Source organism: Ranitomeya imitator, chromosome 5 (genome assembly GCF_032444005.1).
Source record: "Ranitomeya imitator isolate aRanImi1 chromosome 5, aRanImi1.pri, whole genome shotgun sequence".
NCBI classification, from domain to species: domain Eukaryota; kingdom Metazoa; phylum Chordata; class Amphibia; order Anura; family Dendrobatidae; genus Ranitomeya; species Ranitomeya imitator.
In genome coordinates, this window is record NC_091286.1 from 576,706,686 (window position 1) to 576,778,774 (window position 72,089).

Genomic DNA, 72,089 nt, shown 5'->3' on the forward strand with positions numbered 1-72,089 from the left:
TGAATCTACAATAAAAACGCTATCTCTCAAAACAGCTCTATTAGTCGCCCTCACTTCTGCCCATAGGGTCAGTGACTTACAGGCTCTTTCAGCCAATCCTCCTCACACACAATTTCTAGAGGATAGGGTTGTTCTAAAAACAGACCCAGCATATCTCCCGAAAGTGGCTTCAAAATTTCACAGGTCTCAAGAGATATCTCTCCCCTCCTTCTGCCCCAACCTTAAGAACAAGGAGGAACAAACATTACATACACTAGATGTAAGAAGATGTCTCTTACACCAGGGGTCCCCAACTCCAGTCCTCAAGGCCCACCAACATGTCATGTTTTCAGGATTTCCTTAGTCTTGCCCAGGTAATAATTGCATCACCTGTGCAATGCAAAGGAAATCCTGAAAACATGACATGTTGGTGGGCCTTGAGGACTGGAGTTGGGGACCCCTGTCTTACACTACCTAGAAGTCACTAGAGAGAGTAGGGAGGATTCCTCTCTGTTTGTGTGTTTCCAGGGTCCCCGGAAGGGGAAAAAAGCATCTAAAGCCACCATAGCAAGATGGATCACAGACGCCATCAGTCTATCATACTCAGCAAGTGGGATGTCCATTCCCGGGGAGGTTAAGGCTCACTCAACAAGGGCAGTAGCAACTTCCTGGGCAGAGAAGGCCGGAGCTTCCATAGACCAGATATGTAGAGCTGCTACCTGGTCCTCACCATCCACATTCTATAGGCACTATAGATTGGACCTAATCTCCTCTTCAGACCTTACTTTTGGTAAAAGGGTTCTGGAGGCGGTGGTCCCCCCCTGAATGTACTATCTATGCAATTCTCTCCGTGGTGCCGTCATGGGCGATCAGAGAAAAATATAGTTCTTACCGATAACGGTATTTCTCTGAGCCCATGACGGCACCCGTACATTCCCTCCCTTCACTTATGGGTGCACACATTGAAATAGTGCCATAGTCTATTATAGTTTAAAGTCACGCGGTATCTTGTTATGCTAAACAGTTAAAATTTTACAAATGTCTTAGTAGTCTCCCATCGTTATCTATGTAAACAACTGATGCAGGAGAGTGGTACCGCCTTTTTATCCGTAGGTTTCCTGTCCTTGGTGGGCGGATCCCCTCTCCGTGGTGCCATCATGGGCTCAGAGAAATACCGTTATCGGTAAGAACTATATTTTTTTTATTTATTTTTATTTGGTTTCTAAATTGTCATTGAAAAAAATCATTTTATTTTATTTGGTTTCTAAATTATTCCTGAAAAAATCATTTTATTTTATTTTATTTTGTTTATAAAGTCTCCCTGAAAAAAAAAAAAATAGGTGGGAGATTAATATTGCCCTTTCTGCTTGTGTGCCAGTCTTGACTCCTGGGTGTGCCATCTCTCTCTCTCTCTCTCTCTCTCAAATTGTGGGCCATAGAAAGCCTATTAATTTTTTTGCTTGATTTGGGTTCTAAAATCTACCTGAAAAAATCACTACATCAATCAGTGGGAGAAAAATATTGGCCTCTGGGCTTGTGGGCCACTCCTGACTCCTGTGTGTGCCATCTCTCACTCAGTGGGGCATAGAAAGCCTTTTTTTTTTTTTTAATTTGGTTTCTAAATTGTCATTGAAAAAATCATTTTATTTTATTTGGTTTCTAAATTATTCCTGAAAAAATCATTTTATTTTATTTTGTTTATAAAGTCTCCCTGAAAAAAAAAAAAATAGGTGGGAGATTAATATTGCCCTTTCTGCTTGTGTGCCAGTCTTGACTCCTGGGTGTGCCATCTCTCTCTCTCTCTCTCTCTCTCTCTCTCAAATTGTGGGCCATAGAAAGCCTATTAATTTTTTGGCTTGATTTGGGTTCCAAAATCTACCTGAAAAAATCACAACATCAATCAGTGGGAGAAAAATATTGGCCTCTGGGCTTGTGGGCCACTCCTGACTCCTGTGTGTGCCATCTCTCACTCAGTGGGGCATAGAAAGCCTTTTTTTTATTTTTTTTTATTTGGTTTCTAAATTGTCATTGAAAAAATCATTTTATTTTATTTGGTTTCTAAATTATTCCTGAAAAAATCATTTTATTTTATTTTGTTTATAAAGTCTCCCTGAAAAAAAAAAAAAAAATAGGTGGGAGATTAATATTGCCCTTTCTGCTTGTGTGCCAGTCTTGACTCCTGGGTGTGCCATCTCTCTCTCTCTCTCTCAAATTGCTGGCCATAGAAAGCCTATTAATTTTTTTGCTTGATTTGGGTTCTAAAATCTACCTGAAAAAATCACTACATCAATCAGTGGGAGAAAAATATTGGCCTCTGGGCTTGTGGGCCACTCCTGACTCCTGTGTGTGCCATCTCTCACTCAGTGGGGCATAGAAAGCCTTTTTTTTTTTTTTTTGGTTTCTAAATTGTCATTGAAAAAATCATTTTATTTTATTTGGTTTCTAAATTATTCCTGAAAAAATCATTTTATTTTATTTTGTTTATAAAGTCTCCCTGAAAAAAAAAATAGGTGGGTGATTAATATTGCCCTTTCTGCTTGTGTGCCAGTCTTGACTCCTGGGTGTGCCATCTCTCCCTCTCTCTCTCTCTCTCTCTCTCTCTCAAATTGTGGGCCATAGAAAGCCTATTAATTTTTTGGCTTTATTTGGGTTCCAAAATCTACCTGAAAAAATCACTACATCAATCAGTGGGAGAAAAATATTGGCCTCAGGGCTTGTGTGCCACTCCTGACTCCTGTGTGTGCCATCTCTCACTCAGTGGGCCATAGAAAGCCTTTTTATTTTTTTGCTTGATTTGGGTTCTAAAATCTACCTGAAAAAATCACTACATCAATCAGTGGGAGAAAAATATTGGCCTCTGGGCTTGTGTGCCACTCCTGACTCCTGTGTGTGCCATCTCTCACTCAGTGGGCCATAGAAAGCCTATTTTTTTTTTTTTATTTGGTTTCTAAATTGTCCCTGAAAAAATCATTTTATTTTATTTTGTTTATAAAGTCTCCCTGAAAAAAAAAAAAAAAAAAACAGTGGGAGATTTATATTGACATTTGTGCTTGAGTGACAGTCCTGCGTGTGTGGCATCTCTGTGTTTTGGTGCCACAGAAAACAGAGTGTGTAACATTGTGCCTGATTTTCCTTGTGGTCTCACCAACCTGTAAAGGGATATTGAAATCAAACTGAAGTTATAGCTCACCGTGTAAGTTGTTTGACAGCAACAAATAAAGTTACTTTGGTTAAGTTTTTAAAACAATGAGGAAGTCTGGTGCAAGAGGTCGTGGCCGTGGGCGTTCATTGTCAGCTGGTAATGATGGTAGTGGTAGTGGAGCATCAGGTGGTCGTGGGAAAAAAAATATTCCACCTAAGTCTGGAGCTGTGGAGCCAGGTTCGTCGTCTGGCTACACAAGGCCTCGAACGCTCTCTTTTCTGGGAGTAGGAAAACCGCTTTTAAAGCCGGAGCAGCAACAGCAAGTTTTGGCTTACCTTGCAGACTCAGCCTCTAGCTCTTTTGCCTCCTCTTCTGAAACTGGTAAATGTAAAAGCAGCGCGTCGTTTGTGGATGTTCACGGTCAGGGACAAGTCGCTTCCTTGTCCTCTTCAGCAAAAACAACAACAAGAGAGAAGGATGCAGCAGGCGACACAACGGGTTACTCCATGGAGCTCTTTACACATACCGTCCCTGGCGTAGAAAGTGAAACACTTAACAGGCCATGCCCATTACAAGTAGATTCTGACATGGAGTGCACTGATGCACAGCCACAGCCAGACTACTATGCTGGTCCTTTGACTCAGACCACAACATTGCCCTCTCAGGGTACTGATCCACAATCAGACCCTGATTAAACTATGTTGCCCCATCACGAACGCTATACCACCGACCGACACGGTGACACAGACGAAGTTGCACACGAGGTAGAAGAGGAGGTAATAGATGACCCTGTTGTTGACCCCGATTGGCAGCCGTTGGGGGAACAGGGTGCAGGCGGCAGTAGTTCTGAAGCGGAGGAGGAGGGGCCGCAGCAGGCATCAACATCGCAACAGGTTCCATCTGCCGGGCCCGTATCTGGCCCAAAACGCGTGGCAAAGCAAAAAACTGTTGGAGGACAGCGTGTCCATCCGGTTAAAGCTCAGTCTGCAATTCCTGAAAAGGGATCCGATGCTAGGAAGAGTGCAATACCGTCTCCAACAGTCTCTCAGTCTGCCATGGCCACCGGCACACCCGCTAGTTCCACGATCTCCAGCTCTCCAGTCCAGCTCACCCTACATGAGACTCTGGTTAGAAAAAGGAAGTACTTATCCTCGCATCCGCGTACACAGGGTTTGAACGCCCACATAGCTAGACTTATCTCATTAGAGATGATGCCCTACCGGTTAGTTGAAAGCGAAGCTTTCAAAGCCCTGATGGAGTACGCTGAACCACGCTACGAGCTACCCAGTCGACACTTTTTTTCCAGAAAAGCCATCCCAGCCCTGCACCAGCATGTTAAACAGCGCATCGTCCATGCACTCAGGCAATCTGTGAGTACAAAGGTGCACCTGACTACAGATGCATGGACCAGTAGGCATGGCCAGGGACGTTACGTGTCCATCACGGCACACTGGGTGAATGTGGTGGATGCAGGGTCCACAGGGGACATCAATTTCGGGATAGTTGTGCCTAGCCCACGGTCTAGGAAACAGTTGGCTGTAGGCGTTCGCACCCCCTCCTCCTCCTCCTCGTCCTCCTGCAGAAGCGAGAGCTCTTCCACAGACCGCAGTCTCCAAACCACTACATCGTCAGCTGTCACTGTTGCACACCAGTTGTCCCATTATGGGGCAGCTACTGGCAAGTGTCAGCAGGCTGTATTGGCTATGAAGTGTTTGGGCGACAACACACACCGCGGAAGTTCTGTCCGAGTTCTTGCAGGAAGAAACGCAGTCGTGGCTGGGCACAGTAGATCTTGAGGCAGGCAAGGTAGTGAGTGATAATGGAAGGAATTTCATGGCTGCCATTTCCCTTTCCCAACTGAAACACATTCCTTGCCTGGCTCACACCTTAAACCTGGTGGTGCAGTGCTTATTGAAAACTTATTCTGGTTTCTCCGACCTGCTCCTCAAAGTGCGTGGACTTTGCTCACATATCCGCCGTTCGCCTGTACACTCCAGCCGTATGCAGACCTATCAGCGGTCTTTGAACCTTCCCCAGCATCGCCTAATTATAGACGTTGCAACAAGGTGGAACTCAACACTGCACATGCTTCAGAGACTGTGCGAACAGAGGCGGGCTGTTATGTTTTTGTGGGAGGATACACATACACGGGCAGGCAGTAGGATGGCAGACATGGAGTTGTCGGGTGTGCAGTGGTCGAAGATACAAGACATGTGTCAAGTCCTTCAGTGTTTTGAGGAATGCACACGGCTGGTTAGTGCAGACAACGCCATAATAAGCATGAGCATCCCCCTAATGCGTCTGCTGATGCAAAGTTTGACGCACATAAAGGATCAGGCGTCTGCACCAGAGGAAGAGGAAAGCCTTGATGACAGTCAGCCATTGCCTGGTCAGGGCAGTGTACAGGACGAGGTAGTGGGCGAAGAGGAGGTGGAGGACGAGGAGGATGATGGGGATGAGTATATTTTTAATGATGAAGCTTTCCCGGGGGCACTGGAAATTGGTGGCGTGGTAAGGCCGGGTTCTGGTTTTTTGAGGGACACAAGTGACGTAGATTTGCCTGCAACTGCACCTCAACCAAGCACAACCGCAGATTTGACAACTGGAACTTTGGCCCACATGGCGGATTATGCCTTGCGTGTCCTCAAAAGGGACACACGCATTACTAAAATGATGAACGATGATGATTACTGGTTGGCCTGCCTCCTTGATCCTCGCTATAAAGGCAAATTGCAAAATATTATGCCACATGAGAACTTGGAACTAATATTAGCAACAAAACAATCAACTCTTGTTGACCGTTTGCTTCAGGCATTCCCAGCACACAGCGCTCGTGATCGTTCTCACACGAGCTCCAGGGGGCAGCAGACCAGGAGTGTTAGGGGTGCACACATCAGAAGTGGCGTTGGACAGGGGGGTTTTCTGACCAGGTTGTGGAGTGATTTTGCTATGACCGCAGACAGGACAGGTACTGCTGCATCAATTAAAAGTGACAGGAGACAACATTTGTCCAGTATGGTTACAAACTATTTTTCATCCCTTATCGATGTTCTCCCTCAACCGTCATTCCCATTTGATTACTGGGCATCAAAATTAGACACCTGGCCAGAATTGGCTGAATATGCATTGCAGGAGCTTGCTTGCCCGGCAGCTTGTGTCCTATCAGAAAGAGTATTCAGTGCTGCAGGTTCAATATTAACCGAAAAAAGGACTCGTCTGGCTACACCAAATGTTGATGATCTAACATTCATTAAAATGAACGACAACTGGATTTCGAATTCTTTTGCCCCACCTTGCCCGGGCGACACCTAGCTTTCCTATGAAAAGTTCTTGCCTGTGGACTACTGTGAATGACTTTTCAAATGTCTTAATTTGCAGCAGCTGATTGTCCAGCATACGACATGTTTACACCTCCCTAAATGGCCAAACTCCCCACACGGGGCCGTGGTATCGCCACTTGGCGCAAGCACCCGTGAGAGTGCTGTTTGTCTGAAGAGGTGGGTGTGCCCGCTTTTGGTCGACAGCACTGCCACTGGGTCCCTCATAGTACAATAAACTGTCTCTGGCGGTGGTGGTGCACACCCAACGTCAGACACACTGTTGTAACATGAGGGGCCCTGGGCCTGTACCGCCGTCCACAAGAGAGTTCACCCACCCCCAGGTCAAACATTGCTCTGCCACTTCCACAATTATCTCTCACACTTCCACCAATGTTTAGACTATGCGCTGACATCCTTCCATTCCTGCCACTGACAATACCATTGTGTTGACATGTATAATGGTACTTAACATAGTCAGGGGCAGTGTCCTCTATTTACCAAAGTAAAAACTTTGCGCCAAATTAGTAGGTCAGAAACAACGCAGAGGATCCCACCCTTGTACCTAAAGATTCCACCCTTTAGTGTTTTCGCTGGATTTTAATGTGAGACATTCACATTTATGTATTGTTTTGGACTACTAACTGGCAGACACTCATTACAATCATCCTCCGCTGACCAGGCCACTGCTGGCCGTGTTCCCCTGGAACCAATTTAAAATTGCCTACAGCCAGCCCAATTTTTTTATGTTAGGCCTTCGAAGCCTGTCTGCGGTCCGTTCTTTCTACTACTACTACACTGACCAGGACACTGCTGCCCGTGTTCCCCTGGAACCAATTTAAAATTGCCTACAGCCATCTGTTATTATGTTAGGCCTTCGATGCCTGTCTGCGATCACTCCTTCCACTAGGCCTCCACTGACCACACCACTGCTGCCCGTGTACCCCTGGAACCAATTTAAAATTGCCTACAGCCAGCTCAATTTTTTTATGTTAGGCCTTCGAAGCCTGTCTGCGGTCCGTTCTTTCAACTACTACTACACTGACCAGGCCACTGCTGCCCGTGTTCCCCTGGAACCAATTTAAAATTGCCTACAGCCAACCCAATTTTTTTATGTTAGGCCTTCGAAGCCTGTCTGCGGTCCGTTCTTTCTACTACTACTACACTGACCAGGCCACTGCTGCCCGTGTTCCCCTGGAACCAAGTTAAAATTGCCTACAGCCATCTGTTATTATGTTAGGCCTTCGATGCCTATCTGCGGTCACTCCTTCCACTAGGCCTCCACTGACCACACCACTGCTGCCCGTGTACCCCTGGAACCAATTTAAAATTGCCTACAGCCAACCCAATTTTTTTATGTTAGGCCTTCGAAGCCTGTCTGCGGTCCGTTCTTTCTAATACTACTACACTGACCTGGCCACTGCTGCCCGTGTTCCCCTGGAACCAATTTAAAATTGCCTACAGCCATCTGTTATTATGTTAGGCCTTCGATGCCTGTCTGCGGTCACTCCTTCCACTAGGCCTCCACTGACCAGACCACTGCTGCCCGTGTACCCCTGGAACCAATTTAAAATTGCCTACAGCCAGCCCAATTTTTTTATGTTAGGCCTTCGAAGCCTGTCTGCGGTCCGTTCTTTCAGCTACTACTACACTGACCAGGCCACTGCTGCCCGTGTTCCCCTGGAACCAATTATAAAGTGCCTACAGCCCAATTTTTTTATGTTAGGCCTTCGAAGCCTGTCTGCGGTCCTTCCTTCCAATAGTTCTCCACTGACCAGACCAATGCTGGCCGTGTACCCCTGGAACCCAGCTGAAAGTGCATGGAGCCTCCTTTTTTTCTTTGTTTTATATTTAGAAAGCCCAGATGAACTACGCTGTACCACGGTTCAAGCTACCCAGTCGACATTTCTTTTGCGAGATAAGCCATCCCAGCCCTCCAGCGGCATGAAAAAGTCTGCATTATCATAGCACTCAGGCAATCAAACAGTAAAAAGGTGCACCTGACAAGAGACGCATGGAATAGTAGGCATGTCCACAAAAAGTTACGTGTCCATTACGGCGCACTGGGTTAATGTGTTGGATGCATGGTCCACAGGGGACAGCCTACAAAGTCTGTCTGCAGTCCCTAATTCAAATTTTCCTCCGCTGACCACACCACTGCTGCCTGTGTACCCCTGGAACCAATTTTAAAGTGTCTACAGCCTAATTTTGTTATGTTAGGCCTACTACGCCTGTCTGCGGTCCCTCCTTCCAATACTCGTCCACTGACCAGACCACTGCTGCCCGTGGACCCCTGGAACCTATTTTTAATTGCATAGAGCATCCTTATTTTAATAGTAGGCGTACAAAGTCTGTCTGCGGTCCACTATTGAAATTGTCCTCCACTGCCCAGAGCAATGCTGCCTGTGTACCCCTGTAACTTTTTTAAGCTGCAGTGAGCCACATTTTTGGTTTAAGGCCTACTACCTGTGTCTGTCTGCGCCACTCAATTCAGCTGTGTTCCTTTGAAAAAAGCTGAGCGTCAATAGTCTTGTTTTCAGCCTCTAGGAATTTTAAAACTGCATTGGGGGTACAACTTTGGTAGGGCCTACTAACGGTGTCTGCCGCCCCAAGGTGTGCCCCAGCTTTCGTCCACATTGCTTCGGTCTTCCGACTCTCGTTTAGTAGTTGAAGAAAACTACACTGCATTAGGCCTACAAATTGGGTATGGGGTGTAGAGAGATGGTGTGTTCCACTCCAAGGTGTTCCCCAGGTTTCCTCTCCATTGCTTCGATCTTCATGCTCTCGTTTAGTAGTTGTTGGAAACTACGCTGCATTAGGCCTACAAATTGGGTATGGGGTGTAGAGAGATGGTGTGTTACACTCCAAGGTGTTCCCCAGGTTTCGTCCACATTGCTTCGGTCTTCTGACTCTCGTTTAGTAGTTGTAGAAAACTACACTGCATTAGGCCTACAAATTGGGTATGGGGTGTAGAGAGATGGTGTGTTACACTCCAAGGTGTTCTCCAGGTTGCCTTTCCTGAGCTTCTATTTTCAGGCTCTCGTTTAGTAGTTGTTGGGAACTACACTGCATTAGGCCTACAAAATGGGTATGGGGTGTAGAGAGATGGTGTGTTGCACTCCAAGGTGTTCCCCAGGTTTCCTCTCCATTGCTTCGATCTTCATGCTCTCGTTTAGTAGTTGTTGGAAACTACACTGCATTAGGCCTACAAAATGGGTATGGGGTGTAGAGAGATGGTGTGTTCCACTCCAAGGTGTTCCCCAGGTTTCCTCTCCATTGCTTCGATCTTCATGCTCTCGTTTAGTAGTTGTTGGAAACTACACTGCATTAGGCCTACAAATTGGGTATGGGGTGTAGAGAGATGGTGTGTTACACTCCAAGGTGTTCCCCAGGTTTCGTCCACATTGCTTCGGTCTTCCGACTCTCGTTTAGTAGTTGTAGAAAACTACACTGCATTAGGCCTACAAATTGGGTATGGGGTGTAGAGAGATGGTGTGTTACACTCCAAGGTGTTCTCCAGGTTGCCTTTCCTGAGCTTCTATTTTCAGGCTCTCGTTTAGTAGTTGTTGGGAACTACACTGCATTAGGCCTACAAAATGGGTATGGGGTGTAGAGAGATGGTGTGTTGCACTCCAAGGTGTTCCCCAGGTTTCCTCTCCATTGCTTCGATCTTCATGCTCTCGTTTAGTAGTTGTTGGAAACTACGCTGCATTAGGCCTACAAAATGGGTATGGGGTGTAGAGAGATGGTGTGTTGCACTCCAAGGTGTTCCCCAGGTTTCCTCTCCATTGCTTCGATCTTCATGCTCTCGTTTAGTAGTTGTTGGAAACTACACTGCATTAGGCCTACAAAATGGGTATGGGGTGTAGAGAGATGGTGTGTTCCACTCCAAGGTGTTCCCAAGGTTTCCTCTCCATTGCTTCGATCTTCATGCTCTCGTTTAGTAGTTGTTGGAAACTACACTGCATTAGGCCTACAAAATGGGTATGGGGTGTAGAGAGATGGTGTGTTCCACTCCAAGGTGTTCCCCAGGTTTCCTCTCCATTGCTTCGATCTTCATGCTCTCGTTTAGTAGTTGTTGGAAACTACGCTGCATTAGGCCTACAAATTGGGTATGGGGTGTAGAGAGATGGTGTGTTGCACTCCAAGGTGTTCCCCAGGTTTCCTCTCCATTGCTTCGATCTTCATGCTCTCGTTTAGTAGTTGTTGGAAACTACACTGCATTAGGCCTACAAATTGGGTATGGGGTGTGGAGAGATGGTGTGTTACACTCCAAGGTGTTCCCCATGTTTCGTCCACATTGCTTCGGTCTTCCGACTCTCATTTAGTAGTTGTAGAAAACTACACTGCATTAGGCCTACAAATTGGGTATGGGGTGTAGAGAGATGGTGTGTTCCACTCCAAGGTGTTCCCCAGGTTTCCTCGCCATTGCTTCGATCTTAATGCTCTCGTTTAGTAGTTGTTGGAAACTACACTGCATTAGGCCTACAAATTGGGTATGGGGTGTAGAGATGGTGTGTTCCACTCCAAGGTGTTCTCCAGGTTGCCTTTCCTGAGCTTCTATCTTCAGGCTCTCGTTTAGTAGTTGTTGGAAACTACACTGCATTAGGCCTACAAAATGGGTATCGGGTGTAGAGAGATGGTGTGTTCCACTCCAAGGTGTTCCCCAGGTTTCCTCGCCATTGCTTCGATCTTAATGCTGTCGTTTAGTAGTTGTTGGAAACTACACTGCATTAGGCCTACAAATTGGGTATGGGGTGTAGAGATGGTGTGTTCCACTCCAAGGTGTTCTCCAGGTTGCCTTTCCTGAGCTTCTATCTTCAGGCTCTTGTTAAATAGTGGTTAAATGGAACAACTGCATTTGGCGTACTAGTTGGTTTGGGGCCTACTAACAGTGTCTGCCGCTCCTTGCTGTTCTCCTGGTTTCCTGTCCTGAAATTCCATTTTCAGGCTCTCGTTAAGTAGTTGTTAATGTTAGACTGCATTTGGCCTACTAGTTGGGTTGGGGCCTACTATCGGTGTCTGCCACTCCTTGCTGTTCTCCTCCACTGAACAAAGCTGTGCCGCCTGTTTACTACGGTTGCCAATTTTGAACTGCATTTCGACTACTTACTGATTTGGGCCTACTCTCTGTGTCAGCCTCTCATTCCAGTTGTCCTCCACTGCAATGCCCCCTGGTTAGTCCTGTGTTACCAATTTTGAACTGCATTTAGCCCACTTTATTCTTTGGGCCTATATCTGTGTTTCCTCCTCATCCTGCCCATTGCCCGGCCAGTGATAGATGAGTCTGCTGGTACATTGACCCATAACGCAACATTCCCCGTGCACGCTACACAGCAAGATTGTGACCCTGCTGAAAGTCAGGTTCCTCTTCCCGCATACCATACCACCTTACACGGGGACAAAGAGGAAGGTGCAGATGAAAGTGCAGGTTCCTTCATCAGGTGGGGGGAGGAATACTAGTTGGCGACGTCACTGGCACAGGGCCTCTCATAGTACGCAAAAGTGTTGCTGCCGGTGGGAGGCGCCCCCGCCGTGCAAACACACCGCTGTACTTTGAGGGGCCCTGTGCCAGTGCCAATGCCAACTAGTGGGCCCCCCCTGCTTGCTCAGGATCACAGCACTTGCAAAGTTTAAATACTTACCTTTCCCTGCTCCACTGCCGTGACGTGTCCCAGATTTCCTGGGCCCACTAATTACTTGAACCAGCCCTACCCCCCACAACTTTAGCCAAATGACCCCCAATTTCAAATGCCTTTCAATTATTATAAGGTAAATTATGATTGACAAGCTTCAGTAACAAGAATGGATGTTTTTGCCATTAAAATGGGCAGTGTAGATGTTTTCCTGGCCTCCACTCACTGCCGACTATGCTCCCCCATTGACTTGCATTGGGTTTCGTGTTTCGGGCGATACTTGACTTTTCGCGATAATCGGCCGATTCCACTCGACTCGACTTCTAAGATAGTCGGGTTTCGCGAAACACGGCTCGACTCCAAAAAGGTCAAGGTCGCTCAACCCTAATGACCACTATTCAGTAGATGGAGCTGTGCAACTCTGTAGCTGAGCAGTTCTGCCCGTCGTCGACACTGGGAACAGCTGATGGATTGCACCCCCACAGATCAGACATTGATGTCCTATCCTCTTTTATCAAAAACAATGAAGCACTTAGCCAAGCTGAGTGCCCCAGTGTATAGGGGAGTCCGGAGAGATAACTGCTTGCCTAAAAAAAGCCACATGGTTGAGTCCACACACAGCCGGGTAGGAAAATGCGCCCAACCATTGAATACAAGGGCGGCTGGCAGAGTCAGTATCAATGCGCATGTGCAAACATGCATGGCAGCATTCACTCTAGGAGCGAGCACTGTTCATCAAAAGCTAGTGCAATTCCAAATTCACAAATTAAGGGGGCGTAGCAATGCACCCAGGTCATGGCCATGCCATCGGTGCAACAGAGCCCCCTTATTTCCATATGCATCAAACGTTAATTTCTCAAGCAATATATCAGTAGCAGGTACAGTGCTCGCCTTATTTTCATAGGAGTGAACTACCATATATCACTGTATAGTTAGTTTAATATGAATTTACAAAATTGTGAAACTGCATATTACAGAACTGACGGTCATTGGGGCAGGGATCTGTGATGCACTATATTGTCCAGTAGATGCTGATGTAAAGGGGAGAGCTTATGAACCTGATATCTGGGTGGAAGGGAATTTGTACTGCTGATGGACACAACAGTAAAAATACATGAATCAATAGAAACCCTGGAACTCTAGCTTTAGAGAAGTTTCCCATAGCATGGCAGCCATATGAAGCGGAAAACCTTCCATATGCAGAGACAAACAAGAGCATACTTTTTCTGTTAATAACCCTGTGTCACTGCAAATATGTGCGCTCATTAGCCCCTGCTTGTGCACCTGATTTTTTTGCCAAATATGAAAGTGCTTCCACCTTACAAACCCGTAGAAATGCACGTGCATGCAGCTCACGTGCAGTGCAGGCTGTAGTTTAGATGGCACTGTTTGGAACTACATTGGTGAGGTGCAAACACTGGACTATACATCACATTTTATAGCTGGAGCTATCTTTGCAAGGTACTGAATATACTGTATCTACTTATGTAAGGGTATGTGGTTATCTGTATATGAATTTGGGTCCAGGTAGGAACCAGGACACATTTTTGTCTTACGGAAGAAAACTTTATAGGTTTCTGGTAAACGGCAGCAAGAAAAGATTAAAAACAAATACAGAATATATTTAGGAAACTGTTTTTCAGGTTTTTTTTCCTGTGATACTTCATGTGTCATCTAATGTGCTGCAATCTTATTGATTGGTGCAGGAAGCTATTTACTCAAAACATCCTTCTCCTTGTATCTACCTGCCATCTGCACTGTGAATTTTGCAATCTAATGGGTTAATCGGAATACTTTGCTATCTAAGGGTAATCAGTGATATGTACAATCATCCACAAAGGCAATTTTCTTCTTTTTAGATTTTCCATAAACACATTTTCTCATTTGCCATTCAAAATAACTTTTCTGCAATTGAAGTCATTTGCGGTACACTTAGAAGGCATTACATAGACAAGCCTACAATTTGTGTGGATCAAATTATGGCAGGAATTCACAAGCCTTTTACACTTGTGTAAAAGGACATAAACCCACTCCCCAGTTTCCGTTTTCCAAGACTGAAAGTTCTAGAATTCGCCTACATTTTAAATCCCTTTTATATAGAGCTGGATCTATATCTGGTGCAGCTTTAAACATTATGGAGGCGAAGCCACTAAATTCTCAATTCGGAACACCACATACTGTGCCCTTCTTTGTATCTTTAAAAGAAATTCTATTACTGTTAGTGAAAAATAAGTGGTGCGTTATATGAACCAGGGAGAAAAAAAAAATACAAAAAGATACAAGAAAAAAATGAGTTTTTTTAATATATAACTAAAAGATGTTTTCCAGGGTCTCAGCTGCTCCTGATAGCTGAGACCTTGGAGATTTTCCGACTCTGGGGGGCGCTGCAGACTTATTCCCGATCGCCATTTTAAAACGGCAATGAGGGAATAAGGCTCCTTAGCGGCTGGAGTTTTAATGCGTATCGGCAGTCGCTAAGGGGTTAAAGGGGTTGTCCAGGACTTTTTATTTTTTACTATGGCATAAAAACTAGCAGGTGGGAAGTTGCTAACAAAGGCAACTACCTGCCTGTTCCATCAGGTGCCTGCTCAGAGCAGTCACTTACTGCTTCTGCCGTCAAATCAGTTTCTCCACATCAACAGGGCAGCTCTTCCTCTTCCTGGTTTCTCTGTTGACGGCGTAATTGCTGACGTGATCCTGATTGACAACAGTTATGACAAGCAGCAGGGGACTGGCTGACAATCAACATGACATTGATAGTCACGTCCTGAGCAGAGTGAAAGATTAGCTTCTTATGAATCATAACTTAATCATCTGTAAGGAGGTGGCCAGTCCCCTCAGTAGTGCCCTCTCCTCCTTTCTTGTGACCCCCCAAGCACTTTATGTACATGTGTTATACACCCATATGTTTTATGTGTAATGTAATGTAATGTATGTATGTGTTGTAATTGTTATACCTTGCATTGTGTAAGTTCCCCTTTAATGACTATGTATAGAGTCAGGAACAGAAATAGCTAAAATAGGGGCTGGTTCAGCAGCAGTATAGAGGCTGGACTTGCAGCCACGAGGAGAGAGGAAGCTGTTTCTTCCTCACAACTGCCCGGAAACATTGGCCAGGGCAGATGTGCTTTACAGACGGGGCACTGCCAGACACCCCGGACTCCAAGGACTAAGAGGAGCTGGAAAGGACTCCCAGGACTCAAGAGGGGTCCACAAGACTAAACAGGACTAAGGATTACAACACAGGCCCCCAGGACTTGGGACAGGGACTACTGTAAACTTTGGCTGCTGCGGTCGTTGTGGGTATGGCCACTGCCACAGTCAGGGAGAGAGCAGGAAGCCAGTGTTAAAGTTGTCGTTTTGTCCACCTTTCATCCATGTTCAATAAAACTTATTTCCCCTGTTGGAGTACAGCTGCCTTCCGGACCCTTATTTGCCTGGACTATGGTGACCAGAGAAGAGAAGGTAATTCCTGAAGAGAAGGCTGTGACAGCCCTGTATTGCATGTGCAAAGGGCCGGGGTGTCTGTGGACTGTGTTTTGTGGGTGAATTTGGCCAGAACTACCACCCCGGGCCCCCTTGTTACACATTGATGAATCATCGGCAGGAGCGGTCTGTGACTTCTCTTTGCCGGCACAGATTGGCACTGGGCACAACAGGTAGGTAGTTGTTAGTTCTTAGGCCAATAGAAAAAAATAACCCTCCTGACCCCAATGTCATCCTCTGGAATTTGCTGGATTGAGTTATCCTTTTATAGTTGTTATGGCATATCATTGCTCTTCTTGCAGTGAAGAAATAACTATATGTGTTTTTTAAGTTGTCTTATAGTAATGTAGAACTTATATTAATGCTTATTATTTGCTATGTAATATAGTAACATAGTAACATAGTTACATAGTAACATAGTAACATAGTAACATAGTAACATAGTTAGTAAGGCCGAAAAAAGACATTTGTCCATCCAGTTCAGCCTATATTCCATCATAATAAATACCCAGATCTACGTCCTTCTACAGAACCTAATAATTGTATGATACAATATTGTTCTGCTCCAGGAAGACATCCAGGCCTCTCTTGAACCCCTCGACTGAGTTCGCCATCACCACCTCCTCAGGCAAGCAATTCCAGATTCTCACTGCCCTAACAGTAAAGAATCCTCTTCTATGTTGGTGGAAAAACCTTCTCTCCTCCAGACGCAAAGAATGCCCCCTTGTGCCCGTCACCTTCCTTGGTATAAACAGATCCTCAGCGAGATATTTGTATTGTCCCCTTATATACTTATACATGGTTATTAGATCACCCCTCAGTCGTCTTTTTTCTAGACTAAATAATCCTAATTTCGCTAATCTATCTGGGTATTGTAGTTCTCCCATCCCCTTTATTAATTTTGTTGCCCTCCTTTGTACTCTCTCTAGTTCCATTATATCCTTCCTGAGCACCGGTGCCCAAAACTGGACACAGTACTCCATGTGCGGTCTAACTAGGGATTTGTACAGAGGCAGTATAATGCTCTCATCATGTGTATCCAGACCTCTTTTAATGCACCCCATGATCCTGTTTGCCTTGGCAGCTGCTGCCTGGCACTGGCTGCTCCAGGTAAGTTTATCATTAACTAGGATCCCCAAGTCCTTCTCCCTGTCAGATTTACCCAGTGGTTTCCCGTTCAGTGTGTAATGGTGATATTGATTCCCTCTTCCCATGTGTATAACCTTACATTTATCATTGTTAAACCTCATCTGCCACCTTTCAGCCCAAGTTTCCAACTTATCCAGATCCATCTGTAGCAGAATACTATCTTCTCTTGTATTAACTGCTTTACATAGTTTTGTATCATCTGCAAATATCGATATTTTACTGTGTAAACCTTCTACCAGATCATTAATGAATATGTTGAAGAGAACAGGTCCCAATACTGACCCCTGCGGTACCCCACTGGTCACAGCGACCCAGTTAGAGACTATACCATTTATAACCACCCTCTGCTTTCTATCACTAAGCCAGTTACTAACCCATTTACACACATTTTCCCCCAGACCAAGCATTCTCATTTTGTGTACCAACCTCTTGTGCAGCACGGTATCAAACGCTTTGGAAAAATCGAGATATACCACGTCCAATGACTCACCGTGGTCCAGTCTATAGCTTACCTCTTCATAAAAACTGATTAGATTGGTTTGACAGGAGCGATTTCTCATAAACCCATGCTGATATGGAGTTAAACAGTTATTCTCATTGAGATAATCCAGAATAACATCCCTCAGAAACCCTTCAAATATTTTACCAACAATAGAGGTTAGACTTACTGGCCTATAATTTCCAGGTTCACTTTTAGAGCCCTTTTTGAATATTGGCACCACATTTGCTATGCGCCAGTCCTGCGGAACAGACCCTGTCGCTATAGAGTCACTAAAAATAAGAAATAATGGTTTATCTATTACATTACTTAGTTCTCTTAGTACTCGTGGGTGTATGCCATCCGGACCCGGAGATTTATCTATTTTAATCTTATTTAGCCGGTTTCGCACCTCTTCTTGGGTTAGATTGGTGACCCTTAATATAGGGTTTTCATTGTTTCTTGGGATTTCACCTAGCATTTCATTTTCCACCGTGAATACCGTGGAGAAGAAGGTGTTTAATATGTTAGCTTTTTCCTCGTCATCTACAACCATTCTTTCCTCACTATTTTTTAAGGGGCCTACATTTTCAGTTTTTATTCTTTTACTATTGATATAGTTGAAGAACAGTTTGGGATTAGTTTTACTCTCCTTAGCAATGTGCTTCTCTGTTTCCTTTTTGGCAGCTTTAATTAGTTTTTTAGATAAAGTATTTTTCTCCCTATAGTTTTTTAGAGCTTCAATGGTGCCATCCTGCTTCAGTAGTGCAAATGCTTTCTTTTTACTGTTAATTGCCTGTCTTACTTCTTTGTTTAGCCACATTGGGTTTTTCCTATTTCTAGTCCTTTTATTCCCACAAGGTATAAACCGCTTACACTGCCTATTTAGGATGTTCTTAAACATTTCCCATTTATTATCTGTATTCTCATTTCTGAGGATATTGTCCCAGTCTACCAGATTAAGGGCATCTCTAAGCTGTTCAAACTTTGCCTTCCTAAAGTTCAATGTTTTTGTGACTCCCTGACAAGTCCCCCTAGTGAAAGACAGGTGAAACTGCACAATATTGTGGTCGCTATTTCCTAAATGCCCAACCACCTGCAGATTTGTTATTCTGTCAGGTCTATTAGATAGTATTAGGTCTAAAAGTGCTGCTCCTCTGGTTGGATTCTGCACCAATTGTGAAAGATAATTTTTCTTGGTTATTAGCAGAAACCTGTTGCCTTTATGGGTTTCACAGGTTTCTGTTTCCCAGTTAATATCCGGGTAGTTAAAGTCCCCCATAACCAGGACCTCATTATGGGTTGCAGCTTCATCTATCTGCTTTAGAAGTAGACTTTCCATGCTTTCTGTTATATTTGGGGGTTTGTAACAGACCCCAATGAGAATTTTGTTACCATTTTTCCCTCCATGAATTTCAACCCATATGGACTCGACATCCTCATTCCCTTCGCTAATATCCTCCCTTAAAGTGGACTTTAGACAAGACTTTACATAGAGACAAACCCCTCCTCCTCTCCGATTTTTACGATCCTTTCTAAACAGACTGTAACCCTGTAAGTTAACTGCCCAGTCATAGCTTTCATCTAACCATGTCTCGGTTATTCCCACTATGTCAAAGTTACCTGTAGATATTTCTGCTTCTAGTTCTTCCATCTTGTTTGTCAGGCTTCTGGCGTTTGCGAGCATGCAGTTTAGAGGATTTTGTTTTGTTCCAATCTCCTCACTGTGGATTGTTTTAGAATTGTTCTTACCTCCCTTCTGAGTATGTTTTCCTGGGTCGTCTTTGTTCGAGTCTAATGTTTTTCTTCCCGTCCCCTCTTCTTCTAGTTTAACGCCCTCCTGATGAGTGTAGCGAGTCTTCTGGCGAATGTGTGTTTCCCAGGTTTGTTGAGGTGTAGTCCGTCTCTGGCGAGGAGTCCATCATACCAGTAATTCACACCGTGGTCCAGGAATCCAAATCCTTGTTGTCTGCACCATCGTCTTAGCCAGTTGTTTGCATCAAGGATCCTGTTCCATCTCCTGGTGCCATGCCCGTCTACTGGAAGGATAGAAGAAAAAACTACCTGTGCATCCAGTTCCTTTACTTTCTTCCCCAACTCTTCAAAGTCCTTGCAGATTGTCGGTAGGTCCTTCCTTGCCGTGTCATTGGTGCCAACATGTATCAGAAGAAATGGGTGGACGTCCTTGGAGCTGAAGAGCTTTGGTATCCTATCGGTCACATCCTTGATCATCGCACCTGGAAGGCAGCATACTTCTCTTGCAGTTATGTCCGGTCTGCAGATGGCTGCTTCGGTGCCTCTCAGTAGTGAGTCTCCCACCACCACCACTCTTCGTTGCTTCTTGGCTGTACTTTTTGCTGTCACTTGTTGCTGTGTGCCCTTTTCTTTTTTGCTTGCTGGTATTGCTTCATTCTTAGGTGTGCCATCTTCATCCTCTACAAAGATTTGATATCGGTTCTTCAGTTGTGTGGTTGGTGATTTCTCCATGGTCTTCTTGCTTCTTTTGGTCACATGCTTCCACTCATCTGCTTTTGGAGGTTCTCTGACACTTTTTGCACCTTCTGTGACCAGTAGAGATGCTTCTGTTCTGTCTAGAAAGTCTTCATTCTCTTTGATGAGTTTCAAAGTTGCTATTCTTTCTTCCAGACCCCGCACCTTTTCTTCTAAAAGGGCCACAAGTCTACACTTATCTAATGTGATAGATAACATGCAAATTGTGCTATAATTTGTGCATTGTCTATGATGTACTGTTTTTGCTAATCATGTGTAACGTGGCGTGGGACAGTAGCCGTGGGACGAGCACTCGTCTGCAGCACTCTGGCACAGTACATGAGAGTGGAGGTCCTGGCTAGGTGTGTAGACTTGTGTTGTGAGGGTGCTACACCCGTGCAGGCCTCATTTAACCGATGTTGCTCATTTGCCAGGACCAAATGTTTCACAGTTCAATGAGAGAGAGACCACCGTTCAAAAATAAATTCTTTACTGAATGGCAACTTGATGTGAGTCATGTACATGGCATAGCGGGTACAAATTCATATGGATATTTCCTTTATAGTATGAAGCATTTTCCACACAGTATCCTTCCTTAATAGTCTATTCTAGGGCTCTCTATGTCCACTGTTTCTCCCTACTTCACCACAACCCTGCTTTATCGCTACAGTCCTCTTTCCCACTACTAAAGATCTAACCCCGGAACACTCCAAAAACGTAAAGACAGAACTGTTGCTTTCAAAGATTTTTTTAATGTATTGTGTGCAAAAGAGAATAGTTTCCAACGTTTCGGCTCAGGCACAAGCCTTCATCAGGAAGAAAATCTTATGGTAGTTATATCATATGTAGGTTCCGGGCTCGCAGATTGCCCTATGGAAGTCTGTAAAAGTGGTCTTGGTTGGCCAGCAGAATGGAATTAAATGAAATTGTTCACACTCATAGTGGACTATCATTTGTTATCATTTGCTAGGAATACAGATGTATTGAGGTAGACTTAGCCTTTGTATCTTTCAAAAGTAATGGAATATGCATAAGGTGTTGTAAGAGGTAGTTAGACCACAATGAGCCTTATTCACTGTTCATAGGGAAGGCTGCAGCTGGCATGTGGCTCCCACCCTGTGTCCTTGTTAGTGACCGCTTCAGTGTGGAGGCAATAGTTGGAAACTATTCTCTTTTTCACAAGATACATAAATAAAACTTTGAAAGCAACAGTTTTGTCTTTACGTTTTTGGAGTGTGTCGGGGTTAGATCATTTGAATTGTCTTACCGTTTTACTCCTGAGCACCTAACAGTGGTCGAGACTGATCCTATCCGCTTTTAGCTCTCTCCCACTACTGGCGCCTGTAACTACTGCTCGGGACCATTCACTAGTCCCAGTTATTCAGTCCTGTTTAGGCCCGTTACCTTCCAGCGTTACAAGCCCAAAGTTTCCTGGCCAGACATCATCTCCTAGGACCCATCTCTGGAAGGCCACTCTGTCTGTCTGTCACTTATGAGACACCGAATCTCATCGCAGCTTAGCCCGGCTGGGAACACCACCTCAGTGACTGAAGATAACCTCTATGACGTCACCGCCGGTAACTGATGCTGTGCTTGCAGCAGTTCAGTCACTAGTCTCAACATGGAAGGTCGCATCTTGCCCCATCCAGGTTGAAAACTGTTTTTCCCCCAAACATGGATTACGGCATGGGACAGAATGACTGACAGGTGAGGGATATTGTTGCTTTTTAGTTTTGTTTTATTACAGGAGAACGAGGGCTTCGGCGGAATAAGCGTTAGGTGATTATAACTGTGTTTGTTATTTTTAAATAAAAATGGAAAAGTGTGTTTTGTTTTATTTATAATAAAATACTTCATTCTGTCTGTGTCTTTATTTACCATAAAACTATAGGCTTAGTAATGGATAGGCGTCTTATAGACGCTTCTCCATTACTAAGCCGTGGGTGAAGTATCTAGGGGTAGCGTAGGATTACTACTATGTCCACGTTCATCTTCTTCTTGATTGGTCTCATATCCTGCAGAAGGTCATGCTGGTGGTTGGTTTGTTTATGATGCTGCAGAGGAAGGTCCAGCCATGGGCTTGATGTCACCTGACAATACAAAAGTGACATTCACAAATATGAACACCACTTCCCACCGCTACAGGGCAAGTAGGAAGAGCCAGGCAAAGCGCCAGAATTGGCATCTAATAGTTGTGCCTTTTCTGGGCAGCTGCGGGCTGCTATTTTTAGGCTGGGGGTCAATATCCATGGCCCATTACCAGCCTGAGAATACCAGCCCCCAGCTGTGAGCTTTAGCAAGGCTGGCTGTCAAAAATGGGGGACCCCATGCCATTTTTTAAAATTATTTATTAAAACAGCGTGGGGACCCCTCTATTCTTGATAACCAACCTTGCTGAAGCTGACAGTTGAGGGTTCCAGCCCCCAGCTGTGAGTTTTGCCTGTCTGGTTATAGAAAATACAGGGGAACTCACACAATTTTTTACATTTATTTATTTACAGTGCAGGTGGCTGATGAATACCCCAATCAGGGGCTCCTGCTGTCACTCTTATTAGCGGCAGCAGGGGTTGGCTGATGGGAGTAATAGTCCCATCAGCCGCCACCTGCTGTGTCTTTGGTATAAAATTCTGTGACACACCTATGGTGTTAATGTGATCACGGCACCCCTAGATGAATTTATTGAGAGGTGTAGTTCATAAAGTTGGGTCACTTATGTTTTTTTTTTTATTTTCTGGCACCTAATGGTTTCTCCCAGTGGGTTGTGGCAACTGCAAACCATAAGGCTATGTGCACACGTTGCGGTTTTTACCACGGAACCGCGGTGATTTTGATGCAGTAACCTGTAAACCCTATGGAAACCGCTGTTCACATGCTGCGGGAAAAACCGCACAGAAACGCAGCGGTTTATAACCCGCAGCATGTCACTTCTTTGTGCAGAATCGCAGCGATTCTGCACCCATAGAAATGCATTGATCTGCTTACTTCCCGCATGGGGCTGTGCCCACCATTCGGGAAGTAAGCGGATAATGTGCGGTTGCTACCCGGGGTGGAGGAGAGGAAACTCTCCTCCAGGCCCCAGGAACCATATTTGTGGTTAAAAAAAGAATTAAAATAAAAAATAATGTTATACTCACCTCTCAGCGCTGCACGCGGCCGTCCGGTCTGGGTTGCTGTGCGAGCAGGGCCTGCGGTGACGTCGTGGTCACATGACCGTGATGTCACGAAGGTTCTTCTCGCACAGCATCTTTGGAACCGGACCGCCGCCTGCAGCGCCGAGGAGATCGGGACGTCAGAGGGTAAGTATATCATTATTTTTTTATTTTTAACATTACTATTGATGCTGCATATTGCTGCATATGCAGCATCAATAGTAGGAGTAAAATCCCGCAGCGGAACCCGCATGACAAAACGTGATAAATCTGCAGGGATAACCGCAGCGGGTTTGCCCTGCAGATTTATCAAATCCGCTGCGGGAAAACCCGCAGGGACCCGACGCAACGTGTGAACATGGCCTAACAGTAAAATCAGGCACTCCTTGTCTTCTGAGCTCTGCACTGAGTCTGAAAAATATTTCCCAATTACATGTAGGGTATTGGCGCACTCAGGAAAAAATGTACCTCAGTTTTTTGTAAAAAAAAGTTTACATTAGCCCTCAGAAAAATTAAAAACTTGGGGCTAAAACAACATTTTAGTGGTAAAAATGTAATTTATTCTTTCTTCACCGCTCAGTGGTATAAAATTCTGTGAAGTGTGGTTTCAATATGATCACTGCACCTCTAGATGAATTCACAACAAATTGTATTGTGCAATTTCTCTTGTTACCCTTACGAAAATGCAAAATTTGGAGCTAAAATAACATTTTTGTGAGGAAAATGTGATTTTATTATTTTCACGGCTCAATGTTATAAAATTCTGTGAAGCACCAGGGGGTTCACAGCGCTCACCACACATCTAGATAAGTTCCTTGGGGGTCTAGTTTCCAAAATGGGGTCACTTATGGGAGGTTTCCACTGTTTAGGCACATCAGGGGCTCTCCAAATGTGACATGGCATCCGATCTCAATTCCAGACGATTTTGCGTTGAAAAAGTCAAACGGTGCTCCTTCCCTTCCGAGCTCTGCCATGCATCCAAGCAGTGGTTTACCCGCAAATATTGGGTATCAGTGTACTCAGGACAAATTGCACAACAAATTTTGTAATCCAGTTCTCATGTTACCCTTGGGAAATTAAAGAAATTTGGATCTGAAGTAAATATTTTGTGAAAAAAGTTAATTGTAGATTCCAAAAATTCCTGTGAAGTTAATTAACTTATTGATTGTGATTTTGAGCACCTTGAGGGGTGCAGTTTTAAGAATGGTGTCACTTTTGGGTATCTTCTATCATATAGACCCCTCAAAATGACTTCAAATGTGATGTGGTCCCTAAAAAAAATGGTGTTGTAAAAATGAGAAATCACTGTTCAACTTCTAACCATTATAACTCCCTAACAAAAAAAATTTTGGTTCCAAAATTGTGCTGATATAAAGTAGACATGTGGGAAATGTTACTTATTAAGTATTTTCTGTGACATATCTCTGTGATTTAAGGGTATGAAAATTGAATTTTTTTTGCCAAATTTCATTTTTTTTCACAAATAAATGCAAGTCATATCACAGAAATTGTACCGCTATAATGAAGTACAATATGTCACCAGAAAACAATCTCAGAATCACAGGGATCCATGGAAGCGTTCCGGTGGTAAGAATTGTAAAATTCGGCCCTGTCATTAATGTGCAAACCACCCTTGGGGGTGAAGTGGTTAATGCTGCCATTTAATGTGTGAATGCTGCAGATGTACCATGGATCTAGTAAAATGCTGCATGTGTGGTGCAAGAGAGTTATTTTATTATCGAAGAAAACGCCAATATATCACCATTACACACTGAATGGGAAACCACTGGGTAAATCTGACAGGGAGAAGGACTTGGGGATCCTAGTTAATGATAAACTTACCTGGAGCAGCCAGTGCCAGGCAGCAGCTGCCAAGGCAAACAGGATCATGGGGTGCATTAAAGGGAACCTGTCACCCCGTTTTTTGAGATTGAGCTATAAATACTGTTAAATAGGGCCTGCGCTGTGTGTTCCTATAGTGTATGTAGTGTACCCCGATTCCCCATGTATGCTGAGAAATAACTTACCAAAGTCGCCGTTTTCGCCTGTCAATCAGGCTGGTCAGGTCGGGAGGGCGTGGTGACATCGCTGGTTCTTCCTCAGCTTTACGTTGGTGGCGTAGTGGCGTAGTGGTGAACAAGCAGCGCGCGATCTGCGCTGTAATCCCTTGCATCGGTGGGGGCGGCCATCTTCCTGGGGCCGCGCGTGCGCAGATCGAGTGCTCTGCTGCACGGGGCTTCAGGAAAATGGCCGCGGGATGCCGCGCGTGCGCATTAGAGATCGCGGCGGCCATTTTCCCAAAGCCGAGTTTGCATCTTGGCTTTGGGAAAATGGCCGCCGCGATCTCTAATGCGCACGCGCGGCATCCCGCGGCCATTTTCCTGAAGCCCCGTGCAGCAGAGCACTCGATCTGCGCACGCGCGGCCCCAGGAAGATGGCCGCCCCCACCGATGCAAGGGATTACAGCGCAGATCGCGCGCTGCTTGTTCACCACTACGCCACTACGCCACCAACGTAAAGCTGAGGAAGAACCACCGATGTCACCACGCCCTCCCGACCTGACCAGCCTGATTGACAGGCGAAAACGGCGACTTTGGTAAGTTATTTCTCAGCATACATGGGGAATCGGGGTACACTACATACACTATAGGAACACACAGCGCAGGCCCTATTTAACAGTATTTATAGCTCAATCTCAAAAAACGGGGTGACAGGTTCCCTTTAAAAGAGGTCTGGATACACATGATGAGAGCATTATACTGCCTCTGTACAAATCCCTAGTTAGACCGCACATGGAGTACTGTGTCCAGTTTTGGGCACCGGTGCTCAGGAAGGATATAATGGAACTAGAGAGAGTACAAAGGAGGGCAACAAAATTAATAAAGGGGATGGGAGAACTACAATACCCAGATAGATTAGCGAAATTAGGATTATTTAGTCTAGAAAAAAGACGACTGAGGGGCGATCTAATAACCATGTATAAGTATATAAGGGGACAATACAAATATCTCGCTGAGGATCTGTTTATACCAAGGAAGGTGACGGGCACAAGGGGGCATTCTTTGCGTCTGGAGGAGAGAAGGTTTTTCCACCAACATAGAAGAGGATTCTTTACTGTTAGGGCAGAGAGAATCTGGAATTGCTTGCCTGAGGAGGTGGTGATGGCGAACTCAGTCGAGGGGTTCAAGAGAGGCCTGGATGTCTTCCTGGAGCAGAACAATATTGTATCATACAATTATTAGGTTCTGTAGAAGGACGTAGATCTGGGGATTTATTATGATGGAATATAGGCTGAACTGGATGGACAAATGTCTTTTTTCGGCCTTACTAACTATGTTACTATGTTACTATGTAAGGTCTACACTGTGTGCTCAATTATTAGACAGCGAGTATTTTGACCATATCATTACTTTTATGCAAATTTTCCCTCTCCGCGCTGTATAAACTTGAATGCTGATTGGATGAAGTAGATCAGGTGATGTGTATTTGTGTAATGAGGAGGGTGAGACCTAAGGAGCCAACACGCTTTATCAAGGTGTGCAGAATTATTAGGTTCCTTCTTTTCCTCAGGCAAAATGGGCCAAAAAAGAGATTTATCTGACTCTGAAAAGTGAAAAATGTTACAGTTCTTACAAACGGATTCAGCACTCTGAAAATTACTAAGATATTGGAGCGTGATCACAGAACTCAGATTTGCGTTGGTGTGGAGCGCAGTCATCTCTTTGCCATGAATTTTGAAAAGAACTCTCAGCAGTGAATTCTGAACACAGCTGTATGTATATTACACTGTAGGTCTGCTCACAGTGGGAAATTCATCACTGCTCACATTACATTTAAAGAACTTAAGTGGGAGGTCTGCAGAATTCATCACTTTGGAAACACTGATACTGCTGTACATATATAACATAGGATACACTGAGTCTGCAGAATATACATCTCATAGGAGACCTTGTATAGACTGTTGTATATATATTACATTGGATATACTGTGGCTACAGCATATATATCACATAGAAGACACTAGGCTGGAGCATATACATCACATCGGAGACACTTGGGCCAAATTTGTTTTTTCTTCTGCATTCACATAAAAGTTAATACAAATGTAAAGCTTACTTATACAGTTAGGGCCAGAAATATTCGGACAGTGACACAAGTTTTGTTATTTTAGCTGTTTACAAAAACATGTTCAGAAATACAATTATATATATAATATGGGCTGAAAGTGCACACTCCCAGCTGCAATATGATAGTTTCCACATCCAAATCGGAGAAAGGGTTTTAGGAATCATAGCTCTGTAATGCATAGCATCCTCTTTTTCAAGGGACCAAAAGTAATTGGACAATGGACTCTAAGGGCTGCAATTAACTCTGAAGGCGTCTCCCTCGTTAACCTGTAATCAATGAAGTAGTTAAAAGGTCAGGGGTGGATTCCAGGTGTGTGGTTTTGCATTTGGAAGCTGTTGCTGTTAGCAGACAACATGCGGTCAAAGGAACTCTCAATTGAGGTGAAGCAGAACATCCTGAGGCTGAAAAAAAGAAAAAATCCATCAGAGAGATAGCAGACATGCTTGGAGTAGCAAAATCAACAGTTGGGTACATTCTGAGAAAAAAAGGAATTGACTGGTGAGCTTGGGAACTCAAAAAGGCCTGGGCGTCCACGGATGACAACAGTGGTGGATGATCGCCGCATACTTAATTTGGTGAAGAAGAACCCGTTCACAACATCAACTGAAGTAAAGAACACTCTCAGTGAAGTAGGTGTATCTGTCTCTAAGTCAACAGTAAAGAGAAGACTCCATGACAGTAAATACAAAGGGTTCACATCTAGATGCAAACCATTCATCAATACCAAAAATAGACAGGCCAGAGTTAAATTTGCAGAAAAACACCTCAAGAAGCCAGCTCAGTTCTGGAAAAGTATTCTATGGACAGATAAGACAAAGATCAACCTGTACCAGAATGATGGGAAGAAAAAAGTTTGGAGAAGAAAGGGAACGGCACATGATCCAAGGCACACCACATCCTCTGTAAAACATGGTGGAGGCAACGTGATGGCATGGGCATGCATGGCTTTCAATGGCACTGGGTCACTTGTGTTTATTGATGACATAAGAGCAGACAAGAGTAGCCGGATGAATTCTGAAGTGTACCGGGATATACTTTCAGCCCAGATTCAGCCAAATGCTGCAAAGTTGATTGGACGGCGCTTCATAGTACAGATGGACAATGACCCCAAGCATACAGCCAAAGCTACCCAGGAGTTCATGAGTGCCAAAAAGTGGAACATTCTGCAATGGCCAAGTCAATCTCCAGATCTAAACCCAATTGAGCATGCATTTCACTTGCTCAAATCCAGACTTAAGACGGAAAGACCCACAAACAAGCAAGACCTGAAGGCTGCGGCTGTAAAGGCCTGGCAAAGCATTAAGAAGGAGGAAACTCAGCGTTTGGTGATGTCCATGGGTTCCAGACTTAAGGCAGTGATTGCCTCCAAAGGATTTGCAACAAAATATTGAAAATAAAAATATTTTGTTTGGGTTATGTTTATTTGTCCAATTACTTTTGACCTCCTAAAATGTGGAGTGTTTGTAAAGAAATGTGTACAATTCCTACATTTTCTATCAGATATTTTTGTTCAACCCTTCAAATTAAACGTTACAATCTGCACTTGAATTCTGTTGTAGAGGTTTCATTTCAAATCCAATGTGGTGGCATGCAGAGCCCAACTCGCAAAAATTGTGTCACTGTCCAAATATTTCTGGCCCTAACTGTATGTATATGACAATATGTATATGACAAAATATGAAACAAAACTAAAGCCAGGTGTAACTTCCCTTTATGGGTAGTACATCAAGGAGTAGTTGATAAAAGGGAAGACCTGTTACAAATTTTGCTTTGGTGTCCTGGAGCTTTAGGTTCCTCCATTTTGCTGAGACAGTAAGAACATTAATATTGCACCCACATAACATTTTTATGATGTCACCACAGCTGTGATATTTAATTCTAAACAATCCATTGATCCATAGAACTCCATAAAAGTAGCAATTCTTTTTCCTAATATTCTGCGCTGACCTGTATCATAGAGACTATTAATAGGTTATGTCTGTCTTCTTGAATAGGTTGGGGATGGGTAATAATCCTGTATGAGTTAGGGCTCCTCTCCATCTTACAATAACTCAGCTGCAATGTAATTGCACCGGATATTGATTAACAGAAGTCTATGTTGTTATTAGGTTGGTTCTTTGTACAGAAAACCATCTGAAGTCATTATGTACCTGACTGTTTTTGGAAGCTTCATATTCATCACTGAATTATATGCTATGGGACCGTAAAAAACTGACTCACTCTTCAATCAATTTTATAGATCAACTTCAAGCGCAAACTATCAGAGCTGGTAAATTACTTTGCTCTTAATATATGTCTGCTAAAACTCCTTGTAGAATAGATGAGGCGCTAACAAGAAAATACTGAAGTACACCCATGTTATAGAGAAGAAAAAGGTAGTGCTATTAGAATTTATATATGTGAACTAGTGCAGATTATACTAACATGGAATTCACTTTTATGACAGTAAAATAAGCATTAAACACTTAAGGTGTTTTCCCTCTATGGACTTATGTCAGTGACCTGTCAGTCAGAGACAGGAGGCCGGCGGTGGGCGGGAAATAGGGAGAGGACAGGAGAGCTGAAAGTACAGAGCCTGCCCCCTGCACTTGCAGCTCGTTAGCATACAGTTTTAACTATGGTTTTTTTCGTAAACAGCAAAACAGATTTGTACAATCACAGTAAGGATTTATTGAGCTTTAAAGTGCCTTTGCATACACACCATTAGATTGGGGTTTAAATCTCTGATGATAGGTTCTCCTTAACTAGTGCTGCAGCTTCTTTATCCTAAAACTTGTAGAAATCTCATCACGCAACTATTAATAATGATATCACCTGCTTAAAGTCAATGAAAGAAACTATACAATACAAGTTTATGGTAGGAAAACTGTGTATGCTGGGAATTCATCTTTTAAGAGGAGTTTATCACTTCAAATTGCATTTTTTACAATTCTTCTGTAATGGTGCTTTGTGTAAAGTCAGTGCCCAATAAGCATTCACATTTCAAGGCTTGTTAAAGGGTCAATAGTACTGACTTGTAGGATTGCTGATTCCAACAGGTGGCGCTATAGAGTTCAAGTCCTCTTCCTCTCGGAAGAGGCAATTTGCACAGTAAGCATAGCAAGACAGTTGTGGTTGCTTGACTCATTTGTGAAGCCAGCCTGTTTATTTATTTTATTGCTGTTAGAGTTTTGCACAAAAAATAGTTAGTATGTACCTAACAATAATTTATTTTTACAGCAACACCTTGAACGAGTTTTTCAGGATAAAACATTTTAGCCAACATATTTTGAATCTTAAAATGAAGACATTTTGCCATATATTTATTTTACCTAAACACTACTGTTTTTTGATTCGTTTTGTGAGGGAGGGCCAGGGCTGTAGTCGTGGTGGCTGAGTTTCTATACTTCAACATGCCCTGGCCTCCCGTCACATGAATATAGTGTCTCCACTGCAGCATACCTTCCGCTTCACCTTCTGCACCATCAGGGTCCCATTGGGCTGACTGAAGATCCACTGCTGCCGTTGGTCCATATAAAGACACAGAGTCCGTTTCAAACTTCAAATGCAAAACTTTACTCTCATGCTTTCACAGCACATCCTTTTTCATTACAGCATCAACAACAGATTTCACATTACACATTTCTTCCTCTTTCCCTGTACTCCTGTCCTTGTCACACACATGTGCCTGGGGCATACCGTATCACATGGTTCCTCAGTGAACTCCCTGTTCAGACTCTCTGCGCTTGGGAGTTCCCTCAGCCGCTTAGCAGCAGATCTGAGGGCATCAGCTCATGCGGTGATCTGCCACATGGTGAGTGACCTGCCCTTAGATACTGCTGTGACTTCTCCTGCAGCTCCAATTCCTACTACTGCTGTCACTGCTGCTGTTCTGCTGCTGGTCTGGCCTGCTGGTCCTGGATGGCTGGGCTTCCCCCTTAATAACGTTACGAGGTCACTGTGCTCTCCTGGGCATTAAGCCCATCTGGACCATCTGGGCACTCAGGCCCTCCTGAGCTGTTCAGCTCCCTGGGTCCACTCCACTAAAAACAGCAAGCTCTCTATGTTATCCCACAGTTGGCCCCTCCTAGATTAACTATTTACTATATGTAACTCCTGCTTATACTATGTCCACTATAATGCCCCCATCTAGTGGCCAGAAATGCGCACTGCACTTTCCCAATACTAAAACAATTTTACAATGTGCAAAAGCAGCTAGAATAATATAAATTTATCACATATACTATAATATACACAGTACTAGATGACAAGACGCATACAGTATTAATACATCACATTTAACCGGAACGCAATTAAAGGGATGGGGTGCACATCAGTTCTGGTAACCCATTACAGCTGGTGATGACCTGTCTTTTCTCTGCCTTAGAGTCCATTCTCTATATATTGCTCCATTTTTGCCCAGTTTAATAAATCCAATGCACCTCTAGGAAATTCATTATTGGCACTTAAACTTAGATTAAATATTGTGACAGCCCTGGCCTCTGCATCTAATCAGAGGATGTGGAAGTTATTACTAAGCTGTATATGGTGGAGGAGAAATGAGTGACTAAATCTTGAGTCAAGAGGTGGAGTGGACAGGAAGGGGTTATCATGCTAGTACTATACAGGAAGGGAAATGGAAGACACAAAAGAGCATAGTAGAACCAAAAACACTCAGTTTCAAAAAATCACAGTAATCCGCAAGTGCTAGTAGAAAGATGTAAAAAACAGGGTATTTGGTTGATACGTTTTTTGCAAAAAATGTATACTAAGCTGCTCCACCAAACATCACAGTATACCCATATCAGAGGAGTCCTAACTGATGTATGCAATCCCTATCTGATGTATTTAAAAACCTGATCATCTGTATATTACCTGTGTGAACAGGGTTCAGAGAGGAAAAGTCCATGTGGACATGCTGAGTGGAACAACTTTTGTGCAGAAAGCCCAAGAGGAGTGGTGGGTAACTCCCCAGTCTTGTAGACACAAGAGAACAATTATGGAAACAGGAACACATGGGCTACTCCGCACAGTGAACAAGTCTGTAGGAACATGCTCACACACCACCAAGAAACTTGAAGACACAAAAGAGCATGGTAGAACCAAAAGCACTCAGTTTCAAAAAATCACAGTAATCTGCAAGTGCTAGTAAAAAGATGTAAAAAACGGTATTTGGTTGATACGTTTTTTGCAAAAAATGTATACTAAGCTGCTCCACCAAACGTCACGGTATACCCATATCAGAGCAGTCCTAATTGATGTATGCAATCCCTATCTGATGTATTTAAAAACCTGATCATCTGTATATTACCTGTGTGAACAGGGTTCAGAGAGGAAAAGTCCAGGTGAACATGCTGAGTGGAACATCTTTTGTGCAGATAGCCCAAGAGGAGTGGTGGGTAACTCCCCAGTCTTGTATATACAAAAAAGGTTGCACTCTATCGTGCAAAAGCATGTCTAATATGAAATATATGAAATATGAATAGCAAATTGGCTTTTGAACATTAGGAAAATATTTAAGAGACGCTTTGCACAGAATTTGATATAATCAAATAGTGTGAGCCCATCAACCAGTCGTCAAGGTGGTCTCATAACTGATGGGTCCCTGACCCCCCTGTCCAAATGTGAACACTTACCAAAGGCCAATGTCTGTATGCCTGGGTGAATGTGGACACCTCTGTTCAGCAAAGCCTACATACAGTGGGGCAAAAAAGTATTTAGTCAGTCAGCAATAGTGCAAGTTCCACCACTTAAAAAGATGAGAGGCGTCTGTAATTTACATCATAGGTAGACCTCAACTATGGGAGACAAACTGAGAAAAAAAAATCCAGAAAATCACATTGTCTGTTTTTTTATCATTTTTTTTGCATTTTATGGTGGAAAATAAGTATTTGGTCAGAAAGAAACAATCAAGATTTCTGGCTCTCACAGACCTGTAACTTCTTCTTTAAGAGTCTCCTCTTTCCTCCACTCATTACCTGTAGTAATGGCACCTGTTTAAACTTGTTATCAGTATAAAAAGACACCTGTGCACACCCTCAAACAGTCTGACTCCAAACTCCACTATGGTGAAGACCAAAGAGCTGTCAAAGGACACCAGAAACAAAATTGTAGCCCTGCACCAGGCTGGGAAGACTGAATCTGCAATAGCCAACCAGCTTGGAGTGAAGAAATCAACAGTGGGAGCAATAATTAGAAAATGGAAGACATACAAGACCACTGATAATCTCCCTCGATCTGGGGCTCCACGCAAAATCCCACCCCGTGGGGTCAGAATGATCACAAGAACGGTGAGCAAAAATCCCAGAACCACGCGGGGGGACCTAGTGAATGAACTGCAGAGAGCTGGGACCAATGTAACAAGGCCTACCATAAGTAACACACTACGCCACCATGGACTCAGATCCTGCAGTGCCAGACGTGTCCCACTGCTTAAGCCAGTACATGTCCGGGCCCGTCTGAAGTTTGCTAGAGAGCATTTGGATGATCCAGAGGAGTTTTGGGAGAATGTCCTATGGTCTGATGAAACCAAACTGGAACTGTTTGGTAGAAACACAACTTGTCGTGTTTGGAGGAAAAAGAATACTGAGTTGCATCCATCAAACACCATACCTACTGTAAAGCATGGTGGTGGAAACATCATGCTTTGGGGCTGTTTCTCTACAAAGGGGCCAGGACGACTGATCCGGGTACATGAAAGAATGAATGGGGTCATGTATCGTGAGATTTTGAGTGCAAACCTCCTTCCATCAGCAAGGGCATTGAAGATGAAACGTGGCTGGGTCTTTCAACATGACAATGATCCAAAGCACACCGCCAGGGCAACGAAGGAGTGGCTTCATAAGAAGCATTTCAAGGTCCTGGAGTGGCCTAGCCAGTCTCCAGATCTCAACCCTATAGAAAACCTTTGGAGGGAGTTGAAAGTCCGTGTTGCCAAGTGAAAAGCCAAAAACATCACTGCTCTAGAGGAGATCTGCATGGAGGAATGGGCCAACATACCAACAACAGTGTGTGGCAACCTTGTGAAGACTTACAGAAAACGTTTGATCTCTGTCATTGCCAACAAAGGATATATTACAAAGTATTGAGATGAAATTTTGTTTCTGACCAAATACTTCTTTTCCACCATAATATGCAAATAAAATGTTAAAAATACAGACAATGTGATTTTCTGGATTTTTTTTTCTCAGTTTGTCTCCCATAGTTGAGGTCTACCTATGACGTAAATTACAGACGCCTCTCATAGGTAGTCTGGACAGGGGGGTCAGGGACCCATCAGTTATGAGACCACCTTGACGACTGGTTGATGGGCTCACACTATTTGATTATATCAAATTCTGTGCAAAGCGTCTCTTAAATATTTTCCTAATGTTCAAAAGCCAATTTGCTATCCATATTTCATATATTTCATATTAGACATGCTTTTGCACGATAGAGTGCAACCTTTTTTGTATATTCATGTATGGAGGTAGCTGCTCCTGGTATGCACCTATTCACACTAGTTTGGATGTGCGAGTCTCTTTTTTTGTCATTTCTATGTTAGCTTACTGACTGCGCACTCCTCCCATCACCATGTGGTTTTTAATTGCAACTCATCACACTTGGTCCCGGCCAGCTCATATGTAGGCTTTGCTGAACAGAGGTGTCCACATTCACCCAGGCATACAGACATTGGCCTTTGGTAAGTGTTCACATTTGGACAGGGGGGTCAGGGACCCATCAGTTATGAGACCACCTTGACGACTGGTTGATGGGCCCACACTATTTGATTATATCAAATTCTGTGCAAAGTGTCTCTTAAATATTTTCCTAATGTTCAAAAGCCAATTTGCTATTCATATTTCATATATTTCATATTAGACATGCTTTTGCACGATAGAGTGCAACCTTTTTTGTATATTCATGTATGGAGGTAGCTGCTCCTGGTATGCACCTATTCACACTAGTTTGGATGTGCGAGTCTCTTTTTTTGTCATTTCTATGTTCGTTTACTGACTGCGCACTCCTCCCATCACCATGTGGTTTTTAATTGCATCTCATCACACTTGGTCCCGGCCAACTCATACGTAGGCTTTGCTGAACAGAGGTGTCCACATTCACCCAGGCATACAGACATTGGCCTTTGGTAAGTGTTCACATTTGGACAGGGGGGTCAGGAACCCATCAGTTATGAGACCACCTTGACGACTGGTTGATGGGCTCACACTATTTGATTATATCAAATTCTGTGCAAAGCGTCTCTTAAATATTTTCCTAATGTTCAAAAGCCAATTTGCTATTCATATTTCATATATTTCATATTAGACATGCTTTTGCACGATAGAGTGCAACCTTTTTTGTATATTCATGTATGGAGGTAGCTGCTCCTGGTATGCACGTATTCACACTAGTTTGGATGTGCGAGTCTCTTTTTTTGTCATCCCCAGTCTTGTAGACACAAGAGAACAATTATGCAAACAGGAACACATGGGCTACTCCGCACAGTGAACAAGTCTGTAGGAACATGCTCACACACCACCAAGAAACTTGAAGACACAAAAGAGCATAGTAGAACCAAAAACAATCACAGTAATCCGCAAGTGCTATTAAAAAGATGTAAAAAACAGGGTATTTGGTTGATACGTTTTTTGCTAAAAATTTATACTAAGCTGCTCCACCAAATACCCATATCAGAGGAGTCCTAACTGATGTATGCAATCCCTATGCATGTTCCTACAGACTTGTTCACTGTGCGGAGTAGCCCATGTGTTCCTGTTTCCACAGGAAGAGAAATGTAGGAATTAAAGATGGATTGTGGAATGGCATAACCAATTTCACAAAAAGAAGCACCAAAATGGAGAGAAACAGTCACAAAGAATAACAAAAAAAAGTTTAGTTCACATCTTGCTAACTTCCTCTCGGAGGCTACTGATTGCACTGCACAAAGTGCACTATTCAAAATGTTTGTGACCCCCTGCATCCCCTGTTAAATACACCCAGAATATATTGGACGCTATGACTCTACCTAACAATGGAACATCTCAATGCCATGAACAAAACACTTTACAGACGTGCTACTTTGGGAGATGAAAATTTACCATTTGTTCCACAGTTCCTTCTGGTTTCCTTTATTTCTGGTTGCCTCCTAGATGTTCGAGGAAAGATAGCCAAGATGTCTAAGGGACCTGTCACCAGGACTAGCAGTCTATATTATTGTTTATGGGACATAAATACATGTAACACCCCTTTAGGGCTACCACGGTACACTGGCTGTTATGGGGGGTCTCACCTCTCCAGGGCGCAGTGCCTCCACCCGAATCTTGATTGGAGCTCTCTCTCTGGGACTGCAGAAGGACTATTATCTTCTGCCAGGGGCTGACTCGGGAAGCCCCTGCCACACTCAGTACACACTCACAGGGATCAGGAGTAAAACAGTTTAACAGGTTTAGTTCTATGCAGCATAAATGAGATGGATTTAAAAGAATAACATGCAATACAAGTAACTGTACTCTGTCAAAGTCATATATACATCACACTCTAATTCTACTTCAACCCTGCAAGTGGAGCGCCCCCAGACACAGGGCCACGGGGTACTCGACCCAGGGTTATCACGGTGGCTGGACCCAGTCCGTGACCCAGCTATGGGGTGTCCAATGAAAGGTGATGGTGCATGGTGTAAGGGTTGCAGTCTCTTTACCTTTTACTGAAGGTTTCAGGATCCTCAATCCAGAGCACTGTCAACAGGGCTGTCTGAGACCGGCCGGTCCGAAGGCACATCCAGAGTTCCCTTTGCAGGTGGAAATCAGTGCCTACCATCTAGCGCCTGTTTGTTGTAGTTCTTCCCTGCTGGGCATTCGGGATAGTCCTCACAACTTCTGTTCTCGTTCTTTCTAGATCTTTCTCTCTCCATCCCCCAGGTTTGTTATGGCTAGGATGCACCTTTATGACAGGTAGGCCTGGAGTTATTCTGGGACCCTAGAGACACCCCTCTCCCACGATTGCCTCCTATGTCCTTCTTAGGTGATGTATGGTAGACAGCCAACCTGTAATTAACTGTCCTGCCGCTGTTTGAAGTAATGCGTGGAGACTGTTACTTCCTAGGTGCTCCGGCCACCGGCTACGTGCCTCAGTAGGATGTTGTCGTTCTCGGGGCACGACTCCTACTGGCTCTCCTTTGTACTTGATCTCTTTTCTCACTGTCCACAATATCCTTCGATTCGTGTCCTTTCTTTAGATACCGCCGCAAGGTAGTGCAGGCGCGGTTCCGTAACAATCTGTCCTTTCGGCTAGGGACCTGCCAGATTCCCAGTTCTGACAGGTCCTCCATGGAGCTCTCCCAGGCTGCATTCTGACTAACTTCCTATCCAACCCCTACTTTTACCAGTGTGAGGAGTGACCTAATAAATAGAACCTTTGCTCCCCCTAGTGGCCGGAGTGTGAAGTGTAATGTGTGCTGTGATACCTGGTCAAATGAACTTCTTTAGTGCAATCAGACATAACATCACCTTCCTTAGCGGCAGAGCGACATTACTTCAACGACCAGGTCTCTGGGGCGCTGCACTCCCCCCGGTTAAATCCAGTACTCCCGGACTGGGAAAAGAAGAATAACAATACATGTTAATAGAAAACACACAAAATTCTTATATACTATGAACAAATAAATATAACAGTGCTTTCCGTTATGGAAGGTAAGGACGCTTGAACGTTGCAAAAGATTGGTCATGCACAGTCCATGACTCCCAGTTCAGTAGGTGCAACCATAGAACAGCAGGGACCCCGGGTAAACAAAGGGGCCCCTGTGAAAGTTTTGGAGTGATTCACTATCCATCACACCTTTGTCCATTTGTAAACCTATAACACAGATATTTACACAAGCATTTTCAACCAAATAGCAACCATTGTTAATATCTTCAAGGTCTATAGCGAAGTGGAGTCTGATTCTTGGTGCTATGCGTAGTCCTCCACAGCTCAGGGGTTGCTACTGGCCTGACAGGACCCGCTACGCTTGCTATCGCTAGTATAGTGCACTATCTTCTAGCTACACTTCTAGTGAGTCTGGGCAGCACTGGCATACTGGAGTCCTCAGTGCTGTCACTATTAGTGGTGGGCATGGCAGATTCACCGATGACAGAGGGAGGGCCCGCTGGTTCGACCGCTGGCATCACATCTTCTGGTGGGGTCGGCTGCGCTTGCGGGTCCAGATGCCCTGGCACCACATTTAGTTCTGGCGGTCTCGGTTGACGAAACGTTAAGACAGGTACCACAATGGCCTGATTTATTTGAGTCCAGGACTGGGGAAAATCACCAAGAACAGTGTGTATCATCTTCTCCTCTTCCACGGACGGAGAAGTCCTGGGATCTGTTTCCCCATCTTTCAGCTTATCAGGGCATATTTTCAGGTGGTCTCTGGATATGGCCGTTGAGGTCTCCCCTCCGTCTTTACTGATGAGACAGACCTTCGTATTGTCGAAATCGGAGGAGAGAATGGTATACGGTTCCGCCTCCCATTGATCATCAAGCTTGTGTAGTCTCCTCTTTCGTTTGAGTACCTGCTCACCAGGTGCCAATGGAGCCGTGGGAGCATACTGGTTGTATTCCCTCTCTTGCTTCTGTCTGGCTTGAGCAAGACTCCTTTCTACACAATCCTGTACTTTGCGGTACCTCTGCTGCCTCTCGGTATCCCAATCCGCATCTGGCGATATATCTTCGGTGGGTCAGGACCCCCATGTCCAGATCGACGGGTAACTTGCTAGACCTTCCTCGCATCAGGTACGCTGGGGTGCTGTTGGTGGAATTCACTGGGATGTGGTTGTACATATCTACCAAGTCTGGTAACTTTGTAGGCCACATGTTCCGCTCCTCTACAGGTAAGGTCTTCAGTAAGTCGATCACCACTTGGTTCATCTTCTCACACATCCCGTTGGTCTGTGGAGGATATGGCGTGGTTCTGATCTTCTTATACCCGTACAAATTGCAGAACTTCTGGAACATCTCCGCTTCAAATGCTGGCCCCTGATCGGTCAACACCTTCTCTGGGTACCCGTGGGGTCGACAGAAGTACTGCTGGAAGGTTTTGGCAGCCATCCTAGCCATTAGATCTTTGAATGGTATGACTACCAGGAATCTGGAATAGTGGTCCACAATGGTGAGAGCGTAGATATACCCTGACCGGCTAGGTGTTAGCTTTACGTGATCCAGCGCGACCAACTCGAGCGGCCGTTTGGTGATGATGGGCTGCAAGGGAGCCCGTTGGCTGTCACGATCCTTCCGGCGTAGGCTACAGGGGCCACACTCTCTACATCACTTCTCGATGGCTTTCTTCATGCCAATCCAGTAGAACCTCCCACGGAGTAGTCTCTCCAGCTTCTTCCATCCGAAGTGTCCTGCCCCATCGTGGTACGCTCCCAGGACCATTGGCACATCTTGTCTGGGGACCACAATCTGCCACACGAATTCGTGAGTGCGGGGGTCGATGCTCCTTCGGCACAGCTTGCCCTCATGAATAAACAGTTTGCCCTGTTATGATCAGGTGACCTTGGAGCAGCATGAAAACTTTCACTGGAGTAGGTGGTAACTATACTGACCGCAAACCCTGATCTTAACACCGCAACTAGAAGTAGCCGTGGGGTGTGCCTAACAAAACCTAGATACCTCGACACAGCCGGAGGACTAAATACCCCTATAGATGGAAATAGGAATTTCTACCTTGCCTCAGAGCAGAACCCCAAAGGATAGGCAGCCCCCCACAAATATTGACTGTGAGTAGTAGAGGAAAAGACACACGCAGGCAGGAAACAGTATTTAGCAGATGAGGCACACACTAGCTAAATAGGAAAGGATAGGACAGGATACTAAGCGGTCAGTATTAAAAAATCCTTCCAAAAATATCCACAGCAGAAAATACAAAAACTCCACCATCTAACTAAAGATGTGGAGCATATATCTGCAACTCCAGAGAATCCAACAAGACTGAGAAAACACTGACAGTCTAAGCTGGACAAGAGAAAAACAAATGAATAGCCCAGAATATAAGCACACTGCATGTGTGCCACATAAAAAGAAACAGACACTTATCTTTGCTGAATTGGCAGCTAAGCAGGAGAAGTGTTATGAACTGGTGATTCAGAACCACAATGGACCTGGTGGTTAAGAGCACACAAAGTGACCTGATAGCTACTAATAACATAGGACGAGCTCTGAGACATGGGAACTCTGCTGACCGCAATCCCTAATCCTATCACACCACACTAGAGGTAGCCGTGGAGCGCTCCTGACCAGGCCTAGGCGCCTCGGGCACAGCCTGAGAAACTAGCTAGCCCTGAAGATAGAAAAATAAGCCTACCTTGCCTCAGAGAAATTCCCCAAAGGAAAAGGCAGCCCCCCACATATAATGACTGTGAGTAAAGATGAAAATACAAACACAGAGATGAAATAGATTTTAGCAAAGTGAGGCCCGATTTACTGAATAGACCGAGGATAGAAAGATAGCTTTGCGGTCAGCACAAAAACCTACAAACAACCACGCAGAGGGCGCAAAAAGACCCTCCGCACCGACTAACGGTACGGAGGTGCTCCCTCTGCGTCCCAGAGCTTCCAGCAAGCAAGAAAAACCAATATAGCAAGCTGGACAGAAAAAATAGCAAACAAAAGTAACACCAGCAGAACTTAGCTTATTCAGTGAAGAACAGCCACAAGAACGATCCAGGAGAGAGCAAGACCAATACTGGAACATTGACTGGAGGCAAGGAACAAAGAACTAGGTGGAGTTAAATAGAGCAGCACCTAACGACTTAACCTCGTCACCTGAGGAAGGAAACTCAGAAGCCGCAGCCCCACTCACATCCACCAGAGGAAGCTCATAGACAGAACCAGCCGAAGTACCACTCATGACCACAGGAGGGAGCTTGACCACAGAATTCACAACAGTACCCCCCTTTGAGGAGGGGTCACCGAACCCTCACCAGAGCCACCAGGCCGACCAGGATGAGCCAGATGAAAGGCACGAACCAGATCGGCAGCATGGACATCGGAGGCAAAGACCCAGGAATTATCTTCCTGACCATAAACCTTCCACTTAACCAGGTACTGGAGTTTCCGTCTCGAAATACGAGAATCCAAAATCTTCTCCACTATATACTCCAACTCCCCCTCAACCAACACCGGGGCAGGAGGATCAACGGATGGAACCACAGGCGCCACGTATCTCCGCAATAACGACCTATGGAACACATTATGGATGGCAAAAGAAGCAGGAAGGGCCAAACAAAATGACACAGGATTGATAACCTCAGAAATCTTATACGGACCAATAAAACGAGGCTTAAACTTAGGAGAGGAAACCTTCATAGGAACATAACGAGACGACAACCAAACCAAATCCCCAACACGAAGTCGGGGACACACACAGCGCCTGCGGTTAGCGAAACGTTGAGCCTTCTCCTGGGACAATGTCAAATTGTCCACCACATGAGTCCAAATCTGCTGCAACCTATCCACCACAGTATCCACACCAGGACAGTCGGAAGACTCAACCTGCCCTGAAGAGAAACGAGGATGGAAACCAGAATTGCAGAAAAACGGCGAAACCAAAGTAGCCGAGCTGGCCCGATTATTAAGGGCAAACTCAGCCAAAGGCAAAAAGGACACCCAATCATCCTGATCAACAGAAACAAAACATCTCAGATATGTTTCCAAAGTCTGATTGGTTCGTTCAGTTTGGCCTTTTGTCTGAGGATGGAAAGCCGAGGAAAGATAAATCAATGCCCATCCTAGCACAAAAGGCTCGCCAAAACCTCGAAACAAACTGGGAACCTCTGTCAGAAACGATGTTCTCCGGAATGCCATGTAAACGAACCACATGCTGGAAAAACAATGGCACCAAATCAGAGGAGGAAGGCAATTTAGACAAGGGTACCAAATGTACCATCTTAGAGAAGCGATCACAAACAACCCAAATGACCGACATCTTTTGAGAGACGGGAAGATCCGAAATAAAATCCATAGAGATATGTGTCCAGGGCCTCTTCGGGACCGGCAAGGGCAAAAGCAACCCACTGGCACGAGAACAGTAGGGCTTAGCCCGAGCACAAATCCCACAGGACTGCACAAACGAACGCACATCCCGCGACAGAGACGGCCACCAAAAGGATCTAGCCACCAAATCTCTGGTACCAAAGATTCCAGGATAACCAGCCAACACCGAACCATGAACCTCAGAGATAACTCTACTTGTCCATCTATCAGGGACAAACAGTTTCTCCGCTGGGCAACGGTCAGGTCTATTAGCCTGAAATTTTTCCAGCACCCGCCGCAAATCAGGGGAGATGGCAGACAAAATTACCCCCTCTTTGAGAATACCCGCCGGCTCAGGCAAACCCGGAGAGTCGGGCACAAAAGTCCTAGACAGGGCATCCGCCTTCACATTTTTAGAGCCCGGAAGGTACGAAACCACAAAGTCAAAACCGGAGAAAAACAGTGACCAACGAGCCTGTCTAGGATTCAACCGTTTGGCAGACTCGAGATAAGTCAAGTTCTTGTGATCAGTCAAGACCACCACGCGATGCTTAGCTCCTTCAAGCCAATGACGCCACTCCTCGAATGCCCACTTCATGGCCAGCAACTCTCGATTGCCAACATCATAATTACGCTCAGTAGGTGAAAACTTCCTGGAAAAGAAGGCACATGGTTTAATCACCGAGCCATCAGAACTTCCTTGCGACAAAACAGCTCCTGCTCCAATCTCAGAAGCATCAACCTCGACCTGGAACAGGAGCGAAACATCTGGTTGGCACAACACAGGGGCAGAAGAAAAACGACGCTTCAACTCCTGAAAAGCTTCCACAGCAGCAGAAGACCAATTGACCACATCAGCACCCTTCTTGGTTAAATCAGTCAACGGTTTAGCAATACTAGAAAAATTATTGATGAAGCGACGATAAAAATTAGCAAAGCCCAGAAACTTTTGCAGACTCTTCAGAGATGTCGGCTGAGTCCAATCATAAATGGCCTGAACTTTAACAGGGTCCATCTCGATAGTAGAAGGGGAAAAAATGAAACCCAAAAATGAAACCTTCTGAACACCAAAGAGACACTTTGACCCCTTCACAAACAAAGAATTTGCACGCAGGACCTGGAACACCATTCTAACCTGCTTCACGTGAGACTCCCAATCATCCGAGAAGACCAAAATATCATCCAAGTATACAATCAGGAATTTATCCAGGTACTCTCGGAAGATGTCATGCATAAAGGACTGAAATACTGATGGAGCATTAGAAAGCCCGAATGGCATAACCAGATACTCAAAATGGCCCTCGGGCGTATTAAATGCTGTTTTCCATTCATCTCCCTGTTTAATACGCACAAGATTATACGCACCACGAAGATCTATCTTGGTGAACCAACTAGCCCCCTTAATCCGAGCAAACAAATCAGACAGCAGCGGCAAGGGGTACTGAAATTTGACCGTGATTTTATTTAGAAGGCGGTAATCAATACAAGGTCTCAGCGAACCATCCTTCTTGGCCACACAAAAAAGAACCCTGCTTCCAAAGGCGACGACAACGAGCGAATATGACCCTTCTCCAAGGATTCCTTTACGTAACTCCGCATAGCGGCGTGCTCAGGCACAGACAAATTAAACAGTCGACCTTTAGGAAACTTACTACCAGGAATCAAATCGATAGCACAATCGCAATCCCTATGCGGAGGTAGGGCACTGGACTTGGGCTCATCTGTTGTGGATTCTGTTTTTGGGCTCCCTCTGGTGGTTACAGATGGTACTGGGTGACTTGTGTTTTCTGCGGTCTCTGGTGTCCACCTGTTCTATCAGGATATGGGAGTTTCCTATTTAACCTGGCTTTCTTGTCATTTCCTCGCCGGCTATCAATGTAATCAGTGTGTCTTGTTACCTCTGCTTCCCGGTTCTGTAATCTTCAGGACAAGCTAAGTTTTTGATTTTCCTGCTCCACGTTTTGCTTAATTTTTGTCTTAGTCCAGCTTGCAGATATGTGATTCCTTTTTGCTGGTTGCTCTAGTGGGCTGATATTACTCCTCATGTTCCATGAGTTGGCACATGAGTTCAAGTAATTTCAGGATGGTTTTTGTAGGGTTTTTCGCTGACCGCGCAGTTCACTTTTGTATCCTCTGCTATCTAGCTTTAGCGGGCCTCATTTTGCTGAATCTGTTTTCATAACTACGTATGTGCTTTCCTCTCATTTCACCGTCATTACATGTGGGGGGCTGCTATTTCTGTGGGGTGTTTCTCTGGAGGCAAGAGAGGTCTGTGTTTCTTCTAATAGGGGAAGTTAGTCCTTCGGCTGGCGCGAGACGTCTAGGAATCATCGTAGGCACGTTCCCCGGCTACAGCTAGTTGTGTGTTAGGTTCAGGATCGCGGTCAGCTCAGTTTCCATCACCCTAGAGCTTGTTTTGTTTTTTGTGCTTGTCCTTTTGTGATCCCCTGCCATTGGGATCATGACAGTATAGCCGGCCAAAAAGTGGTAATCGTATTGGCTGAAGTAGGAGGAAAAGTCGTCTGAGGAAGTTTTTTTTTTTTTTCCCCTCAGTGTTTGCTGCCTAGCCTTAATTGCAGCCTGGCTGCGTCTTACCTCCTCTTAATCCCTGAATGGCTCTGACCTCAGCTGTTTATCAAGGACGTCCAGAGTTTGGCTTCCAGCCTGAATAATCTTGCTGCTAAGGTTCAAAATATACAAGATTTTGTTGTACATGCTCCTATGTCTGAACCTAGAATTCCTGTCCCAGAGTTTTTTTCTGGAGATAGATCTAGTTTTCTGAATTTTAGGAACAATTGCAAGTTGTTTCTTTCTTTAAAATCTCGCTCCTCTGGAGACCCTGCTCAGCAAGTCAAAATTGTTATATCTTTCCTGCGGGGTGACCCTCAGAATTGGGCATTTGCATTGGCACCAGGGGATCCTGCATTGCTCAATGTGGATGCGTTTTTTCTGGCATTGGGTTTGCTCTATGAGGAACCTAACCTAGAGATTCAGGCTGAAAAAGCTTTATTGGCTCTCTCTCAGGGGCAAGATGAAGCAGAAATATATTGTCAGATATTTCGGAAATGGTCGGTGCTTACTCAGTGGAATGAGTGCGCCCTGGCTGCAAGATTCAGAGATGGCCTTTCTGAGGCCATTAAAGATGTTATGGTGGGGTTCCCTGCGCCTACAGGTCTGAATGAGTCTATGACTATGGCTATTCAGATTGATCGGCGTTTACGGGAGCGCAAACCTGTGCACCATTTGGCGGTGTCTTCTGAACAGGCACCTGAGACAATGCAATGTGATAGAATTCAGTCCAGAAGTGAACGGCAAAACTATAGGCGGAAAAATGGGTTGTGTTTTTATTGTGGTGATTCAGCTCATGTTATATCAGCATGCTCTAAACGCACAAAAAAGGTTGATAAGTCTGTTGCCATTAGTACTTTACAGTCTAAGTTCATTCTGTCTGTGACTCTGATTTGTTCATTATCAGCCATTTCCGTCGATGCCTATGTGGATTCAGGCGCTGCCCTGAGTCTTATGGATTGGTCATTTGCCAACCGCTGTGGGTTTAGTCTGGAGCCTCTGGAAGTCCCTATTCCTTTGAAAGGAATTGACTCTACACCTTTGGCTATGAATAAACCTCAGTACTGGACACAAGTGACCATGCGTATGACTCCCGTTCATCAGGAGGTGATTCGCTTCCTGGTACTGTTTAATTTACATGATGTCTTAGTGCTTGGTCTGCCATGGTTACAAACTCATAACCCAGTCTTGGACTGGAAAACGATGTCTGTGTTAAGCTGGGGATGTCAGGGGGTTCATGATGATGCACCTCCGATTTCTATCGCTTCATCTACTCCTTCTGAGGTTCCTGTATTTTTGTCTGATTATCGGGATGTTTTTGAGGAGCCTAAGCTCAATTCGCTTCCTCCTCACAGGGATTGCGATTGTGCTATAGATTTGATTCCTGGCAGTAAATTTCCTAAAGGACGTTTGTTCAATCTGTCAGTGCCAGAGCATACTGCTATGCGGGATTATGTTAAGGAGTCCTTGGAAAAGGGACATATCCGTCCATCTTCGTCCCCTTTGGGAGCAGGTTTTTTTTTTCGTGGCCAAAAAAGATGGTTCCTTGAGGCCTTGTATAGATTACCGTCTTTTGAATAAGATTACAGTCAAATATCAGTATCCTTTGCCATTGTTGACTGATTTGTTCGCTTGCATTAAGGGGGCTAAATGGTTCACTAAGATTGATCTTCGGGGTGCGTATAATCTTGTGCGGATAAAGCAGGGTGATGAGTGGAAAACCGCATTTAATACGCCTGAGGGCCATTTTGAGTATTTGGTGATGCCTTTTGGACTTTCTAATGCTCCTTCTGTCTTCCAGTCCTTTATGCACGATATTTTCCGTGAATATCTGGATAAATTTATGATTGTGTATTTGGATGATGTTTTGGTTTTTTCTGATGACTGGGAGTCCCATGTTCAGCAGGTCAGGAAGGTGTTTCAGGTCCTGCGGGCCAATTCTTTGTTTGTAAAAGGTTCAAAGTGTCTCTTTGGAGTCCAGAAGATTTCTTTTTTGGGGTATATTTTTTCCCCTTCTACTATTGAGATGGATCCCATCAAGGTTCAGGCTATTTGTGACTGGACGCAGCCTACATCTCTTAAGAGTCTACAGAAGTTCTTGGGCTTTGCTAATTTTTATCGTCGTTTCATAACTAATTTTTCTAGTGTTGTTAAGCCTTTGACGGATTTGACTAAGAAGGGTGCTGATGTTGCTGATTGGTCTCCTGCGGCTGTGGAGGCCTTTCAGGAACTTAAGCGCCGGTTTTCTTTTGCTCCTGTGTTGCGTCAGCCAGATGTTTCGCTTCCTTTTCAGGTTGAGGTTGATGCTTCCGAGATTGGAGCGGGGGCGGTTTTGTCGCAGAGAAGCTCCGATTGCTCAGTGATGAAACCATGTGCGTTCTTTTCTAGAAAGTTTTCACCCACTGAGCGGAATTATGATGTTGGTAATCGGGAGCTTTTGGCCATGAAGTGGGCATTTGAGGAGTGGCGTCATTGGCTTGGGTGCTAGACATCGTGTGGTGGTCTTGACTGATCACAAAAATCTGATTTACCTTGAGTCTGCCAAGCGTCTGAATCCTAGACAGGCTCGTTGGTCACTGTTTTTCTCCCGTTTCGATTTTGTGGTTTCATACCTGCAAGGTTCAAAGAATGTGAAGGCGGATGCTCTTTCTAGGAGTTTTGTGCCTGACTCCCCTGGAAATTCTGAGCCCACTGGTATCCTTAGGGATGGGGTGATTTTGTCGGCTGTCTCCCCAGACTTGCGACGTGCTTTGCAGGAGTTTCAGGCGGATAAACCTGATCGTTGTCCGCCTGAAAGACTGTTTGTTCCGGATAATTGGACCAGTAGAGTCATCTCCGAGGTCCATTCTTCTGTGTTGGCAGGTCATCCTGGAATATTTGGTACTAGAGACTTGGGGGCCAGGTCTTTTTGGTGGCCTTCCTTGTCGAGGGATGTGCGTTCTTTTGTGCAGTCTTGTGAAGTTTGCGCTCGGGCTAAGCCTTGCTGTTCTCGGGCCAGTGGATTGTTGTCACCTTTGCCTATCCCGAAGAGGCCTTGGACGCACATTTCCATGGACTTTATTTCGGATCTCCCTGTCTCTCAAAAAATGTCCGTCATCTGGGTTGTGTGTGACCGCTTTTCTAAGATGGTTCATCTGGTACCCTTGCCTAAGTTACCTTCCTCCTCTGAGTTGGTCCCTCTGTTTTTTCAGAACGTGGTTCGTTTGCATGGGATTCCGGAGAACATCGTTTCTGACAGGGGATCCCAGTTTGTGTCTAGATTTTGGCGGACGTTCTGTGCTAAGATGGGCATTGATTTGTCCTTTTCGTCTGCATTCCATCCTCAGACGAATGGCCAGACGGAACGAACTAATCAGACCTTGGAAACTTATTTAAGGTGTTTTGTTTCTGCTGATCAAGATGACTGGGTTACCTTTTTGCCGCTTGCTGAATTTGCCCTTAATAATCGGGCTAGTTCTGCTACCTTGGTTTCTCCTTTCTTTTGTATTTCGGGGTTTCATCCTCGTTTTTCCTCTGGTCAGGTGGAGCCTTCTGGTTGTCCTGGAGTGGACATGGTGGTGGATAGGTTGCATCAGATTTGGAGTCATGTGGTGGACAATTTGAAGTTGTCCCAGGAGAAGGCTCAGCAGTTTGCTAATCGCCGTCGCCGCGTGGGTCCTCGACTTCATGTTGGGGACTTGGTGTGGTTGTCTTCTCGTTTTGTTCCTATGAAGGTCTCTTCTCCTAAGTTCAAGCCTCGGTTCATCGGTCCCTATAGGATCTTGGAAATTCTTAACCCTGTGTCGTTTCGTTTGGATCTCCCGGCATCGTTTGCTATTCATAATGTGTTCCATCGGTCGTTGTTGCGGAGGTATGAGGTACCTGTTGTTCCTTCGCTTGAACCTCCTGCTCCGGTGCTGGTGGAGGGAGAATTGGAGTATGTTGGGGAGAAGATCTTGGATTCTCGTGTTTCCAGACGGAAACTCCAATATTTGGTCAAGTGGAAGGGTTATGGTCAGGAGGATAATTCTTGGGTGGTTGCCTCTGATGTTCATGCTGCTGATTTGGTCCGTGCATTTCATAGGGCTCATCCTGGTCGCCCTGGTGGTTCTCGTGAGGGTTCGGTGACCCCTCCTCAAGGGGGGGGGTACTGTTGTGGATTCTGTTTTTGGGCTCCCTCTGGTGGTTACAGATGGTACTGGGTGACTTGTGTTTTCTGCGGTCTCTGGTGTCCACCTGTTCTATCAGGATATGGGAGTTTCCTATTTAACCTGGCTTTCTTGTCATTTCCTCGCTGGCTATCAATGTAATCAGTGTGTCTTGTTACCTCTGCTTCCCGCTTCTGTAATCTTCAGGACAAGCTAAGTTTTTGATTTTCCTGTTCCACGTTTTGCTTAATTTTTGTCTTAGTCCAGCTTGCAGATATGTGATTCCTTTTTGCTGGTTGCTCTAGTGGGCTGATATTACTCCTCATGTTCCATGAGTTGGCACATGAGTTCAAGTAATTTCAGGATGGTTTTTGTAGGGTTTTTCGCTGACCGCGCAGTTCACTTTTGTATCCTCTGCTATCTAGCTTTAGCGGGCCTCATTTTGCTGAATCTGTTTTCATAACTACGTATGTGCTTTCCTCTCATTTCACCGTCATTACATGTGGGGGGCTGCTATTTCTGTGGGGTGTTTCTCTGGAGGCAAGAGAGGTCTGTGTTTCTTCTAATAGGGGAAGTTAGTCCTTCGGCTGGCGCGAGACGTCTAGGAATCATCGTAGGCACGTTCCCCGGCTACAGCTAGTTGTGTGTTAGGTTCAGGATCGCGGTCAGCTCAGTTTCCATCACCCTAGAGCTTGTTTTGTTTTTTGTGCTTGTCCTTTTGTGATCCCCTGCCATTGGGATCATGACACTCATCAAATACATCCCGGTAATCCGACAAGAACTCTGGGACCTCAGAAGGGGTGGATGACGAAATAGACAGAAATGGAACATCACCATGTACCCCCTGACAACCCCAGCTGGACACAGACATAGATTTCCAATCCAATACTGGGTTATGGACTTGTAGCCATGGCAACCCCAACACGACCACATCATGCAGATTATGCAACACCAAAAAGCGAATATCCTCCTGATGCGCAGGAGCCATGCACATGGTCAATTGGGTCCAGTACTGAGGCTTATTCTTGGCCAAAGGCGTAGCATCAATTCCTCTCAATGGAATAGGATACTGCAAGGGCTCCAAGAAAAATCCACAGCGCCTTGCAAACTCCAAGTCCATCAAATTCAGGGCAGCGCCTGAATCCGCAAATGCCATGACAGAATAGGATGACAAAGAGCAGATCAAAGTAACGGACAAAAGAAATTTTGACTGTACCATACCAATGGTGGCAGACCTAGCGAACCGCTTAGTGCGCTTAGGACAATCGGAGATAGCATGAGTGGAATCACCACAGTAAAAACACAGCCCATTCTGACGTCTGTGTTCTTGCCGTTCAGCTCTGGTCAAAGTCCTATCACATTGCATAGGCTCAGGTTTATGCTCAGATAATACCGCCAAATGGTGCACAGTTTTACGCTCACGTAAGCGTCGATCGATCTGAATGGCCAAAGACATAGACTCATTCAGACCAGCAGGCATAGGAAATCCCACCATGACATCCTTAAGGCTTCAGAGAGACCCTTTCTGAAAATTGCTGCCAGCGCACATTCATTCCATTGAGTGAGCACAGACCACTTCCTAAACTTCTGACAATATATCTCTACCTCATCCTGACCCTGACACAGAGCCAGCAAATTTTTCTCTGCCTGATCCACTGAATTAGGTTCATCATAAAGCAATCCGAGCGCCAGAAAAAACGCATCAATATTACATAATGCAGGATCTCCTGGCGCAAGGGAAAATGCCCAGTCTTGTGGGTCGCCACGTAATAAAGAAATAATAATCTTAACTTGTTGAACTGGGTCACCAGAGGAGCGGGGTTTCAAAGCCAGAAACAGTTTACAATTATTTTTAAAACTCAGAAACTTAGCTCTATCTCCAGAAAACAAATCAGGAATAGGAATTATTGGTTCTAACATAGAATTCTGAACCACAAAGTCTTGAATATTTTGTACTCTTGCAGTGAGATGATCCACACAAGAAGACAGACCTTTAATGTCCATCACTACACCTGTGTCCTGAACCACCCAAATGTCTAGGGGAAAAGAAAGACAAAACACAGTGCAGAGAAAAAAAATGGTCTCAGAACTTCTCTTTTCCCTCTATTGAGAAGCATTAGTACTTTGGGCCTCCAGTACTGTTATGAACTGGTGATTCAGAACCACAATGGACCTGGTGGTTAAGAGCCCACAAAGTGACCTGTTAGCTACTAATAACATAGGACGAGCTCTGAGACGTGGGAACTCTGCTGACCGCAATCCCTAATCCTATCACACCACACTAGAGGTAGCCGTGGAGCGCTCCTGACCAGGCCTAGGCGCCTCGGGCACAGCCTGAGAAACTAGCTAGCCCTGAAGATAGAAAAATAAGCCTACCTTGCCTCAGAGAAATTCCCCAAAGGAAAAGGCAGCCCCCCACATATAATGACTGTGAGTAAAGATGAAAATACAAACACAGAGATTAAATAGATTTTAGCAAAGTGAGGCCTGACTTACTGAATAGACCGAGGATAGAAAGATAGCTTTGCAGTCAGCACAAAAACCTACAAACAACCACGCAGAGGGCGTAAAAAGACCCTCCGCACTGACTAACGGTACGGAGGTGCTCCCTCTGCGTCCCAGAGCTTCCAGCAAGCAAGAAAAACCAATATAGCAAGCTGGACAGAAAAAATAGCAAACAAAAGTAACACCAGCAGAACTTAGCTTATGCAGTGAAGAACGGCCACAAGAACGATCCAGGAGAGAGCAAGACCAATACTGGAACATTGACTGGAGGCAAGGAACAAAGAACTAGGTGGAGTTAAATAGAGCAGCACCTAACGACTTAACCTCGTCACCTGAGGAAGGAAACTCAGAAGCCGCAGCCCCACTCACATCCACCAGAGGAAGCTCATAGACAGAACCAGCCGAAGTACCACTCATGACCAAAGGAGGGAGCTTGACCACAGAATTCACAACAGAGAAGCCAGAAAGTGATCCAACACTTCACAAGAAACATTGACATCTGGCAAAGAATAATGAATCCTGCACACCTAAATATCCCAGTCAGAACTGCAATCAGCAGGTACACCTGGCCAGGACTGCGACTCAGAAACAACTGCATTCCCACCTACAACCACTGGAGGGAACCCAAGAGCAGAATTCACAACAGTACCCCCCCTTGAGGAGGGGTCACTGAACCCTCACCCGGGCCCCCAGGATGATCAGGATGAGCCAGATGAAAGGCACGGACCAAATCAGCAGCATGGACATCAGAGGCAAAAACCCAAGAATTATTCTCCTGGCCATAACCCTTCCATTTGACAAGGTACTGAAGCCTCCGCCTCAAAGAACGAGAATCCAAAATCTTCTCAACCACATACTCCAACTCTCCATCAACCAACACAGGTGCCGGAGGATCAACAGAGGGAACAACGGGCACCACATATTTCCGCAATAAAGATCTATGGAAGACATTATGGATAGCAAAAGAGGCCGAGTGCCAAACAAAAAGACACCGGATTCATAATCTCAGAAATCTTATAAAGACCAATAAACCGAGGCTTAAACTTAGGGGAAGAAACCTTCATAGGAACATGACGGGAAGACAACCAGACCAGATCCCCAACCCGAAGCCGGGAACCAACATACCGACGACGGTTAGCAAAACGTTGAGCCTCCTCCTGAGACAACACCAAATTGTCCACCACATGAGCCCAAATCTGCTGCAACCTGTCAACCACAGAATCCACGCCAGGACAGTCAGAAGGCTCAACCTGCCCAGAAGAAAAACGAGGATGAAAACCAAAATTACAAAAGAAAGGTGAAACCAAAGTAGCCGAACTAGCCCGATTATTAAGGGCAAACTCGGCCAATGGCAAGAAGGCCACCCAATCATTCTGATCAGCAGACACAAAGCATCTCAAATAAGTCTCCAAAGTCTGATTAGTTCGCTCGGTCTGGCCATTTGTCTGAGGATGAAATGCAGAAGAAAAAGACAAATCAATGCCCAACCTAGCACAAAAGGCCCGCCAAAACCTAGAAAAAAACTGGGAACCTCTGTCGGACACAATATTCTCTGGAATACCATGCCAACGAACCACATGCTGAAAAAACAATGGAACCAAGTCAGAAGAGGAAGGCAATTTAGGCAAAGGCACCAAATGAACCATCTTAAAGAACCGGTCACAAACAACCCAGATAACAGACATCTTCTGGGAGACCGGAAGATCAGAAATAAAATCCATCGAAATATACGTCCAGGGCCTCTCAGGGACTGGCAATGGCAAAAGCAACCCACTAGCACGGGAACAACAAGGCTTGGCCCGCGCACAAGTTCCACAGGACTGCACAAAAAAACACACATCACGCGACAAAGAAGGCCACCAAAAGGACCTACCAACCAAGTCTCTGGTACCAAAAATGCCAGGATGACCAGCCAACACGGAACAGTGAACCTCAGAAATCACTCTACTAGTCCATCTGTAAGGAACAAACAGTTTCCCTACAGGACAGCGGTCAGGTTTGTCAGCCTGAAATTCCTGAAGAACCCGTCGTAAATCAGGGGAAATGGCAGAAAGGACCACCCCTTCTTTCAGAATACCGACCAGTTCTAAGACCTCAGGAGAATCAGGCAAAAAACTCCTAGAGAGGGCATCAGCCTTAATATTCTTAGAACCCAGGAGGTACGAGACCACAAAATCAAAATGGGAAAAAAACAAGGACCATCGAGCCTGTCTAGGATTCAGCCATTTGGCAGACTCGAGGTAAATCAGATTCTTATGATCGGTCAAGACCACAATATGGTGCTTAGCTCCCTCAAGCCAATGTCGCCACTCCTCAAACGCCCACTTCATAGCCAACAACTCCCGATTGCCGACATCATAATTGTGTTCAGCAGGCAAAAACTTACGGGAAAAGAAGGCACACGGTTTCATCAAGGAACCAACAGGATCCCTCTGAGACAAAACGGCCCCTGCCCCAATCTCAGAAGCGTCAACCTCAACCTGAAATGGAAGAGAAAAATCCGGTTGGCACAACACCGGAGCAGAAGTAAATCGACGTTTAAGCTCCTGAAAGGCAGAGACAGCCGCAGAGGACCAATTCGCCACATCAGCGCCTTTCTTTGTCAAATCGGTCAACGGTTTAACCACGCTGGAAAAATTAGCAATGTAACGGCAATAAAAATTTGCAAAACCCAAAAATTTCTGAAGGCTCTTCACGGATGTGGGTTGAATCCAATCATGAATGGCCTGAACCTTAACCGGATCCATCTCTATAGACGAGGGAGAAAAAATAAAGCCCAAAAAAGAAACCTTCTGCACCCCAAAGAGACACCTAGACCCTTTCACAAACAAAGCATTGTCACGAAGGATCTGAAATACCATCCTGACCTGTTGCACATGAGACTCCCAATCATCGGAAAAAATCAAAATATCGTCCAAATATACAATCAAGAATTTATCAAGATAAGTCCAGAAGATATCATGCATGAAGGACTGAAAAACAGATGGAGCATTAGAGAGTCCGAATGGCATCACAAGGTATTCAAAATGGCCTTCGGGCGTGTTAAACGCAATTTTCCATTCATCACCCTGCTTAATATGAACAAGATTATATGCCCCCCGAAGGTCAATCTTCGTAAACCAACTAGCTCCCTTAATCCTAGCAAACAAATCGGAAAGCAAAGGTAAAGGGTATTGAAACTTGACCGTGATCTTATTCAAGAGGTGATAATCTCTTAAGGGTATAAGGGTCTCAAGGAACCATCTTTTTTAGCAACAAAAACGAACCCCGCTCCCAACGGTGAAGAAGATGGTCGAATATGCCCTTTCTCCAAAGACTCCTTAATATAGCTCCGCATGGCGGTATGTTCAGGCACAGACAGGTTGAAAAGTCAACCCTTAGGAAACTTACAGCCTGGAATTAAGTCAATAGCACAATCGCAGTCCCTGTGCGGTGGAAGGAAACTGGACTTGGGCTCATCGAATACATCCTGAAAATGAGACAAAAACTCTGGAATTTCAGAAGAGGAAGAAGAGGAGATTGACATCAAAGGAACATCATTATGAACCCCCTGACAACCCCAACTAGTCACAGACATGGACTTCCAATCCAACTCAGGATTATGTACCTGCAACCACGGAAAACCCAGCACGATAGCATCATGCAAATTATGCAACACCAGAAATTGACAATCTTCCTGATGGACTGGCGCCATGCGCATGGTCACCTGTGTCCAAAACTGGGGTTTATTTTTAGCCAAGGGTGTAGCATCAATGCCCCTTAAAGGAATAGGGTTCTGCAAGGGAAAACCACAACACTTGGCAAACTCAAAGTCCATAAAGTTCAAGGCGGCGCCTGAATCCACAAACACCATGACAGAAAATGATGACAATGAGCAGATCAAGGACACAGATAATAAAAATTTAAGTTGTACAGTACTGATGGTAATTAGACTGGCGATCCTCTTTGTCCGCTTAGGGCAGACAGAAATGACATGAGAGGCGTCGCCACAATAATAACACAACCTATTCTGACGTCTGAAACCTTGTCGTTCCGTTCTAGACAGAATCCTATCACACTGCATAGGCTCAGGAATTTGATCTGAGGATAACGCCACAGTGCGCACAGTTCTGCGCTCCCGCAAGCGCCGGTCAATCTGAATGGCCAGAGACATAGAATCACTCAGACCGCAAGGCGTGGGAAACCCCACCATAACATCTTTAACGGATTCAGAAAGACCCTTTCTGAAAATTGCCACCAAAGCATCATTATTCCATTTAGTCAACACCGGCCATTTTCTGAATTTCTGACAATACAATTCTGCCGCCTCTTGACCCTGAGACAGGGCCAACAAGGTCTTCTCAGCTTGATCCACAGAATTACGTTCATCATATAACAATCCCAAAGCCTGAAAAAAGGAGTCTACATCAAGCAAAGCCGAATTCCCAGATTCCAGGGAAAATGCCCAAACCTGCGGGTCACCACGCAGCAGGGAGATGACAATTTTAACCTGCTGAATGGAATCACCGGAGGATCGAGGTCTCAAAGCAAAAAACAGTTTACAGTTGTTTTTAAAACTCAAAAATTTGGACCTGTCACCAAAAAACAAATCAGGAGTAGGAATCTTCGGTTCTAAAACAGGAGTCTGAACAATATAATCAGAAATACCCTGTACCCTAGCAGCAAGCTGGTCTACACGAGAAGCTAATTCCTGAACATTCATGCTACCACAAGGCTCTTCAGCCACCCAGAGATAAAGAGGGAGGAGAAGACAAAGTAGACTGAAGAAAAAAAATGGCTCAAGACCTTTCTTCCCTTCTTCTGAGATGCATTTAACTCATTATTGGCCAGTTGTACTGTTATGATCAGGTGACCTTGGAGCAGCATGAAAACTTTCACTGGAGTAGGTGGTAACTATACTGACCGCAAACCCTGATCTTAACACCGCAACTAGAATTAGCCGTGGGGTGTGCCTAACAAAACCGAGACACCTCAACACAGCCGGAGGACTAAATACCCCTATAGATGGAAATAGGAATTTCTACCTTGCCTCAGAGCAGAACCCCAAAGGATAGGCAGCCCCCCCACAAATATTGACTGTTAGTAGTAGAGGAAACGACACACGCAGGCAGGAAACAGTATTTAGCAAATTAAGCACACACTAGCTAAATAGGAAAGGATAGGACAGGATACTAAGCGGTTAGTATTAAAAATCCTTCCAAAAATATCCACAGCAGAAAATACAAAAACTCCACCATCTAACTAAAGATGTGGAGCGTATATCTGCAACTCCAGAGAATCCAACAAGACTGAGAAAACATTGACACAGTCTAAGCTGGACAAGAGAAAAACAAATGAATAGCACAGAATATAAGCACACTGCATGTGTGCCACAGAAAAAGAAACAGACACTTATCTTTGCTGAATTGGCAGCTAAGCAGGAGATGCCAGAAAGTGATCCAACACTTCACAAGAAACATTGACAACTGGAAAGGACTAATGAATCCTGCACACCTAAATATCCCAGTCAGAACTGCAATCAGCAGATACACCTGGCTAGGACTGCGACTCAGTGACAACTGCATTCCCACCTACAACCACTGGAGGGAACCCAAGAGCAGAATTCACAACATTGCCCCTCTCCTTCCACAACTGTAATGCCTCCGGTTGATCATCCGGGCCGGGATGCAAACCTGCCTGCGTCAGGAGCTCTTTCACCCGACGGACCACAGGGTCACCATCCTGGTTCTCTGTCCACCCGTGGTGGGGCAGGGGATTCAACAGGGAGCCCTGTTTGTTTCTGCGCCTGTTCTCTACCTGATGGGAACACTGAGTTGCCTTGGGATGATGGAAAGCGGGCAGCTCCACTTCTTCAAATGCTTCTGGATCTTCCTCCGTTTCGGGTAGGTGAGGCATTCGGGACAATGCATCGGCATTCGCATTCTTGTGCCCCGCCCGGTACTTGATGGTGAAGTCGTAATTGGACAACCGGGCCATCCACCGCTGCTCCAAGGTGCCGAGTTTCGCTGTGTCCAAGTGCGTAAGTGGATTATTATCCATGAAGACGGTGAATTTTGCTGAGGCTAGATAGTGCTTGAACCTCTCCGTCATGGCCCAAACGACGGCGTGGAACTCCAACTTCAAGGAACTGTAGTTGTCTGGGTTCATTTCAGTTGGGCGAAGCTTCCTGCTGGCGTAAGCGATTACTCGTTCCTTGCCCTTCTGGACCTGGGACAGCACAGCTCCCAGCCCCACGTTGCTGGCATCCGTATACAATACAAACGGTTGGTCATATTCAGGGTAGGCTAGTACTTCTTCTCCCGTCAGTGCCGATTTCAAGCAAGTGAAATATCCTTCCAGTCGTCGTTCCAATCCAACGGGGTATTCTTACCCTTGGGTTTCTTGGGCTGGCCCACCAACAGGTCTTGCAATGGCGCGGCCTTCTTGGTGAAGTCCTTGATAAACCTCCGGTAGTAGATCACCAACCCGAGGAACTGCCGGACTTCATGAAGGTTACTGGGCTGCGGCCAGTCCTTGATCACCGTGACCTTGTCGGGGTCTGGGGCCACTCCTTCGGCACTCACCACATGGCCCAGGTACTGTACTTTGGGTTTGAGCAGATGGCATTTGGACGGTTTCACCTTTAAGCCAAAGTTGGACAGCGCTTCAAATACCTCAGCCAGGTGCTTCAAACGATCTTCATAGGTCTTAGAGAAGACAATGATATCGTCCAGATACAGCAGCACGGTCTCAAAGTTCTTGTGTCCCAAACAGCACTCCATCATCCTCTGTAACGTCCCCGGGGCGTTACACAATCCGAAGGGCATGTAGTTGAACTCGCAGAGACCCATCGGCGTCGTGAAGGTTGTCTTTTCCTTGTCCACCTCTGCTACGGGAACCTGCCAGTACCCACTGGTGAGATCTAAGGTAGAGAAGTAATTAGCAGACTTTAACGCAGCCAAGGACTCCTCTATCCTAGGCAGGGGGTATGCGCCCTTATGTGTAATACGGTTTAATTGCCTATAATCCACACACATCCTCATGGTGCCATCTTTCTTCCTAACGAGGACTAACAAAGCTGCCCAGGGGCTACAGCTGTCTCTCACTACCCCAGCAAGGAGGTACTGTCTCTCGCAACATGTCCTTGGCACACTGATAGTGAGCTGGGGGTACAGGACAGTATCTTTCTTTTATGGGTGGGTGATCTCCTGTGGGGATGTGATGTTGAATCCCTTTTACCCGCCCAAAATAAAGGGGGTGTTTGCTGAATACCTGCTCATACTCGTGAACCACCCTGTAGGCCCCTTGTATCTGGTGAGATGGAGTAGCATCAGTGCCCACATGTAGTTCTTGACACCAATCTTTTGATTGCTCTGCAGAGCCGTTGTCCTCCACTGACTTGGGCCCGGGTGCCTGTATCACACTATTATTAACAGTAAACAGCTTGGCAAGTGTGACATATTTGGTTAGGTGGACTTCCTCCTCCCCGCAGTTAAGAACACGTACCAGCACCCTCCCCTTGCGGACGTCAACCACCCCTCTGGCTGTCAGGAGGGTAGGCCTATTCTCGGAATACACAGGTTCTACCATGGCCTGATAGTCTTTACCCCCGAGGCCTATGGCTGCCCGACACCATATTAACATTTCACTCCTGGGGGGTATTGCAATGGGGTTCGAATCACTTACTGTGACCCGGCCAATTTCACCACCAGTCAGCTCCACTTGCTGTCTCCGCATTAGGGCTCTGATTTCTTTCTGCAAGGCACGTTGTTCACTGTAACCAGCTGTCTCTGCTACTTGCTGCAACAAGACAATAACTTCTGCAAGACAATTTTCTATGACATTAGTACCGATGGTCATCATGGGGTTACATTCTCGTTGGTCAATATCAACAATGACAATTCCTTGGGCCTCCAATTCTACCCGCCCCACCTTAATAGTGACCTCTTTATACCCCACTTGCGGCAGCAGCTGGCCATTACTAGCTATTATGGTGAAATCATCATCGGGGGCATGGGTAATGTCGGTGTCCTCCCAATAACGTCTATAAAGAATGTAGGGCATAGTTGTCACCTGGGAACCGGTGTCCAGCAAAGCGTTCAAGGGGATACCATTGATCACGATGAGGAGAACTGGACACCCCCCGATGTATTTGGCTCTCCAATTTTGCGGGCCTGGGCGTTCTACTCCTGGGGGTCGGCTCTTGGCCCCAGGGGTTGCTTGTTTAACTGACAGTACCTTGCAAGATGGCCCACCTGGTGGCAGCGGCGGCAGATAGGTCGTCCATCCTGATGAAAACGATCGTCGTCTCTGCCTCTGGTCAATGGAACTCTCCTTGGTCGCTGCCAGGGGACATCTTCCGGTCTGGAAACCAGCTGGATCTTCTCCTTGGGGGCCTCCTGTAGGGACTGGACGGTCCGGGCTAGGGCAGCAACGCTCCTGGTCAGTTCCTGTACCTGGAGGCGCAGTCCTGCAGAAGAGTCGTCTTCCAGGATCTGGGCATCGGCCTCAGCGGAGACGGGTGCGTCCGGCGCCACCTCTTGGTGGTACGTGAGGGCTTGACACCTGGGAAGTGTGGCGCGGCTGGGCTGTCGCTCTGGTAGTGCCTGGATGGCTTTATCTTTGAATTGCGCAAAAGTTAGGTCTGGGTTCTGCATGGCCAGGAAGTGTAGCTGGGCCCTTTGGTTACTGCACAGGAGCCCTTCAACGAACCGCTCCTTCAGGAGTTTATATTCATCTTGCATGCTGCTTGGGTCACTTTGCTTGATGGCCCACAGCGCCTCCTGAAGATTAAAGGCATAGTCCCGTAAGCTATCCTGCGGCCTCTGCTTGCACCCATAGAACGTCAATTTAATTTCCGTAGCGGTGCGGGTGTCAAAGGTGGTTTTAAGCTTTGCAAATACCTGTTGCGCAGTTTTCTTGTCTGCAGCGGGCCAGGAATGCCGCTCCAAAGAGTTGGCCGGTTATCATATGAACTTTCTGAGGCTCCGTCAAGGGATAAAACTCGAGCAGGCTACAAATCCCCTCTGTAAAGTCAGTTAACGTATGAGCTTCTCCAGAGTATCGCGGGAGCCAGGCGGCCCCTGGTAGGTACGACATAGAGAAGAGCATTATGGCTGTTGTAGCGGCGGCAGTGTCCGGCTGGTTGATGGGAGCGGCAAGCCCCGCGGCATCCGGCGGTGAGATCAGACCCGTGGCTGCGTCTACCACGGAATCTGGAAGTGCTCCTGAGTCTGCAGCTGTGGCCGCTGCCTCCGCTCCTCCGGGATCCGTCATGGCCATTTTTCCCCCCTTGCTAACCTGTCGGGGTTCTCCTTCCGGGGTCGGCGCCGGGGTCGGGGCTCTTCTTCCGGATTCGGCACCTTACCGCGTCTTCCGCTTGCGCTCTTTTCCAGCCGGTTCCACCCACGAAGCTATGGCTCCTCCCCTCGCGCTCCACACGGCGCGGCAACGGCAGATTTTTGGTGGCAAATAGCAATGCACAGTCTTTGCAATAAGTCACAGTTGAATCACAGTTCCAAGGCACACATCACCTGATTCTTCAGGCTTAAGTAGATCCTGTTCATGACACCAAGTTGGAGCGCCCCTAGACACAGGGCCACGGGGTACTCGACCCAGGGCTATCACGGTGGCTGGACCCGGTCCGTGACCTGCTAAGGGATGTCCAATGAAAGGTGATGGTGCATGGTGTAAGGTGCGAGGAATTACGAGGACACAGGGTTGCAGTCTCTACCTTTTACTGAAGGTTTCAGGATCCTCAATCCAGAGCACTGTCAACAGGGCTGTCTGAGACCGGCCGGTCCGAAGGCACATCCAGAGTTCCCTTTGCAGGTGGAAATCAGTGCCTACCAACTGGCGCCTGTTTGTTGTAGTTCTCCCCTGCTGGGCATTCGGGATAGTCCTCACAACTTCTGTTCTCGTTCTTTCTAGATCTTTGTCTCTCCGTCCCCCAGGTTTGTTATGGCTAGGACGCACCTTTATGACAGGTAGGCCTGGAGTTATTCTGGGACCCTAGAGACGCCCCTCTCCCACGATTGCCTCCTATGTCCTTCTTAGGTGATGTATGGTAGACAGCCAACCTGTAATTAACTGTCCTGCCGCTGTTTGAAATAATGTGTGGAGACTGTTACTTCCTCGGTGCTCCGGCCACCGGCTAGGCGCCTCAGTAGGATGTTGCCGTTCTCGAGGCACGACTCCTACTGGCTCTCCTTTGTACTTGATCTCTTTTCTCACTGTCCACAATATCCTTCGCTTCGTGTCCTTTCTTTAGATACCGCTGCAAGGTAGTGCAGGCGCGGTTCCGTAACAATCTGTCCTTTCGGCTAGGGACCTGCCAGATTCCCAGTTCTGACAGGTCTTCCCTGGAGCTCTCCCAGGCTGCGTTCTGACTAACTTCCTATCCAACCCCTAGTTTTACCAGTGTGAGGAGTGACCTAATAAATAGAACCTTTGCTCCCCTTAGTGGCCGGAGTGTGAAGTGTAATGTGTGCTGTGATACCCGGTCAGATGAACTCCTTTAGTGCAATCAGATATAACATCACCCTCCTTAGCGGCAGAGCGACATTACTGCAACGACCAGGTCTCTGGGGCGCTGCACAAGTATAACACAGCAGGATTTTTTGTCTCTTCTGGATTTACTCAGTCTAACGTTGGGGCCCAGTTGCCGCAGATGTTGGCGCGCAAATTAAAACAGTTGGTGCACTTAGATGAATATGAATGGCAATAGTCAGGGCTGTAGTGTACTCTGTAAATAGCGCTGGTAGAACTATAAGTCTCAGAAGGGCACTCAATGCGCGTCTCCAATGGTCGGATGGGTCTCACTCTCTGGACACCAGCTGGGGGCGGCCGGATTCAGTCCTTTATACGGTGGGAGTTCCGGCAGAATTCTCCAAGTTCTTGATGTAACTTGCTTCGGAGGGTAAAAACAAGCCGCACTCTCTCCAGCAGCACAGGTATATCCAAGGGGACAGCAACACTGCAGCGTAGAGGGATGCAAATCCGCCGTGCTCTGTCTCTCACAGTAAGTTGCCACGCGCGCTTTTTTCTTTTAACTTTTGCTTTCACTTTCTGCCCAGCTTCTCTCTCCAAGTCCTTCCTCATCCAATCCAGGCTGTGTCGTCTGACTGAAACAAGGGTCCCTGGGAATGGTAGTCCACTGCAGCTCAGGGGAAAATCTGCTAATGTCTGTAGGTCCCCGTCTAACAGCAGCTGCAAAGCTCTTCTTAGTGTCTGTAAGTCCCAATATACCAGTATCTACCCTGACAGTTCTCAGTGTAGGTGTTACATACAGAACCCTAATTTTTGGCTTTCTGATGTAAAAATGTCATCAATTATACAAATTCAAACCCAGAGCCTTGAGTTATATGACAACGGATCAGTGCAAAATGTACTTTAAGTGCCTACAAACATATTATTTTTTCATTTTTTATAATAAATTCCGAGATGACAATGCCAAACATAACTGGCATGTATATTGCTAAATAACTTATTAATACATTGCTGCAGATACAGATGAGAATGGAGATGCAAGAGACAAATAAAGCACAATAATCGATTTAATCTGTACTGTAATCATTTTCTGTGTACTACATGGAAGAAAAATGCTCACTGCATCCGGAAGCATGATTATATCATTTGTTAAGCGAATGGAAACATGTCGAATCAGTGTAATAAATGGTGAAAATTTCAAATCTAAATCCATGGAGACTGGATGACAATGTTAGTTTTCCCTGAGAGATACAGATTAATGTATGACAAAGAGCCTGAGCAAAAAACTAACATAAATCTACCAAGTGCCTCAGTTTGTCTCCTATAGTTGGGTTTCAGTATTCTGTGAGATAGATGCAGATAATAATTATTCACAAAATTCGAAGGTTAAAGGGCAAATCAGTACATTTTACACAACTCAGTGGTGTGAAATGTATAAACGTGTAGACATGAGACGCTTGACATGTTGCAACAAAAAAAGGACATTAATCAACATTGCAAGCTATCCTAATTAAAAATATCCTATCTTTTTTGTATACAGCTCCTATATAGAATTATGTGTTTCCATGGTAGAATATAACAAATAAACTTAGTGCAATCTGATCCTGATACTTTGCTCTATATGTTCCCCAATTCTTAGAAAAATTGCTAGTTTTCTGCATACCCTTAGAAAAGTAACAAACATCAAACATATTATGCCTAACCCAAAAATGATGGTGACTTAATATACAACTAGAAATAGGGAAATCTTTTAAAGCGATTTAAATTTTCATTGAATTTCATAAAAAAGTCAGATTTAAGAAATTCAATATTTCTGTAATTTGTTTCACTCTAATCCATCAAAATGGTGACTGGATGACATTTATTTTAGAGTCAGGAAGAGGTTTAAAATAGTGTACTCCCCTTGTCCTATCCCTCTTATGTCCCTCCATCCACGCAGCTCCCGCCCAGTCTTCCACGCATCTAGCTCATTACGGTCTGGTCTTTCGGCTTCCCAATGTCCATTCCCACATTCTGCACACACAAGGCATTACATGAAGTCATTGGCGCCTTGGGAATCACTTGGTCTCATGTGTTATCATGATCGAGTGAGCCTAGTAAGTATCGAAGGAGCTGAAGAGCACAGCATAGTATAGTAATCCATATCGTCCAGTACCTGCAAGTACCTGCCTGTCCCTGCTTGTTCCTGCCAGTACTTGCCTCTTCTTGCTTGTACCTGTATCATGCCCTCAGCTGCAGGTTTGTTCTCTGCTGTGAAGGGAGACCGGCACCTTTCACACAGCTCCACTGGTACTACTCACCCTGTCCGTGGCTCCAGACGATCAGCGGCTCCTTTCTCTGCTAAGAACCTGCATCCTCTTGGCAGGTCTCCTGGAAATGCTCTTAGGAGGCGCGCCCCGCTTCCTGCACATACTTAAAACAGCAGAACACCTGTTCTCTATTAAGGCTCTCTGTGCTATGATGCTCTGTGCATAAAAGGCATCCTCCCATTATGGGAGGTGCCTGGACAATGTGTTCATTCTATTGTTTATGGCCCTCTGCTCAGTCCACACTCTGCTGTGCTCTGCTCTGCAAAGTGTAGTTTACTTTTGGTTTTCTAATCCCTCTGTCTCCTCAGTATCCTCCGCTGGCAGTTCCCTATTCTGGATCCTTCTGGACTCCCCGGTTTCCACTCCAGGCTGACTGAGCTGCTCCTCGCAGAACTATCCTGATATTGCTGCCGGCTGGATCAGCCTTTCCGAAACTACACAGAGCTTCCAGGATCCTCTTCACTGATAGAGCTTGAATTCCACTGTCTTGTTTATATGGTCTGTACGGGTCGTCCCTCTGGTCCGGGTACTGCGGCATTTAGGCCATCTGGTGTTGTGACGGGGGAATCCCTGTATAGGGGTACACCTTGCCCGGTGCTCCACTACGTGGTTCAGTGTTGTGGTCCAGAGGGTTCTTCTCTCAGGCACCTCTTTCTGTTTGTTTAAAACTTAATTTAATTAAATACCTTTGCATTTTGAAGCCATTCTCCTGTCTCTTGTGTACCGGGTATACAGCTGCCACTGCTCCATCAGTGGTCTAGTGAGTCCACTATATTTCCCCATGCCCTGTGGGCATAACAACCTGTCTTATTGTACTTGCTGTGTGTTCCTGTATTCCAGCCATGCCCACTAGTACCTGTCTGCTCTTGGCCTGTATACCAGCTGTACCTGCCTGCACCTACAATGCCAGTGTATATGTCAGTCGTGCCTGCCTAAACCTTCTGTGCCAGTCTGTATTCTAGCCGTACCTGCCTGCACTTGCCATGCCTGCCTGAATACCAGTCATACCTGCCTACACCTGCAGTGCCAGTCTGGATACCAGCTGTACCTCTCAGTACCTGCCCTGCCTGTCTCTACCAACCAAGTCTACCCATTCCTGGTTGTTCCAACAACCTGCTCCTTAGGGAGTCAGCTGTCGTGTGTCCAAGGTCTGTCCTGGAGTAGCCACGGGTGTCCATCTGGAACCAAGTATAACCCCACCATCAGGGGATCTAGCGAAGAGTCAGGTGTTCGCCTAGTCACACCCCTCCAGGCTCTCCTCTGTCCGTGGCACACTTCCGTGACATACGGCATAGTTTGGATCAATCTCCCGGCTGAGTTCTTTCAAAAACTGTGGGCATGTGTATCTAGAAGAATTGATGCTGTTTTGAAAGTAAAATGTGATGAATAGTGTGGAGCGATACCTTCCAATATTCAGAAATATCGGTATCCGATTGGATCAGCCGATATTCAAAAATTATCGGATATCGCCGATACCCAATACCAATGCAAGTCAATGGGACAAAAATATCGGAATTAAAATAAACCCTTTCTTTCCTTGTAGGTTAATTCTACATGAAGGAAAACAGCTAAGAATAATGTAGGATGTATTGGGGGAGGTGGAGGAGACATTAAAGTCATAGAGGTTGAGCCCAATCAAATGGAATAGCAGGAATTATTTTTTTTAAGACGTTTGGAGTTACCAAGATATTGACAATGTTAAGATTTTTTATATTTTGTCAGATATTTATGTTTCACTACTTCCATGCTCTTCACCTTGCTTTTTACTTCTCCCACACTTTCTTCTTCACTGTCCTCAGCAGCAGCATCTTTTTCATCAACTTCTTCTTCACCTTATTCATCTTCTTCTTCTTCTTCACCTTCTTCCTATTATTCTTTTTTTTTTACATTCTTCATATTCTTTTTATTCATCTATTCTTCTTCTTCATATTCTACTTCTTCATAGTCTTCATATTCTTCTTCTTCATCATATTCTTATTTGTGACAGGCATTCCTGTAGTTGTTATCTATAAAAGTTTGAAGATTACACCTTCCGTTCTGCCTGTCACAAAGGTTTAACAACAGGATTTGTCTGCGTTCAGTTTGGCCTGCAGCAGCAAGTTTTTTCCAGGGGCACCACGAGGAGGAATGGACTCACCCCCATACACTGCTTAGTCTTCTTCTGCTTATAATTTAGATATATTTTGCTCTGATTTTTAGTCTTATGCTTAATGTTCTTCTGCTTTTTGCTTTGCAGCTTCTTGTTCTTCTGCTTCTCGGTCTTCAGGGTTGTCGTCTCCAGGGTCGTCGACTCCGGGGTCGTCGTCTTCTTCGAGGTGGTCTTCAGGGTCGTCGTCTTTAGGGTCTTGAACTTGGAAATGTAGCAGAAGGTACACAAAGGCTGAGGAACTGCCGAGAACCAGCTGATGGTACTGGAACCCGGATGGCTACCCGAATGTGCAAGAGCCAATGGAACTACCAAGGACCAGCCGACGGTACTGGAACCCAGTTACTAAGCAGGAGGTACCCATGCCAGAAAGCACTACCAAGGACCACCTAACGTTGGTGGAACTCGGATACCAAGAAGGAGGCACCTAAGCCAAAGGCTCTGCCTGGAACCAACTGACGGTACTGGAACCAGGATGGGGAGCAGAAGGTACAAGATCCAAAGACACTGCCGAGAACCAGCTGATGGTACTGGAACCCGGATGCGTTGCCAAAGGTACAAGCGTCAATGGAACTACCGAGGACGAGCTGACGGTACTGGAACCCAGTTACTAAGCAGGAGGTACCCGTGCCAGAAAGCACTACCAAGGACCACCTGACATTGGTGGAACTCGGATACCCAGAAGAAGGCACCTAAGCCAAAGGCTCTGCCTGGAACCAGCTGACGGTACTGGAATCAGGGGGACCTATCCAAAATTGTCTTCCCAAGAACCAGCTAATGGTGCTGGAACTCAGATAGGCAGGAGAAGGTCCACAGGAAAAAAAATTGCTAGGCCGCGAGCCGGCCAAAGTTACTGAAAACCCAAAGTCCTACAGGGGGAGCTTGTCCTGTTGGCACTATGGAACCAGCCTTGATTGCCAGTTCCCGCAGCATTTCTGCTGCACAAGGTGGCTCTTTCAGTTACAAACGCCTGAGGGGGACAGGTTCCCTTTAATTTCTGTAGTAGTGTGAGTGTGGAGGTAGCAGGAGCAATTGCTGGATAGACAGCTGGGGATCAGCTGACATTACTGAAACCCAATAACACTGGGTCATGTGTTGACTGTGCAGACGGCACTTCTGAGCAGCAACTGGCAGTGTTGGAGCCCAGGGATTACAGTTCAGGTGGTAGAAACATGAATACAACAGGAGACCTGGATAATGTAGCTAACCAATTATTTAGTCTGTAAGAGGAGTGGCAAATTCCTGCAAGATCCAGGCCTTGTTCATTTTCAGAAAAGGAAACCGGTCAACGCTATTGGAGGATAGTCGCATGCGACGGTCTGTTAGTACACCACCTGCGGCACTAAAGACGTGTTCCGATAATACACTAGCAGCAGGGCAAGCCAGCACTTCCAATGCATACTGGCTAAGCTCTGGCCATGTATTCAGCTTGGAGACCCAAAACTTGAAGGGGGAAGTGCCGTCTGGGAGTACACTGAGAGGGCTGACTGGAGCCGTCTGTGATGGTGTAGACATTTGTGGCGGGCACACAAAACTTTGCCACAGTTGGGTCATACTGGTCTTGCCTTGTGCGGAGGCACTGCTTCTGCTCCCTCTTTGTGCAGAGCTTCCCCCACTGCCTCAATGCACTGAGCTGCTTTGTAAAGCACTAGCAGCACTGCTCTCGATTGGACTGGAGATGATGATGGACTGCACCAGTGTGTCTTGGTACTCCTGCATTTTGCGCTCCCGGTTCAACGATGTTATGAGGCTTTGAAAGTTGTCCCGGTAGCGAAGATCTAGGATGGTGTACACCCAATAATCAGCCGTGTTGAGAATGTGGGCGATGCAGCGGTCGTTTCTCAGGCACTGCACCATGAAATCAACCATGTGCTGCAGACTGCCAACTGGCCAAAAAACGCTGTCCCCTGCTTGAGGCGTGATCTCTGCCTGCTCAGCATTACTCCACCCTCGCTCTACATACTGACTACTGGAGAATTGTGTAACTCCCTCCTCTGGACAGATTTCTTCCTCCTCCATTGACTCCTCCTCATCCTGATCACAAAGTGTCCCCTGCCTAGGCCATTGTGAGGAACCACGTTGCGCAGACTGTCCAGAAGCAGATGGCATTTGTGACTCCTCATCCTCCACCTCTTCCACAACATCATCCCTTAGCGCTTGCAGTGTTCTTTCAAGCAGGCAGATAAGGGGGATAGTCATGCTGACTAGTGTATCATCTGCACTGCACTCGCCATCCGCGTGGAATCATCGAAGGCACGCAAAACCTGGCAGACGTCCTTCATAGTGGCCCATTCAGTGGTTGTGAAGTCTGAACGGCGCGCAGTGCGACTTCTTTGTGCTTGATGCAGCTGGTACTCCATTACTGCTGGCTGCTGCTCACACAACCGCTCCAACATATGTAACGTTGAATTCCACCTGGTGGGTAGGTCACATATGATACGATGTTTCGGAAGGTGGAATCGGCGCTGCAGAGCTGCAATGCGCGATCTTGCCATGCTGGAACGCCGCAAGTGAGCACACCCTAGGCGGACCTTGTGCAGCAGTGCATCAAGATCTGGATAGTCCCTCAAAAAACTCTGCATGCCCAAGTTGAGCACATGTGCCAGACATGGGATGTGAGTGAGGTTGCCTAGGGCCACAGCTGCCACCAGATTTTGGCCATTGTCACACTACCATGCCTGGCTGGAGATTCACTGGCACAAACCACACGTCGCTCTCCTGCTTGATTGCATTCCAGAGCTCCTGCGCTGTGTGGCTTCAATTCCCCAAAGAAATTAATTTCAATATGGCCTGTTGACATTTGCCCACGGCTGTGCTCATATCGGTCATAACAGGTAAATGTTCACGGGTCCATGTGGAGGTGGACTGTGACGGCTCCTGCAGCGCTGATTCAGAGGAACTTGAGTATGAGGAGGAGTCAATGTGTACAGATTGGATTCCAGCAATTCTTGGAATTGGCAGAACACGTCCAGCGCCACTCGCACAATCTGTACCCAGCTCCATAACATTTACCCAATGGGTGGTGAGGGAAAGGTATCGACCCTGTCCACGGTGACTGGTCCACGCATCGGTGGTGAGGTGGACCTTGCTAATGACGGCATTCAGTAGCGCATGTTTAATGTTTCCCTCCACATGCTTTTGCAGGGCAGGGACGGCTTGCCTGCTGAAATAAAAGCGGCTGGGTACATTGTATTGTGGGACTGCCAATGCCATCAAGTTACGGAAGCTGTTAGTCTCCACCAGCCTGAATGACAACATTTCAAGTGACAGAAGTTTTGCAATGCCTGCATTCAGAGCCTGTGCTCGTGGGTGGTTTGCCGAGAATGGCCGCCTTTTCTCCCATGCCTGTGCTACCGATGGCTGTAGACTGGGCTGGGAGTGTGAGGATAACAGGGAACCTAGTCTTGTGGGTGGAGTTACACTGGGTCTCTGGACAACAGTGCCAGAGGTTCTTCCATGGTGATCCTGTGAGGAAGCCGAACCAGCTGTGTGTGAGCTGGAGGAAGAGGCTACAACACAAGCTGAAGAGGTGGTAGGTGCCGCTGTAGGTTGGCCTAGGTAACATAGTAACATAGTAACATAGTTAGTAAGGCCGAAAAAAGACATTTGTCCATCCAGTTCAGCCTATATTCCATCATAATAAATCCCCAGATCTACGTCCTTCTACAGAACCTAATTGTATGATACAATATTGTTCTGCTCCAGGAAGACATCCAGGCCTCTCTTGAACCCCTCGACTGAGTTCGCCATCACCACCTCCTCAGGCAAGCAATTCCAGATTCTCACTGCCCTAACAGTAAAGAATCCTCTTCTATGTTGGTGGAAAAACCTTCTCTCCTCCAGACGCAAAGAATGCCCTCTTGTGCCCGTCACCTTCCTTGGTATAAACAGATCCTCAGCGAGATATTTGTATTGTCCCCTTATATACTTATACATGGTTATTAGATCGCCCCTCAGTCGTCTTTTTTCTAGACTAAATAATCCTAATTTCGCTAATCTATCTGGGTATTGTAGTTCTCCCATCCCCTTTATTAATTTTGTTGCCCTCCTTTGTACTCTCTCTAGTTCCATTATATCCTTCCTGAGCACCGGTGCCCAAAACTGGACACAGTACTCCATGTGCGGTCTAACTAGGGATTTGTACAGAGGCAGTATAATGCTCTCATCATGTGTATCCAGACCTCTTTTAATGCACCCCATGATCCTGTTTGCCTTGGCAGCTGCTGCCTGGCACTGGCTGCTCCAGGTAAGTTTATCATTAACTAGGATCCCCAAGTCCTTCTCCCTGTCAGATTTACCCAGTGGTTTCCCATTCAGTGTGTAATGGTGATATTGATTCCTTCTTCCCATGTGTATAACCTTACATTTATCATTGTTAAACCTCATCTGCCACCTTTCAGCCCAAGTTTCCAACTTATCCAGATCCATCTGTAGCAGAATACTATCTTCTCTTGTATTAACTGCTTTACATAGTTTGGTATCATCTGCAAATATCGATATTTTACTGTGTAAACCTTCTACCAGATCATTAATGAATATGTTGAAGAGAACAGGTCCCAATACTGACCCCTGCGGTACCCCACTGGTCACAGCGACCCAGTTAGAGACTATACCATTTATAACCACCCTCTTCAGTGTGTTTTTGAAACTCCACCACGTGCTTGGTCCACACATGTTTCCACATATTTACGGTATTGAGGTTGCTGACACTTTTCCCTCTTTTGACTTTCTGATGACACAGCTTGCATTTGACAAAGCAAATGTCATCCTCAACTGTGTCAAAAAAGGACCAGGCACTGCAAGTCTTGGGAGTGCCCGTTTTGGCTTTTGGAAGAGGCATGGTCCTAATGGGTGCCGAAGTGGAGGCTACAGGCAACGCAGTCTTCCCCCTCCCTCTTCCTCTTTGGGCCATTCAGGGAATCTCTTCCGCAGATCTGCTCCCACCACCTTCCTGTTCCTCATGCCATGATGGGTCAAGGACCTCATCATCCACACTACCCTCTTCCACCAACTACTTCACCTTGGTAGTCTCGGCAGCACAGTACACACCTGAAAGTGGCACCTGAGTCTCATCATCAGATGCGTACTGAGGTGTGCTGACCGGAGGCACTGGCCCACCCGTATCTTCAGATTTAGAGAGACAAAGCTGTTGGGCATCACTGCATACTGCCTCTTCTTCTATTTCTCGAATGCTGCTTGGCTGGCCCCCTTTTTTCAAGCCAAGAGATTCAGAGAACAGATGTACAGATGGCTCCTGTCCTGGGCTCTCTGACTGCCTGGGCAATTTTGCAGGTGATGAAGAGACAGATGGGTGCTCTTCAGTGCTCTGTGCCTGAGAGGATGTGGCACTAATTGAAGTTTATGCGTTAGCTGCCATCCATCCAACAACGGCTTCAATTTGTTCGTCCCACAGCAGCGGGGTATGGTGAGCTCCTACAAAGCTGCGCATGAAGGACTGTTCCCTACTAAAACTGGGGGATGATGAGTCACCGGTGCCCGCAGCAGGCACAGAATCCCCACGTCCTCTCCCTGCTCCACCTCCACGCCCACGCGCCTTACTCCCTACCTTCATCATCTTGGTAGACTGATAAAGATAGGCAGAAAAGTACTAAGGGCTTGGTGTGCTTATTCCTGAATGTGAGGATAATGTACAGTATAATATAAGTTTTAGTTTCTATTGCCAGCACACTGCCAGCTGAGGTATTTTTGCACTTCTGACCATGGTCCTGTTAGCACATGGCAGCTGTAAAAACCCCCTCTCTCCCCCCTGAATACAACAAACCAGCCCTATGGCAGACACTGGGTAACATGAAGCTAGTCTGTGAGCAGGGTGTAGCTTTAAACTGCAGGTGACCAATCCTGCAAAGCTACCTGTGGTCCCTCCCTTCTCAGTCAGGAATTTCTTTGTCTCCAGGGTCTGAGAACGTAAAAATCTCTGACCTCAGTGAATATAATTAACCAGCCCTTTAGTGATGCCACAAGGCTGGAGTTTATAAGTCTTTACACTTAACCCAGCTTTTAGTCGGAGTCTTTGTCTGAGTCT